Genomic DNA, 72,089 nt, shown 5'->3' on the forward strand with positions numbered 1-72,089 from the left:
ACTCATGTTTATCAAATCTAGGAAAAGTTTTGAAGAGATGCGTTGAAATAAATTTGGTTCTGAACTGGGAAAAATGCCATTTCATGGTAGAAGAAGGAATAGTGCTAGGTCACGAGATATCAAAGGTAGGGTTGGAAGTTGATCAAGCCAAAATTGATGCAATATCCAAGTTACCACCACTTGTCAATATGAAAACACTTAGGAGTGTTCTGGGACATGCAGGGTTCTATCGAAGATTCATCCGCAACTTTTCTCAGATCGCAAGACCCCTAAGTGCGCTCCTTAAGATTGACCGCGAATATGATTTTAATGACGCATACACCGAAGCGTTCCACATGATGAAAAATGTGCTCATCACAACACCAATTCTGGTAGCGCCTGACTAGACGAAACTGTTTGCATTGATGTGTGGCGCTAGTGGATATGCAGTGGGTGCAATCTTGAGCCAGCGTAAAGACAAGATTTTGCATCCTATCTATTATGCCAGTAAGACACTGAATGATTCACAAGAAAATTATACAACCACAGAGAAAGAAATGCTCGCAGTGGTGTTTGCCCTAGAGAAATTTTGGTAGTACCTGATTGGATCAAATGTAGTGGTGTATATTGATCATGCTGCGATCAAATACCTCATGACGAAAAGGGATGCAAAACCAAGACTGATAAGGTAGGTATTACTCCTGTAAGAATTTAACCTAGAGATCAAAGACCGGAAGGGCATTGAGAACTAAGTTGTAGATCATTTATCACGATTAGAAAATTATGAGGTTCAGAAGAAAGAGAAAGAAATTGAAGAGAGATTCCCTGACGAGCAACTTATGATAGTATGCGTTAATGTCCCATGGTATGTGGATATTGTAAACTTCATAGTTTGCGGCCAAGTACCCGAAGACTATTCATACCAACAGAAGAAGAAGTTGAGGTACGAAGTCAAGTTTTATTTTTGGGATGACCCATTCTTGTATCGACTCGGACCTAATCATATTCTGTGTCGATGCATTCCTGAGCATGAGACCAAGCACATTCTAGAACTTTGCTATGAGTCCCCTTATGGAAGACATTTTGGGGGGCAACGGACCACCGCAAAAGTCCTACAGAGCGGCTATTTTTTGCCAACGCTATTCAAGGATGCCCATGCCCATGTTGTGCAATGCGACAAATTCTAGAGAATATGGAACATGTCCAGACGGGATGAAATGCCTTTGACTTCGATCTTAGAAATTGAACTGTTTGATGTATGGGGAATCGATTTCATGGGCCCATTTTTGCCTTCAGAGGGTCATCAATATATTTTGGTTGCGGTTGATTATGTTTCAAAGTTGGTTGAGGCCATCGCATACGCTAAAAACGATGCAGCCACGGTGGCTAAATTTCTCAAGAAAAATATCTTCACGCGATATGGAACACCCCGTGCCTTAATTAACGATGAAGGCACACATTTCATCAACCGCATCATCACTAACCTGTTGATCAAATTTAATGTCAGCCATAGAGTTGCAACTGCATATCACCCACAAACCAATGGGCAGGCAGAAATCTCCAACAAAGAAATCAAGACCATCTTGGAGAAGGTAGTCAATATCTCCAACAAAGATTGGTCACTCAAGCTTGATGAAGCACTATGGGCATACAGGACTACCTTCAAAACTTCAATCAGTATGTCCCCATATGCCTTAGTCTTCGAAAAAGCTTTCCATCTACCTCTCGAGCTGGAACACAAGGCAATGTGGGCAAGTAAAAAGCTGAATTTTGATCTGTCAAGTGCGGGGGAAGTCTGAAAGTTGCAGTTGAACGAGCTGGTCGAGTGGCGAATGAATACCTACGAAAATGCCAAGCTTTATAAAGAGCAAACCAAGAAGTGGCATGAAGACCGCATAAGCAAGAGGACGTTCTTCGTGGGTCAACAAGTACTTTTATTTAATATACGTTTGCGATTGTTTTCAGGAAAGTTAAAGTCCCACTGGTCTGGGCCATTCCGCATCAAGACTATCTTTCCCCATAGTGCAGTGGAGCTAACAACCAAGGATGGAAACAGCGCATTCAAAGTCAATGGTCAACGAATTAAGCCCTATTATAGGGGCAATGTGGAACGATGCATGGAGACCATCGACTTAGGCAAGCAAGACTGATCGGTTGCAGGGATGCGATTGCGGTAACCCTGAAGAACTTGTTTCAATCAGCATTCCTAACACTATCTTTACCGCTTTTTTTATCATTTTCTTTACTGCTTTCGTAAACTAGTTTATTTCTTTATTATTGTGTTATTAAACTTAGTTTATTGCTTGCTTAATTTAATTTCATGCCTAGTTCAATTTATTGCTTTCTTTACCGCTTTCTTTAATTTCATGCTTTGTTGAATTTATTTACATTCCTGTCTCAGTATTGCATTGATCCTAATTTCTATGAATGAATGTTAAAAAAAAAAATGAACACCGCAACGTCTTATCAATTTGGATAAGCATTGTGATGTTGATGAAACCATAAATAACATCCGGTATGCATTGCGATGACAGGTGTATCTTGCGATAATAGATACACTTTGCGTCCATCTTCCAAAAATGCATTGCGTTGACGGATGAGTTGCGCATGTATGTACACCGCGTCCATCCTCAGCAAAAACGCACTATGTCGAAGGTAGTCTTATGCTGATAGAAATACCGTGCGCCCATCCTCCAGAAATGTGTTGCGCTGAAGGGTGTGTTGCGCTAATGCATACGTTGTGCCCATCCTCCAGAAATGTGTTGTGCTGAGGGTGTGTTGCGCTAATGCATACGTTGTGCCCGTCCTCCGCAAATATGCATTTGTGGTAACGGATGCATTGCGTTACACATTTAACATTGCGCCCGTCCGAATAAAAAAAATGAAAAAAATTATAAAATCTTCGCGAGAGGGGAGTCAAATCGCTTCAGCTTCTGAGGCAATTATGACTTAGTAGATGAAAGGACGTCCTTCCTGCTAAATCATAATGGGAGGGGCACGGCGACAGGCTTTTTGGAATACCGAAGCCTGCCTCGCAGAGATTGCGTTGGGTCTATCAAGGCCCAACTTATAAATCACACCTCCTTCAACCAAGGAGCTCATTTTCATCTCTCGCGAAAGAAAAACCCTAAAGAATTCTCTGTATACCATACCTTTCCGATTTTCTTCCTAAGACCAAAATTTTTTTAATTTCTTTCACCTCAACCAAGCAAATGGCTGGACAATCCTCACATTCATCCTCCCAGCCATCGTTCCCTTCCCAAGCCCCTGTCACCGCATGGGAGGCAGTTTTCCTTGCTGTCAGCCACCGCCTCGCTGCCTAGCCTAAGCCTTCCCCAAGAATCGCAAGAAAACCCCGGCAAAAGACCTCTGTAGCCAAACCACCTACCAACCGAGAGGGGCCGAGCACGGAGAGTGCCCTTGCCACCGGACCTGAAGTGGCACTCCCAATACCTTCGACTGAAAGCGAACTGAAGCAAAGGGATGACAAAGAGGTATTTGGGAGTATTTTGAGCAATCTGAAACGAGAGGGGAGGTTACCAGAAGCTGGAGTTGTAAACCAGCCCTTGGCTTCAGAGGAAGAGTTGGTGGAAGCTTCGCGGATAATGACCCTGGTCACTTCGGATCCTAAGGAGACTATTCCAATAGACTCCAATGAGGGACCCATCAAGCCTGTTTTAGGGGTTGTAGGGGCAAAGAAGCAGCCGGGGACGACCGAAGAGAAAAAGTAAAGAAAAACGGGCGGAAGGAGATGAAGCAACCCGGCTAAAAAAGGAGAAGAAAGAAAAGAAGAAGAGTGAAAAGAAACAACATAGGGGAGAAGAGAAGCGCCTGAAGAAGGAGGAGAAAAGGAAGAGGGTGGAAAGTCTAGAATTTGACGGAGAATCAACCACCACAAGGGTGGAAGAAGGAATGTCAATGCAAGTTAGAGCATCATCACAACCACAAGTTTCATCACCGCATACCAGATTGGTTGTATCTGAAGATAGAGAAGACCCTGACATCACCCCTCTTATGCGGCGTCACAAAGAGAATACACCGCAAGGGTCCACAAGTGACCCATTATTCTTTCAACACATAGCAAAGGAGGAGGAGAAAAAAAAAGGAGAAGTAGAGGAGAAGAAAGAAAAGTTGTCACGTGCGCGCCAAATCATCGCAGCAGGCGATTTGGCCAGAAAACTTCACGATGAGGCGGTTCGCTATGACAACACAAGAGTGGCAGAAGAAGAAAGAAGAAGGCTCGAGGATAAGCAACGCATTTTGCTTGCCTCGGAGTAGTTTGAGAGAGAAACAAGAGAAGAAGAAGAAAAAGAAAAGAAGGAGAAGGAAATACACCACAAAGCAAATGTGCAGCGCATTAGAGAGAATAAGAGAAAAGAAGTGGAGGAATGGAAAAGGGAAAAAGAAGAGCAATGCAAGGAAAGGGAATGCAAACAAAGACAAAAATCCTGCCTTGTGTCTGCTCAAGACAAGGGCAAAGCGAAATCAGAGAGTAGCGAGCTTGCGTCGACCAGGAGGCGCCCAACAACAAATAAAAAAATGATGATCTGATGATGCAAATGGGCTTCTTCCCTGCGTCGACGCCACTACCGTATCTTATCACGAGTGTTGTGTTGGAACATGGGTGGGAAACTTTCTGCCAATGTCCATCCATCATTATTCCTGCAGTAGTGAGGGCTTATCACGGCAGCTCCTTGACACCGAAGAATGCATGATTCATAGAAGGGAGGGTAGTGTCGTTCAGCCGCAAGGGACATCAATGAACTCTATAAGTTGAAAGAACATCCCGGAAGCACCGGGTAACAAGTTGATTGATGATCCTGAAGAAGAGCACATGGAGGATGCGCTAAAGGTATTAACGCAACCGGGCACCAAGTGGTCGGTCTGGCATTAGGACCCTCGCTTCCAACAAGCTGCTCTCAGAGGCGTGCCTTTGGGTTTATTTGGTGAAACGGTGACTCATCCCAACAATGCATGACAAAACAATTTCAAGGGATCGAGTCATGGTCGCATACTGTATAGCGCGCGGCATTCCGATCGATGTAGGCCAACTCATTATGAAGCAGATTCAAGGTTTTGTTGGCCGTGTAAGAGGTCAATACTTCTTCCTATGGACGATTTCAAGCCTGTGCCTCTCTGTGGGTGTAGGCATTGACGAAGAGCCCATGATTGAAGTTCACGGCATCATCCACATGAAGATCTTGAGAATACTTCTCAAGGATTCACTACATTGCCCCGAGCTTCCAACAAAAAGGCCCCTCATTGATCTCAATGCACCGCAACCACCCAAACCAAAGAAGCAGTGCCGCAATGATAAAGGAAAGGAAATAGTCCGAGAACAATCACCACAGAAGCAAACCCAATTACCCTTGGACCCTTTTCCTTTAATCATTCGCCCGCCAAGCCCTCCAATCGAACCCCTTTCCCCTCTTCCCGAACACTTCACAAACCTCTTCCTTGCTCCTAATTCCAACCCCGTATCTCCAACAGCATCCCCCCACCATCCATCTCCACTTCACTTTTCACCCACATCGCCGTATGTTGATGACCCATACGGTTTGGGAGCAGGCCCTTCCGCTCAATCTCAAACCAATACTAGTGAAACATCGACGGCGCAACCCACCACCGCATCCCTTGCTGCTCACTTAGCTGATATGCGGGCCTTCTTATCTTACCAACTTAACTTTTTCTGTCGAGCAATAATGGAGTTGCAGGAGAGCAATGCAGAGTTGCGAAACAGCAATACAATGGTGCGACAGGCGATGAACAATATTCAATGCAATATCTTTACCATTCGCCTGAACCAAAGACAGATGGCAGAGCGCAACCATGAGTACTTCAATTTCTTAACAGCATATCTACATGGTCCCATGGTGCCTCCGCATCTACAGCAACCTTTGCAATTTCAAGAAGCACCTCAAAGAGCTCCTCCGCAACATCCTCCTCATCAAGAGCCCCCACCGCAACTCTAAATTTGGGGTTGTACCACATTCTCCGCAATTCTGCAATTTTTCTTTGCGGCCATTCATTATTTTTTATAGAAAGCTATACCTTGTATTCTTTGTACATACTTACAATTTTGTGTTGCAATATTTATAATTCCTTGTGTACTTAGACAAATTTTATACAACTGAGTAATTATTCTTTCTATATGCGTTGGCCTCTTTACTTTTATCATCCTTAGTCAAATTATTGCGGTAATTCTTGTCTTTTATTTTTCGTTGTTTATTTGTGCTACCATGATGAGTAGTATGTATACCCTTAGCAAAATTTCTTTATACATTGCATTTTCTACCTAACACTTAGACAATTCATCGCAATAGCTTTACTTTACCTTCTCCATTACAAGACTCCGCTCAAACCTTCTTTTCAAAAATTTGACTAAGTGTTTTGTCTTTTCTGTCCAAAACAATGCAATGAGGACCTTGCGCATCTCTAAATTTGGGGGTGGGGAAGGTCTGAGCAGATGCGATCAAGCGGATGCGATAATATCAGGCAAATGCGTTCATCATCGTAAAAAAAAAAAACTCCACTGTCAGCGCAAGGGAAAATTCCAACCTGATAAGAGTTAAGTCATGAAAGGAACCTGCTCGTAGTTGGATGTTCGCATGACACCCATGGGAGCAAGCCAAAACGAAGGTAGGTTTCCAAGATCGATGCAATAGAAAAAAAAAAAAGAGAAAAAATAAGGATAAAAGAGACAACTCCTCTGACCAGAAAAAGTAAAACTTGTCTAAAGATCAAGACTTGAAGTTAAGATTGGTACACAACCGAAGTTGGATGCTCGCATGACACCCATGGGAGCAAGCCAAAATGAAGGGTGTAACCATGATCAACATTCTCTATACGATGACGCAAACGAGGCCACAGCATAAAGGCGCACTTTGTTGTTTTTGCAAGAAGAGGTAACACATTCTTCTCAAAACTAGAAGGGAACTTTAGGTAGAGGTTTGTTTTAGATAAGAATAAAGTAGAGCATGTGAAGAATTGTTAGAGGATAGAATGAACTTGCGATGTTGAGAAATTTTGTAGAGGTGGAGCATCCGGAGTAGCCGATCAACGCAAAGTTAGGATAGGAATTGAGCTGAATTGCCTTAGTCAAAGATATGATTGAGGACAAACATATATCTAAATTTGGGGGTGTAATAACTTGTAGAAATACAAGTTATTTATGCCGTTTTATTTAGATTATACAGAAAAAAGAAGGAAAAGTTGTGTTGACAGTATAGAAATTGGCTTAGAATTATGAGAATTGTAAAGTGTCGTGAATACACCCACTAACACCATTGCGATGGCGAAATGGAATGTCCAAGTGTTTGTTTTACAGGAAATAGGTCACCGCATGCGTTAATCGCTCAAGGACATAAATGAACAATGCATCCACATTGCATGCGGCAATCGATCAAGAACGAAAAAGATTAACGCAATTGTAGCGCATGCGACGATCGATCATGGATTTAAGCGATCAACACATTTCCACTGCATGCAGCAATCGATAGAAGATCAAAATAGTTACACTGCATGTGGCGATCGATCGAAGATGAAAAGAGCAACGCATTCGTATGTACTTCTAACAAGTGTACAACTTTTCGATTGTACTATTCTGACAAATTGATCGTGGAGCATGGCAGACATTTCCACTATGCCATGGCAGGAATTATCAGATTTACAAAGTGGGACCACTAATACAGGAGCCAAGGTCTATAAATAGCTTCCTCAAATTCAATGTAAAGGAGGCTGGTCTGAAGAGACGATCCAGAGAAAATCCGGGAGAACGATGAGACAAGACTGAAAGGTAAGTCTCTGAGCACGAAATTATTTCCATTCCCGAAGAAGAAGCTTGTCTCTTATACACATCTAGATGTGTATAAGAGACAAGAAGAAGCTCTATGCAAGAGGTCACTTCTACCTGGAAAGCAAGCCTGAGAAGGAAGCTTTTCACTCCATTTCTTTCACATGCCGGCAAGCACAACGTCTCCGATCAGGATCTGTGTCAAGACATTGACACTCTTTCCGTATTTGTTCTTATTTTCCAATTCATCTACTGTGTTCATCTTTCTTTAATCTCTCATTCACAATCTGTATCAAACACTTATCTCTAGATTTCAATATCAGTATCGTAATCATTATCATCTCTCTGTTCTTTTCCACACATTTATCATCCATTTTCTTCATCATGTGTCGTTAATCCCCTAGGTAAAGGGAAAGGATTAAGCGAGTGAGTTAATCCTTGTTAAGGAAATCGGCTGAGTTTAGCTAAAGCATGCTCGACGGCATCTTCATCTATGAGAGCAGAAGTGAAGATGTTATTCTACCTATTGAGAGAAGGTTGGAAGAATGCGTTAACTAAAGTGAGAAGTATTTCCAGTCATGGAGATAACCTTGTGTTCATCACGTTCATCTCTGTTTCACCATAGACGTATAGGAACGCGGTGGATCACTGAAAGGTGTAAGCCAAGGGAAAGCAAAACCTTAGTTGCATCCTCAGCAAGATTGACGAACTTGTGATGTCCTTTTCCTCAACCCATTCTCTTTTTGATTCACTTCACAAGACTTGCCACCGTATTCATTAGATTCTTTTGCACAACTTCACAGCCAGTCCTCAACCTGTATCGTCAATAGTTTAGTCATTTATTTTATCACCGCAATTTACTTTATCGCACTTTAATTACCATCGCATTTTATTCTTTAGCACAATTTACTTTTCATCGCAATTTACTTTTCTACACAACTAATTCTTTATTCTTTATGTTAAATCGATCACATGTACCACATTAGTATCGCATTAACAATAACAATCCCTGTGTTCAACCTCAGATCACTCTAAGAAACTTTCATTGGAATTATACTTGGTTCCAATGCAAGAAACTTGAGCGTAGTATCGCATATCTTTATCGCAAAGAAACTTGAGCGCATAAAGCCATCAACATTCATTCATTCATTTTAAATCATTACAAGTTTTTCGCGATAGATATAAGATATAGATAAATATTACAATTTCGTCTATCAAGTTTTTGGCGTTGTTGCCAGGGACAAGAACTTGAATCATTCATAAGCAAAGCATTAGAAAGATAAAGAAAGAAATTAAAATTTTATTATCTTGCCGAGGATTGGCAATTTTTTTGTGTGTGTTGAATACTTTTGTGGTATTTTGCAGGACAGATCTCTGTTGTACTGTCTGTTTATTACGGAGAGCAGGCTAATGATTTATGAGTATTAGGATTGAACCAGAATTCGAAGCCGACCCAGAGATCGAGCATACTTTTTGCGCACGAGCATGCCAGAACTGAATAAGGCGATGAAAGAACATGGCAAAGAACAATGATAGGCCTGATGGGAATCAAGGGGTAAATCGACTGACGCAAGATCCAGTGTTCCTGGCTGCCAACCGCAATATCTCAATGAGGAATTATGCGGCGCCGAATCTATATGACTTCTCGCCAGGAATTGCAAGATCCACGTAGAGGAGAATATAAGATTTGAGATAAAGCCGGTCATGCTATAAATGATCCAGAATGCGGGGAAATTTGGAGGTCTACAAGGAGAAGACCCACATGCTCATTTGACCAGCTTTGTTGAAATGTGCAACACATTCTCCATTCCTGGTGTGACTCCTGAAGGAATTAGGCTGTATCTCTTCCCATATACATTGCGGGATGAAGCAAAGAGGTGGGCTCATTCACTAGAGCCAAATGAAATCAACTCATGGGACCAATTGGTTGAGAGGTTTATGAAGAAATTTTTCCTGCAAGCCGTCAACGCAAGAAGACGGAGGGACGTGTTAAATTTTGAACAGATGGAAAATGAAACTCTGAGCACCGCCCGGGTGCGATTTAGACGATTTGTGAAGAACTGTTTGCACATCGGGATTCCTGATTGCGTTCTGATGGAAACTTTTTATAATGGCTTGGATAGATCAACGCAAGCAGTTGTTGACACCTCTGCAGCAGGAGGGTTCATGGACAAGACATATACGGAAGCAAAGATCATCTTAGATCGCATTTCACGAAATACAGATGATTTGATGGATAATGGGTATGGGAGAAAAGGCTCGAAACGAAGAATAGCAGAAAGTGCCATTGTACCAGCTGATACAATGACCACCCTGGCCGCCCAAATGGCCACAGTAACCTCGCTCCTCTAGACTATGGCTATTAATCAAGGATATCTCTCTCAAAGTGCAGCGCAAGCCAATGTGCTGACATAAGTGGCAACAGTAAGCTGCATCCAATGCGGAGAGGGGCACTCAATGGAAGTCTGCCCATCAAATTCACAATCTGTATACTCTATTCACAATGACCCGTTTAGCAACACCTACAACCCTGGTTGGCGGAATCACCCCAACTTCAATTGGGGAGGGAATCACAACCAGGGGGGCCAAATGAATCATCAGAATAGTCATCCCAGGAATCGAGGTAATCCTCCGATTTTCCATCATCAGAATCAAGGCCAAGGTAATTTTCAGAGTAGACAGCCATACGACCAACCGTCCTCATCTAACACCTCTTCTAGTACCTCGTCATTGGAAACACTACTGAAACAATATATCCAAAAGAACGAGGCAATCATGCAATCGCAAGCTTCCTCCATTCGAAATTTGGAGGTGCAGGTTGGACAGGCATTGCGAATACGAGTTACAAGAATAGAGCGCCTGGTACGCTACACAACAGTTCGGAAGCACTGGACCAAGCGGCAAGGAACATGTCAAGCAGTGACATTGAGAAGCAATAAGAAGACGGTCCCCGTGCCACTAGTACGGGGAATCAGTAAAACGGCCAGAAGACTCAGTCACCAACAATGACCACTCAATCACAAACACAGATCTTCCAGTTCAGAAGCAACTACCTCTACAAAGAATGAATCTCAACAAGACTCAGAATCAAAAGTCATCGCAAGCTTCCAGCCCCAAAAACACAGCAAGCAAGAGACATCACATGAACATTAAACGATAGATGTACGAGCGGAAAATGCCTTCACTTTTCTGTTTAGGCTTGAAAAGAAAATGACTAGTTAACAATTCACGAGAGGTTTCTCGATGTTTTCGACAGGCTACATATCAAAATTCACTTTCGGAAAGTGGATAACATCTCACTTCTGCTTTAATAAACATTCAAGTCTTGGCTTTATTATACTCATTCTCCAACCTTCTTATTCGAGAGGTGATTTAACATCTCTCATCTGTCTGCTCACAGTTGAAGATGCCGCCTTGAGCGATGCGTTAGCTAAACTTACGCTTGATTTCATTCAACAACGGATTAACCTTACTCACTAATAACTCCCTTCCCCCTCTTTAACCACCTAGGGATTAGTCTACACATAGATAGACGAGATGGACAATGATGTATGGTGGGAACAGAGAAAATGCGATGAAATAATTGAATTGATATTAAGAGATAAAGATAAAGACATTTGTTATAGATTCAACGAATGGAAGATTAGAATGAACAAGACAATTGATGAATAGAAAGTGAGACACTTAAGGACAAGTGTGGTCAATGTCTTGACACGAATCCGGATCCGGAAGGCGATTTGCTTTTCAACGTGTAGGAGGTAATAGTGGGAAACTTCCTTCTCAAGTTGGTTTCCCAGGCTTAGAAATGATCTTTGCACAGAGGCTTCCCTTCGGGCTTTGTGGATGAATTTTAGTGGCTCTCGGAGTTCCCTTTCGATCTTTGTTTGTCTTTTCTAGATTTTCTCTAATGTGTCTTCTTGCAGACTAGCTTTTCTTTTCTTTTAGAATTGATGTAGCTATTTATAGAGCTTGGCACATCCTTCATCAGTGGTCCCACTCTGAAAAGCTGCTTTTTCTGCCATGGCTTGGTGGAAATGTCCGCTCTGCTCCACATTCACTTTGTCAGATCGTAAACAGAAAAGCTGTACAATTTCAGAAATCCTCACGAACGCGTCGCTCTTTTCATCTATGATCGATTACCGCATGCAGTGCAAATGCATTGATCTTTTTATCCAGGATCGATCTCCGCATGCATTGCAAAGGCGTTGATCTTTCCATCCACGATCAATCGTCGCATGCGCTACAAATGCGTTGCTCTTTTTCGTTCTTGATTGATCGTCACATACAGTGCGAATGCGTTGCTCTTTTTGTCCTCGAGCGATCGTCGCATGCGGTGACCTGTTTTCTGCAAAACAAAGACTTGGACATCCCTTTTTGCCATTGGGGTTAGAGGGTATGTTTCCGACACTTTACAACTTTTGCTTTTCTTAGCCAATTTCTATATGTTCGACGCAACTTTTTCCTTTTTTTTGCCGCATATCCTAAATAAGATGGTATAAATAACTTGTATTTCTACAAGTTATCACACCTCCAAATTTAGATATATGCTTGTCCTCAAGCATATCCTCTACTAAGGCAATTCAACTCAAATCCTATCCTAACTTTGCGTCGATCAGCTACTTCGAATGCTCCACCTCTACATAATTTCTCAGAATTACTGATTCCTTCTATGCTTTGAACATTTCTTCAGCATGCTCTACTTTATTCTTACCTAAGATAAACCTCTGCTCATAGTTCTCTTCTTGTTTTGAAAATAATGTTTTTCCTATTCTTGTAAAAATAACAAAGTGCGCCTTTTATGCGGTGGCTTGGTTTGCGTCTTCCTATAGAGAGCATTGATCATGGTTACACCCTTTGTTTTGGCTTGCTCCCAGGGTGTCATGCGAGCATCCAACATCGGTTGTGTACCAAGCTCAACTTCAACTCTTAATCCTTAGCCAAGTTTTCGCTTTACCTGGTCAGTGGAGTTGTCTCTTTTATTTTTATTTTATTTTTGTATTGCGTCAATCCTGGTAACCTACCTTCATTTTGGCTTGCTCCCATGGGTGTCATGCGAACATCCAATTATGAGTAGGTTCTTTTCAGGACGTAACTCTTATCAGGTTGGGATTTTCCCTTACGTTGACAGTAGAGTTTTTTTCTTTTTCTTTTTTTTTTTTGAAGAACGCATTTGCCTATTATGAACGCACCCGCTTGATCGCATCTGCTCATACCTTTCCTACTCCCAAATTGTCACAAGGTCTTCATTGGGTTGTTTTGGACAGAAAAGACAAACCACTTAGTCAAAATTTTGAAAAGAAAGTTTGAGTAGAGTCTTGTAATAGAGAAGGTAAAGTGAAAACTATTGCGATGAATTGTCTAAGTGTTAGGCAGAAAATGCAATGTATAAAGAAATTGCACTAAGGTTACGTATAATACTCGTCATGGTAGCGCAAATAAACAACGCAAAAGAAAAGACAGAAAATACCGCATTAAATTGACAAATGATGATATAAATAAAGAGGCCAAGACATAAGGAAAGAATAATCACTCAATGTATATAAAAATTGTCTAAGTATACAAAGAATTATAATGATCGCAAACACAAAAATTGTAAGCATGTACAGGAGAATACAAAGGTATAGCTATATAAAAAAAAATATTAGGATGACCGCAAAAAGAATTAAAAAAAATGTGAAAGAGAAGGTGGTACACCCCCAAATTTAACTTTGCAGCGGGGGCTCTTGGTGAGGAGGGCGTTGCGAAGGAGCTCCTTGTGGCGCTTCTTGAAAGAACAGAGGCTGCTGCAGATGTTGAGGCACCACGAAACCATGAAAATATGCATTCAAGAAATTGAAGTACTCATGGTTACGTTCGGCGAAGGGTAAAAATGTTGCGTTGAATGTTTATCATCGCCTGACGCAACTCTGCGTTGCTCTCTCGCAACTCCATCAGTGTATGGTAGAAGAAATATAGTTCTTGAGACAAAAAGTCTTGCATGTCTTCGAAGGCAGTAGCTATGGATGCGGTGGGGGGTGGCATCGTAGATGTCTCACCTACATCAGTTTGGGGCTGAGCGGAAGGGCCTACTCCCAAACCATGTGGGTCATCAACATGCGTTGATGTTTGCAAGGAAAAGTGGAGTGGAGATGGATGGCGGATGGAAGCTACTAGTGATGCAGGGTTGGAGTCGGGCGCAAGGAGGAGATTTATAAATTGTTCAGGAAGAGAGGAAAGGGGCTCAGTCGTAGAGCTTGGTGGACGGATGACTAAGGGTAAGGGGTCCAAGGGTAAATTGGTTTGCTAATGCGATGCACTTCCTTAGATGATTTCCTTCCCTTTGTCATTGCGGTGCCGTTTCTTGGGTCTTAGTGGTTACGGCGCATTCAAGTCGATGAGGGGCCGCTTCGGTGGAGGCTTGGGGCAATGCGGCGAATTCTTGAGAAGGACTCTCAGGATGTTCGTGCTGATAAGGGCGTGGACTTCTTACATGGGTTCTTTTTCAATGCCCGTGCCCACAGAAAGGCATAGGCTAGAAACCGTCCGTGGAAAGAAGTACTTGCCTCTGACGCGGCCTACATAACCTCAGATTTACTTTGTAAGAAGCTGGCCCACATCAATTGGAATGTCGCGCGCAATGTAATATGCGACTATGACTATATCTCTTGAAATGGTTTTATCATGCAACGTCGGGATGAGCCGTCTCTTCACTAAGTAGACCCAAAGGCGCGCTTCAGGCAACAGACGGTTGGAGGCGAGGTTTTTGATGTCGATCAAGGACACTGTCCACTTGGTGCTCGGTTGCATTAGTACGTTCCGCATTCCTCCATATTTTCTTCGGTAGGATCATCAATCAATTTGCTACCCAGTACTTCCATGAAATTCTTCAACTTGTAGAGCTGATTGATGTACTCTGTGCTGAATGGCACTACCCTCTCGTTAACGATCACCGCATCTTCGGTGTCGTGGAGCTGGCCATGGTAGAAGGCCCTCACTATCGATGGAATGACTATGGATGGGCACTGGTAGAAAGATTCCCACCCATGCTCTACCACAATGTTGATGATAAGATCTGGTAGTGGCGCTGGCGCAGGAAAGAAACCCATCTCCATCAATAAATCATCGTTTTCCTTCTTGGTTTTTGGACACCTCTTAGTCGACGCAAGCTCATTGCTTTCCACCTTCGCTTTGCCTTTTTCTTGAGCGGACGCAAGGTGGGATTTTGTCTTTGAATGTGTTTCCGCTCCTTGCTTTGCTCTTTCTCTTCCTTTTCCCATTCTTCCCATTCTTTTCTTTTTCGCTCTCTGGTGTGCTGAATGTTTTCTTTGCAGCCCAACACTTTTTCCTCCTTTTCTTTCTTCTCCGCCTCCTCTTCTTCTCTCATTTCCTTTTCAAACTGCTCAGAGTTGAGTGCAATGCGCTGCTCATCCTCGAGCCTTCTTTTCTCTTTTTCTTCTTCCCTTGCATTGTCACGACGAACCTCCTCATCATAAAGCCGTCTAGCTAAATCGGCCGAGGCAATGATTTGGCGCGCTCGTGCCATTTTCTCTTCCTTCTCCTCTAATTTTCTTCTTCTTTCTTCCTTCTCTTTCTCTATGCGTTCATGAATTGTTGGGACTCCTGTGGACCCTTGCGGCACATTCTGCTTGCAACGCCGCATTAATGGGGAGATGTCAGGGTCTTTCTTGTCGTCTGAACCGTGGATTTGAGCCTCCGACGCAACTAGTCTGGAATGTGGCCATGAAGCTTGTAGTTGCGTTGATGGTTTAAATTGTACCGACACCCCCACTTCCACCCTTGCGGTGGTTGATTCTCCGTCAACATCCACACTTTTTGCCCTTTTCCTTCTCTCTTTCTCTTTCCTCAGGCGCTTCTTTTCTCGCCTGAATTGTTTTCTCTCACTTCTCCGCTTTTCCTTATGCTCTTTCTCCAGCCGAGCAACTTCATCTTCCTCTACCTGTTTTTCTTCAATTCTTCTCTCCTCCCTCTTTTCTTCAGACTTCTCCATCCACTTCTTCGCCTCCATAACCTCTAGAATAGTCCTTATGGGTCCCTCATTAGAGTCTGTTGAGGTAGTCTCCTTAGGATCTGAGATGGTGAGGGCCATCCTCCGCGAAGCTAAAGCTAACTTCTCCTCCAACAACAGGGGTTGGTTTACTACTCCGGCCTCCAGCAACCCCACATCCTCTCCAAATGGCTCAGGATACTCTCAAATACCTTTTTGTCATCTTTTCTTTTCAGCTCACTCTTGGTTGAAGGTATAGGGAGCGCCAACTCAGGTCTGGTGGCAAGGGCACTCTCCGCGCTCGTCCCCTCTTGGTAGGTGGATGGTGTTGCAGTCGCAGAGGGTTTTCGTCTGGGTTTTGCATCGACTCTAGGGGTTGGCTTGGGCTGGGCGACGAGGTGGCGAGGAAAGCCACCTCCCACGCGGTGACAGGTGCATGGGAAGGGGGTGATGGTTGGGAAGAGTAATGAGATGACTGTCCGGCCATAAGTGCGGTGAAGGGAAAGAAGATGGTAATTTTCTTTTCTCAAAAGAAAGTGTGGATGGTGGTCAAGGTATGCAAAGGTTTTTTTTTTTGTAGGATTTTCGCGAAGAGAATGCAAGTGAGCTCCAAAAGGAGGCAAGGAGGGGGGGATTTATAGGTTGGGCCTTGATGGGCCCAACGCAATCGGTGTGTTGGCAGGCTTTGGTAATCCAAAAAGCCTGCCGCGCCTCTCCCATTATGACATAGTAGGAAAGGACGTCATTTCGTCTGCTGTGTAATAATTCACCTCAGGAGCTGAAACAATTGTTCGATTACCTTCTCCGCGAATATTTTATCTTTTTTTTTTATAGGAAGGGCGTAATGTTTAGTTGTTAATGTAACTCATTCGACAATGCAATGCATATTTGGAGGATGGGTGCAATGTATATATTAGCACAACACATCCATCAACGCAATGCATATTTGCGGAGGACGGGCGCAAAGTATTTCTACCAGTGCAACACATCCGTCAACGTAATGCATATTTGCGGAGGACGAGTGCAATGTATATACTAGCGCAACACATCTGTCAACGCAATGCATCTTTGAAGGACGGGCGCAAAGTGTATCTATTAATGCAAGATACACCTGTCGACGCAATGCATACTTGACATGTCATTGTATCACCAACATCGCAATGCTTATCCCAAAACCTTAATGATAAGGCATTGGGGCTGTCTCTTATACACATCTAGATGTGTATAAGAGACAGGTACATACGAGCGCATTCATCCGTCAACGCAATGCATCTTTGGAGGACGGGCGCAAAGTGTATCTATTAATGCAAGATACACCCGTCGACACAATGCATACCTGACATTTCATTGTATCACCAACATCGCAACGCTTATCCCAAAACCTTAATGATAAGGCATTGTGGTGTTCTATTAAATCATTCATTCAATAGTAAATTAAAATCAACGCGAGCTGAGATTGAAATGGAAATAAATTCAAGTAGGCAGGGAAACTAATTCAATAAAACAATATACTAATTCCAATAAAGCAATAATAAGACGGTAAATAAAGCGGTAAAGATAGTTGATATGGATGTTATTTAAAAAGGGTTTTCACTGTTACCGCAAACGCATCCCCGTAGGCAATCAGGCTTGCCTGCCCAATGTCACCTCTTGACATTGCTCCTTCGCACTTGGTCTAGGTGCTTCCGAGTTGCTGGACAGCGTACCAGGTGTTTTATTTCTAAGTTAGGCCGTAAGCTGCCCAACCTGTACCTCCAAAGTCCTGATGGAAGATGTTTGCGATTGCATGATCGCATCGTTCTTTTCTATATATTATTTAAGCAGAGCTTCCAAGGACGACGAATTGGATGAGGTGTTAGATGAAGAGGGTTGGTTGTGCGATTGCCTGTTCTGATAGTTACTCTGACCTTGACCCTGGTGGTGAAAAACTAGAGGATTGCCTTTATTCCTGGAATGATTGTTCTGTACATTTCTCTGGCCCCCCCCTGGTCATTGTTCCCTCCCCAAGTAAAGTTGGGGTGATTCCTCCAACCTGGGTTGTACGTGTTGCTGAATGGGTTATTTTGGATAGAATATACTGACTGTTGATTTGACGGGCAGATTTCCACTGAATGACCCCCTCCGCACTATATACAGCTCACTGTTGCCACTTGCGTTAGCACATTGACTTGCGCTGCACCCTGCGAGAGAGTTCCTTGATTTATAGTCGTTGTCTGGAGGAGCGAGGTGACTGCGGCCATCTAGGCGGCCAATGTGGTCATTGTATCAGCTGGTACAATGGTGCTCTCCATTTTCCTTCGCTCTGGGCCTCTTCCTCCATACCCATCATCAACCCAGTCATCCGTATTTCGCGAGATGCGGTCTAAGATGAATTTCTTCATGAACCGTTCAACCAACTGATCCCAAGAATTTATCTCATTTGGCTCCAACGAATGAGCCCACCTCTTTGCTTCGTCTCTAAGTGTATACGGAAAAAGATATAGTCTAATGCCTTCTAGAGTCACGCCAGGGCCGAGAATGTGTCACATCTCTACAAAACTGGTCAGATGTGCATGCGGGTCCTCTCCTTGTAAACCTCCAAATTGACCCGCATTCTGAATCATTTGGAGCATGATAGGCTTAATTTCAAATTTGGCGTTCTCCTCTACTATAGGCCTTGCAATACCAGACGAGAAGTCGTATAGATTAGGCGTCGCATAGTTCCTCATGGGGATGTTGCGATCAGCAGCCAGAAAGACTGGGTCTTGCGGTGGCCGATTCATTCCCTGATTCCACTTGGGCCTCCCATTGTTGTTTGCCATATTTCTCCTACACCTAGTACGGTTTTGACGTGCTCTTCTGCGAAAAGCTCTCTCGATCTCTGGGTCGGCGTTGAATTCTGGCTCTGTTCCAGTACTCATGCACCATCAGCCTACTCTTCCGTAAATAGACTGTACAATAGAAATTTGTCCTGCAAAATATCACAAAATCATTCAGCTCTAAAAATTGTCAATCCTCGGCAACAGCGCCAAAAACTTGTTGAAATGAATTTTTAATTGCGGCGGACAGAACGTAATGGAATGTAAATGTAATGTAATGCCGCCGAAAAGATGGGGAAATGGATTGTGGATGGTGATGGATGATGTGGACGATGACGTGTGGATGTGATGATGAATCACGCTTCTCGATAATAAATGCGATACTACGTCTAAAATAAGGTATGTGATGCTACTGATATGCGTTTATAGTATGCGTTCATGTAGTATGCACGTGTCACAAGTTTTCTTGTGCTGGAACTAAGTATAATTCCAACGCAAGTTTCACAAAGTGATCTAAGGTCGAACACGGGGATTGCGATGATCAATGCAATATTAATGTGATATATGCAACTGAAAACAAAATAATAATGAATTGTATTGGGAAAGTAAAATGCGATGACAAAGTAAAATGCGATGATAAAATAAAATGCGATGATAAAATAAAATGAGATGACAAAATAAAATGCGGTGACAAAATGAATGAATAACAAATAAATAAACAAATAAATGGCTGACTGTGAAGATGTGCAAGTATCTAATGGAATGTGGTGGCAAGTCTTGTGAAATGTGTCAGAAAGAGAATGGGTTGGGGGAAAGGATATCGCAAGTTCATCAATCCTGTTGAGGATGCAACTAAGGTTCCGATTTCCCTTGGCTTACACTTCTCAGTGATCGGCCGCGTTCCCATATCTCTATAGTGAATCAAGGATGAACGTTGCGAATGCAAGGTTGTTTCCATCTCTGGAAATACTTCTTGCTTTATTAACGCATTCTTCCAACCTTCTTTCGAGAGGTGGATTAATATCTTCACTTCTGCTCTCACAGGTGAAGATGTTGTTGAGCATGCGTTAGCTAAACTTAGTTGATTTCTTCAACAAGGATTAATTTACTCGCTCAATCCTTTCCCTTACCCTGGGGATTAATTACACATGATGAGAGATATGGACGAGGAATGTATGGTGGAGAACAGAGAAATGACGATGAATACAATAATGATATTAAGAGATAAAGATAAGCGTTTGTTACAAATCAATGAATGGAAGATTAGAAATGAATAACAGTTGATAAATAGAAAGTGAGAACAAATAAGGAAAGTATGTCAATGTCTTGACACAGATCTAGATCAGAGACGATTTGCTTCCCTGCGTGTAGGAGGAATGAGGTGGGAAACTTCCTTCTCATGCTGGTTTCCCAGGTAGAAATGATCTTTGCACAGAGCTTCCCTTCGGGCTTGTGGATGAATTTGTGGATTCCAAGACTTCCCTTTCGGTCTTGTCTCGTCTTTCTCCCAAATTTTCTCTAAGTGTCTCTTCAGACCAGTCTCATTTTCTTTGGAATTTATGTAGCTATTTATAGACCTTGGCACCTCTTTCATCAGTGGTCTCGCTCTGAAAAGTTGCTTTTTCTGCCACGGCTTGGTGGAAATGTCCGCTCTGCTCACATTCAATTTGTCAGATCGTACAACAGAAAAGTTGTACAATTTCAAAAATCCCCACGAATGCGTCGCTCTTTTCATCTACAATCGACCCCCGCATGCGGTGCAAATGAGTTGATTTTTTTTATCTAGGATCGATCGCCGCATGCGTTACAAAGGCATTGATCTTTCCGTCCACGATCGATCGTCTCATGCGCTACAAATGCGTTGCTCTTTTTCGTTCTCGATTGACCGTCACATGCAGTGCGAATGCATTGGTCTTTTTGTCCTCAAGCAATCGTCGCATGCAGTGACCTGTTTCCAGCAAAACAAAGACTTGAACATCCCTTTTTGCCATCGCAATGGAGTTAGCTGGTGTGTTTCCGACACTTTACAACTTTTGCATTTCTAAGCCAATTTCTATACATTCAACGCAACTTTTTCCTTCTTTTTGTCGCATATTCTAAATAAGATGGTATAAATAACTTCTATTTCTACAAATTATCATTCCCGTACTAAAAAGGAACCTCATTTCTATAAAGTGTTTATTGCAATGTAAATATACTGTCTCATTAATATGGATAAAGTGTTTATTCATAAAGATGGTGTTTTTATTTGTACTGCAAATCTGGAGTCAAATTTATATGTGCTAAGGTTGTTAGCCATTAATTTCCTCCATAATACTGAATTGTTTAGAACTACCGTAACTCAAACAAAACGTCGACGTGTTTCTCCAAAATAAAATGCCCAACTTTGGCATCTTCTTTTAGGGTACATCAATCTTAATAGGATTGAGAGATTGGTGAAGAATGGACTTCTATGTGAGTTAGAAGAAAATTCTTTACCAGTGTGCGAGTCTTGCCTTGAGGGTAAGATGACTAAACGACCTTTTACTAGAATAGGTTATAGAGCCAAAGAGTCTCTTGAGTTAGGACATTCTGACCTTTGTGGTGCTATGAATGTCGAGCCCGAGGTGGCTATGAGTATTTTATCAGTTTTATTGATGATTACTCCAGGTCCTTTGAAAAGTTCAAAGGGTTCAAGGCTAAAGTTGAAAATGCATTGGATAAACGGATTAAAACACTTCAATCGGATTGAGGTGGAGAGTTTTTGGACTCGACATTCCAGGACTATTTGATAGAATATGGAATTATTTCCCAACTCTCAGCGTCGGGTACACCTCAGCAAAATGGTGTACCGGAGAGGAGAAATAGAATCTTATTGGATATGGTTCGCTCAATGATGAGTTACGCTTCCTTACCAGACTCGTTTTGGGGTTTCGTAGTGGAGACTGTCGTATACATACTCAACTGCGTTCCTCCAAGAGTGTTACGAGAACACATTTGGAGTTGTGGAACGAGCATAAAGCTAGTTTACATCACTTTCGCATTTAGGGTTACCCTGCACATGTGCTTGAGGCGAATCCCAATAAGTTGGAACCACGGTCGAGTTATGCCCCTTTGTAGGTTACCCCAAAGGTACACAAGGGGGTTATTTTTATGACCCGACGGAAAATATGGTGTTTGTTTCAACGAATGCTACTTTCCTGGAGAAGGATCATATAAGAGAGCACAGTCCACAAAGTAAAGTCGTGTTGCATGAGCTTTCCAATGAAATTACTGAAACTTCAACAAGAGTTGTTGAAGAGCCTGCTACATCAGTAAGAGTTGTTGATGGGAGTTCATCTAGTAGGTCGATTCCACCTCAAGAGTTAAGGGAACCTCGACGTAGTGGGAAGGTTGCAAACCCACCCGTTCGCTACCTGGGTTTCACGAAAATCCTTGCTATGGTAGCAGATGGCGACGTTGAGGATCCGTTGTCTTATCAGAAGGCAATGGAAGATGTTGACCAAGATGAATGGGTCAAGGCCATGGATCTCGAGATAGAGTCGATGTACTTCAACTCAGTATGGGACCTTGTAGATCAGCCTGATGGGGTGAGACCTATAGGTTGTAAATGGATCTACAAGCACAAACGGGGTGCTGATGGGAAGGTACAGACCTTCAAGGCTCGACTTGCGGCAAAGGGTTATACCCAGGTAGAGGGAGTCGACTATGACGAGAATTTCTTGCCAGTTGCCATGTTAAAGTCGATCCACATCCTCCTGTCCATTGCAGCTTATTATAATTATGAGATCTGACAAATGGACAGCCTTTCTAAATGGCAATCTTGAGGAGACAATTTACATGGTGCAACCTGAAGGATTCATAGCCCAAGGTCAAGAGTAAAAAGTTTGCAAACTAAATCGGTCCATTTATGGGTTGAAACAGGCATCTCGATCTTGGAACATACAGTTTGATTCTGCGATCAAGTCGTATGGCTTTGACCAAAATGTTGATGAACCTTATGTCTACAAGAATATTATCAACGCTTCAGTAGCCTTCTTAGTGTTGTACGTGACGATATCCTACTCATTGAGAATGATGTAGGTCTACTGACTGTAGTTAAGAACTGGCTAGCGACCCAATTCCAAATGAAAGATTTAGGAGAGGCTCAGTTTGTTCTTGGTATACAGATCTTTCGAGATCGTAATAACAAAGTGTTAGCATAGTCTTAGGCATCATACATTGACAAGATGTTGCTCAAGTACTCGATGCAGGACTCTAAGAGGGGCCTACTACCATTCAGCCATGGAGTCACTTTATCTAAAGATATGTGTCATAAGACGCCATCAAGAGGTTGAAAAGATGAGACGAGTCCCATATACGTTTGTCATTGACAGTTTGATGTACGCGATGCTCTGTACTCGTCCAGACATTTACTACGTTGTGGGCATAGTCAGTAGGTATCAGTCTAACCCAGGCCAGGGTCACTGGACCGCAGTGAAGAACATTCTCAAGTATCTTTGGAGAACGATGGACTACATCTCGTGTATGGTTCTAGGGATTTGATCCTTACTAGATACACGGATTCTAACTTTCAGACTGATAAGGACTCTCGCAAGTCCACATCAGGGTCAGTCTTTACTCTTAGCAGTAGTGTGGCGAAGCACTAAGCAGGGGTGCATCGCCGACTCCACTATGGAGGCAGAGTACATATCGGCTTGCGAAGCTGCTAAAGAGGTCGTCTGGCTCTGGAAGTTCTTGATAGAACTGGAAGTTGTTCCAAATATGTCAAGGCTCATTACCCTATATTGTGATAATAGTGGGGCAGTGATGAACTTCAAGAAGCCGAGGACTCACAGGCACAGCAAACACATAGAGTATGGGTCTACAGGACCGCCTGCGGCTGGACTAAGGCAAGTGGGAGATTTTCTTGTACTTGACTTTTATGCCCTAGTTTATTGTTTTGTACTAGTTTTATGTACACCCCACTTCGCTTTAGGACAAGTGGGAGATTGTTGGGGTTGATGCCCTAAAGTCTTATGTCCTGTAGTTTATAAATAGCTTGTACGAACGCTTGTGTTGTATAATATATGATATTTACTTCACATCTTATTTTTTTGCTCAGTTATATTTTTTATTTGCCTTACCACAAACCAATAAACATAAAATCCCTGGTTATCTGTATGTACCTTAAGCATGTATGTGGTGACATACAAATACATCATGTCTTGAGTGAACCAAAATGGTCTGTAGTATATGGGTATAGGAGGGAAACCTTATCCTGGTAACGTTACGGATGTGGCCCGGTTTGTGGAATGGTCACAAGTGTTGTGACTTGTCACAAATGGTCTGATCCTGATCATTCGTGTTGGGGACATGCGAGCGGGCATCCGATACAAAGAGTTTATATAAGACCTGACCACGAAGTGTTAACATCTCGTTATATAACAACTTTCATGACAGAGACTTCACTTCACTAGAATGACCATAGGTAACATGACCTCAATTTTGAGTGAGTTGGGAACTCCTGCCATTGAGGGCGGTCCTTTGATTTGTATGGGTGCGAGTGGCCAGGTAGCCGATTCAAACTTACCATTTTGGGGATTCGTCTGATTTGGGAGCTAGGAACTCAGCTACATAAGATGGAATTCACTCATTCCCTAAGGCAGGGGTAAGTAGATAGATAGCTCTCTTAAGGGCTGATTCCAAGGCTTGAACGATATGGCACCACACACCTTCTCTTGGCCCAAGAGGTGTTCACACATAGTTGACTATGTTATATTGTTCATTAGAGGAACCAGTGGTACTTAAGAAGTGAGATGTAATTATAGGGGCAAAACGATAAATTGGCCTAGTTGTACTTACAAGCATCTATGAAGAGTCATCGTACTCATGATTGGTTATATCCGATGGACACAGAAATATATCTGTAGTAAGAAGAGTGAAGTTGTTGGTCTTTAGTGAAATGCCTGACAGTTAACAGATGGTAGATCTTGTGGCTAAAGAGTTTGGTCAACTATTCACGTATCGTTGGAGCATCGAGCCACAGGTCTATTAGGTCCCCTGGGTAGCTTGGATAAAGTCGAGAATCAGTGTTTGGGTTAGTTTGAAATGTTCAAATTGACAAGAGAGAGTTCGATTATATAGGATATAATTGAACTGGTTGATTATATATGATATAATTAATTAAATGTATGAGATATATTATTTTGGAGGAATTTAGATATAAATATGATTTATATCAAGTAAAGGAGAAATTACTATAGTAGATATGTGATATCAAAATATAGGATAAGAATATAATATTATTATATTTACTAATCATTTAATTGGTTAATTATATGATAATTGGCCTAAAATTTCTCTCAGGCGTGCATTAGTGAGAGCAACCGCTTCGGTTATGGTAACCGAAGAATAAAATGAAAATTTGTTTCATTTTGCAAAAAGTTCGAAAAAAATTGGCATCGGTGTGGAAACGTAAACGATCGCATAGCCGAGAGCCTATATGATAGTCGCTCAGCGCCTAAATGATCGCACATCTCACACCTAAACGATCACGCACTAGTCTTTAAACGATCGCTTAGCTTTCCTAAACGATCACATAGTGTGCCGTGTTTTCTAAATGATCGTCCACCTTTTACTAAACGATCACTTAGTAAAACCTACACGATCGTGTAGCTTCTTCTAAACAATAAGCATTTAGCTATATGATAGCTTCCTTTTCTCTCCCACTTGCTTATCGTCTACATGATTTGTTCTTCCTTCTACCTCTACCAAACTCACCAAAGACCACACTTTGGGTTCTCACTCCAAGAATACCAAGGGCTCCATTTTGGTGGTGTCGTCCCCGCTGTTGTTCACTTGTTTGTGATAGTTCGTGCTGCTGCAGACGACTTGTTTGTTGGGCGATAGAGATCGCGTAAAGGTCTTCCGCTGCATCTGAGTTCCAAACTTGAAGATGGTCTTCAACTGGTATGAGAACTCTTTCCTTGTATTTTTTTATTGTTCAAAGCATGCCTTTAATTAGTGTTATTTGCATAACTGTATGTTAGAATGTATATGTTGTATTTCGATCATGGTGAAATTGAAAAGATCCGAACGCGCTCATGGATGCTCTTCATTAAGAGATCCTTCAACCTTCTCTTGGCCCGTGAAGTGATTACTCATAGTAAGACTATGATGTATTGTTCATTAGAGGAATCAATAGTACTTAAGGTGTTAGATATAACTATAGGGTAAAATGGTAAATTGGTTTAGCTGTACTTACGAGCGATTTGTGGAGGGTCATCGTACTGTTGATTGGTTATATACAATGGACACAGAAATATATCTGTAGTGCGAAGAGTCCAGCTGTTGGTCTTTAGTGGAATGTCTAACAGTTAACGGATGGTGGATATCGTGATTGAAGAGTTTAGTCAGTTATTCACGTACCTTTGGAGTTTCAAGATACAGGTTCATAAGGTCCCATTGGTAGCTCAATGGATTCATGTTGAGAAGTTTTTGGGTTAGTTTTAAATATTCAAATTAACGAGAGGGAATTTGATTATATATGATATAATTCAATTAATTCAATTATATGTGATATAATTGATTTGATGTGTTTGATATATTAATTGGAGGAATTAATATAAATATGATTTATATTAAATGTCATAAAGGAGAAAAAAGAACTGTGGTTTAAATATTACATATGATGTGATATTAAAACTATAGGTTATAAATATAATATGATAAATTAGTTATCATATTTATTTATAACATAAACAATTATAAGATAATTGTGGTTGGTTATTTTTTCTCTATTAACCAATCAAGTGGGAAGTTATTATCAGTTTTAATAACTGAAGGATAAAAATGAAAATTGTTTTCATTTTTCAAAATCGCAACACATTCGATTGGGTAAAGAAAAGCTATACGATAGCCTTTGAGAGAGTAAACGATCAAGCTCCTCGTTACTAGACGATAACTCCTCGTTTGCTATACGATCGAGTATCCAACTCTATACGATAGACGTTTCTCATTCTCCTACTTACTCAATCGTTTAGTTTCTTCTTCCCTATACCAAATCCACACAAAGCTCATACCTCCTGGATTCTCACACTAAGAATACCAAGGTGACCTCTTGGTAGTATCAAGTTTGCTATTCAAGGGTCGAGGATTGAGTCTTACTCAATTGTGTTCGAGGATCTGAAAGTTCGTGATTTTCACTAGTTATTCGTTGTGTTCGTGCACTTGATCGAGTTTGCTTGGATGCTTGATTGGTGCTGATCGAGGGAAATTCTCGAAGAATAGTTCTTCAAAGGTATGTCACTTGATTCTTTGTGTATTTAACTTAAAAGCATGTTGTAATTTACTCGATGATGTATAACTGTTGTTGTTTGTTTGTAAATGCTTTGTTCCTTCACAATGGGTTTGGAACAATCTGCTTCCACTCAATGGTTCTCTTGTTTAATAGTTCCTTCACTAGAAACACTGCTTACTTTGCTTAGTGAGTTTCATCACTTACCCTTTCGGGTAGTTGGTTATAGCTGCTCAGCTCATAGACAAGCATTGCAATAGTTTTGCACTAAGCAAAGAGGATTGACTCACTATACTCGCGCTACGCACACCTCTTAGTGGTTTGCTACATGCATCATATTTCTATGTTGCATGATTGAGTATGCGATAACTCTTGCAATCAACACTTAACTAATTACGATGAGAGTGAAAGATGATAAAGTAGAAGAAGATGATGAAGATGGTGTTGAAGGAACTAAAGAGATACATTGACTACAAAATGTATTAATGTCTTAAGCCAAAATGTAATACAATACAGAGATAAGAAGAAAGGTGGAGGGCCAGATGTAGGCAATCTTTTGCTTCCATCAGATGTATGTCAAGGTTGTTAGTGGTACCATGGATGGGGGGGTGGAGTAGTCTCTCTCGAACTTTATCTCTGGTGAAGCTCCGGTCGTCACTCGAAAAGGGTTGTGAGAATGAAGAACTCTCAAAGACTGTCTGCTCATGCTCTCATCTCTGATCACAAGAATCTGCCTAAGGCAGATACTTAGATGCTTTGAATTTGGGCTCTAAGGCTCTATTTATAGAGCTCAAACACTAACAACATTGGTAATCCCACTCTGAATCACTGCCATTTTTTACGCAGTAGAGGAAATTTCATTATCTTATCACTTTGATACTCCTAAGGTATGCGTTCATGATTATTTCTTCTGAAGTATCAACGCAATCCACCCACTTTACGATCGACATTTTATCGCGGTTATTACTCTGTAGTTGTAGCATTCCATGCGACGAACTGGTCTTCATGAAGATCAACACATGTGATTAACTTTTTTATGGTCTAGGATCAATGCATGCGGCCGATTCCTGTGATAGCTACGAAAATAGACATTTTGACGCAAAATAACGCATGATATAGGGTTAGCGAGAATTTTCAATGTTGATCGACATAAGCTCATTATTCCACATGAATCCATAGCATATTAATGAATACTCTGCTCATCAACCCTCATAATTCTAAGTAAAAAGCTGCAATAGCTTGTATTTCTACAAGCTATCTTAGATGGATAAGGTTAGATACCTTATCCTAGTGACACTACAAGTATGACCCATTTTGTAGGTGTTACAATTGTTGTAAAGTGCTACAAATGATATGATCTTGATCATTCATGTGTAGACATGTGAGCGGAGATATTATATACGAAGGAGTTTGTATAATACCGGACCACGAAATGTCTAATCTCATTATATAACATCGTTCATAATAAAGACTTACATTTCACCATAATGACCATAGGTAACATGATCTGAATCCTGAGTGAGTTTTGAACTCCTGTCTATGAGGGCAGTCCTTTGATTTGTATGGGTAAGAGTGGCCAGATCGCCAACTCAATAAGTCTCATTTTCGAGATTCGTCTAATTGAAGAGCTGGGAATGCAACTACACAAGAAGAAATTCACTCCTTCCCCGAGATCGGGGTAAGTAGATAAATTGCTCCCTTAAGGGATGATTCTGGGGCTTAAATAATGTGGCGCTACACCCTCTCCTGGCTCGAGAGGGGTTTAGTCATAGTTGGACTATGATCTATTGTTCATTAGAGGAATCAGTGATACTTAAGGAATTAGATATAACTACAGGGGCAAAATAGTAATTTCGAACCAATTATACTTACAAGTAATTTGTGAAGGATGAATGTACTGTTGATTGGGTATATCCAATGGACACAGAAATATATCTGTAGTTTGAAGAGTGCAGCTGTCGGTCTTTAGTAGAGTGCCCGACAGTTAACGGATGGTGAATAATTTAATTAAAGAGTTTGATTAATTATTCACGTACTATTGGAGCTTCAAGCTACAAGTCCATAAGGTCCCCTTGGTAGCTCAATAGGACTAAATGAGAATCAATTTTTGGATTAGTTTGAATTGTTCAAATTAATTGAGGAAATTAATTATATATGATATAATTGTTATAATGTATTAGATACATTATATTATTTATGAGAGAAAATAAATATTTGAATATGATCCAATTATTAATTATGTGAATTGGATTCATATAATTGAATTTAATGTAAACGTGATTTATATTAAATACCATTTATGAGAGGAAAGAAACTATAGATTATATTGTATATGATACAATATTGAAACTATAGGTTATATGTTATATATGATATAACATATAATTATATATATATAATTAATTATTATATATAATTTATATTATATTAATTTAAGTTTTTTTTTTTAATTAAAATTGAATTAATGGGAGGGAATTAACTTCCCTCCCCATTTTTCTCTCCACTCATTTATATAGTCGGTGGTTGGCAAATATTGAATTATCTTCTTCATCATCCTGATATAGCACAGAACGATTCTGTGACTTCTCTGAGAAAAAGAAAAATTTGATTGCTCTCATCTCTTCATGTCTCTCAATCACGTCCATTCCCTCACCAAAATCACCAGAGCCCACATCTCCTGGATTCTCAGCCTGAGAATACCAAGGACTCCTTCGTGGTAGTGCCTAATTCTAGTTCAAGGGTTTTTAATCGAAGATAAAGGGTTTCTGAAACCCTAAGTTTTTTTTGTTAATGAGCATGTTGTAATTTTGTAAATGCATAAACTGTATTTCTTTTTCTGTAAAATTTAGTTCTATATAAAAATGGGATTTAGGACGATCCCGCTTCCGCTCAAGGTTTCCCCTTCAATGGAATCCTTCATTAAGATCCCCTAACCTAGACAGAACTTCACTTGTAGAGTTCCCTTATAACCTAAAATTTTGTTTGTCCTATCAGTCATATTTTAAATCTATAAAACAAATAGGACGAAATTCTAATCTTATTAGAATTAATGTGATTTAAGGTCTAGATTAATTTTAAAAATTTTAAAATTAAATCTAATTTCCTAAGATCCTAAGTTTGCATGCAACTTTTTATTATATGTTGACGGTTACTAAATATTAGTTTTATAACTATTACTAAATTAATTATTAGCCCTATAATCATGCTTTCTATGGTTTACTTGAGTAACAATCAAATGCTAATTAACAAGAAAACCATATTACATGCATTTTATGACTTTAATATAACAATTATACAAAACTATGGATGTGTCATGCTCAATGTAAATTGATTTTCAATTTTATTAATATAACACTTATATTAAACAAATTCATGAAAATCTACCAAGCATATATAAGAATTAATAAATATAACTCTTTATATTTACCTAAGTAATGCCATGCATCATACTTTTCCTATTTCATATATTTAACATATTATAATACGTTAAATAACTCATGAAATCATATTCACATCATGCATTAAAATCATACATTATAACACTTATAACATATTAAAAATGCATGCTCATGCGTAACCTATGGTGGAATTTATCTAAATGACATCCATAAAGTATTTAAATAGCAAATGAACCTATAATTTTGGCCTCTAGGATAAAATAAAGCAATAAATTACAATTATTATGCTAATTTTATCCTAAAATAAGCTTTTGTCACTCTAAAACTGGACCAGACCAACTTGAACCGACCCAACCCGCTTCGAATCAGGCCCCAAAACCACGAACTAAGTCAACGCAATGCTAAAGTAGACCAAATCACTTTGAACCGACCGAACCAATCGAAACAACCTGGACTATTGCTAAATCGCACGCAACGCAGCCCCAACGTTGCATTATCATAGCGTGGCAACACTGTGAGCAGCGTTGCAATACCAGATTGCGTTTCTGGACAAATTCTTCGACTGTTCTTTGTTTTGGCCAAAATTAGTCTCGGTCTTCATCAAATTCAGTCCTAATTCTAAACACGAACTTCCAAAAGATATCAAATTTCATTAAAAATGTCCAAAAAACATAGAGGCTTTTACAAATTTGATCGAATCAATGAAAATCTATGGCCATAAATTACTATAAACATTCATTCGCAAAATTGACATTCACAATGCAATTAATCCCACAAAAACAACCTGTGCAAATTTCAGAAACCTAAATTAATATAATGAGATGACTCTGATACCAATTGAAGGGATGAAAGCCCTAACGTAGCAAAAATCATAGAACCAAACTCGTTATTAATTTGGGATTTCTGAAATACTTGGGAAATTCCAGAAAATTATACAGAGACTAACGAAGAAATTGTCTACTATAAAATTACCCTAGGTTAATCATGCAATTAAAGAATATAGAGAAAAGCGATAGGAAACCTTACTTACATTGACGACTCAAATGAAATGGTCAAATCTCCCTTTGATCAAAATTAACACTACCATAAGAGTGATCTCCCTATTCTCTGAGATTTGAGGTGTGGTTTATGGAAACCAAAAAAAGATTGAGATTGGAGAATGGGAAATTGAGAGAAAAAATAATCATAGAACTCTTCTGTGTGTTGTGTCTCCTTTGTGATAAAAAACATAGTGCTTTTGATCAATAGAGAAATAGGGATGTGGGATCACCCACGTTTCAGATAACTCTCCTACGTAGGAGTTATCTTTTTAATTAAAATTAATAAATAATAAACAAATAATTAAGAATTAATTATACCTTATTTAATTAATAATTTCATTTAAATCATATTTAAATGAAACATCTCTCACATAACCTATCGTTTTAATTCAATTAATTAAATTAAATTATATAATTATATAATTATCCAATAAAATAATTACTAAATTAAATATCAAATATTAATTTAACCTCCATTTGAATCATATTCAATTGTATTTTTCTCATAACCTATAGTTTTAATGTACATCAAATACACATTAATTTTAACCTATGGTTTTAATATGAATTCAATTCTACTAAAGACCTACAACTGCACTAGTGTACAAATATTTTTGTGTTTGTGGATATAGACCAATAACAGCAAGTTAGTCTTTCATGAGTGTTTGTAACACCAACTGGGTCAAATTACTATTTTACCCCTAGGTTACCTCTGTATCCTTAGGTAGGAGTGCTCCTCTAATGAACAACCTGTTTATAGTTCAACCATTAAACAAAAACTCCTCTCGGGCTAGTGAGAGAGTAGGGCCCTTTATTCAAGTCATAAAGACACCACTTAGGGAACATTCATCTACTTACCTTAAAGCCGTGAGGAAGTGAAATTCATCTTGTATTATTATGTTCTCAGCTCCCTACTTGATCTTGTCCCCAAAATTGTAGGCTTATTGAGTCAGCGAACTCGCCACTCTCACCCATACAAATCAAAGGACAATCCCTCGTGAACAAGAGTTTATAATACACTCAGGATTAAGACTAAGTTGCCTAAGTCATCCTATTGAAATAGAAACCTAACTAGTCAACGGTGTTACATCTAGTGGTTATTGTTTCGCGGTCTAGACTTATGGAAACTCATTGTGTAGGATACCCTCACTTGCATTTACTTACACAAACACGTTGGACCAGTGCATTTGTATCAAATTCAAAGTGGGTTATATCCATAGTGTCACAAGGATAAGGTACCCAACCTTATCCCTATACTATAGACCATTTAGGTTGTATCTTGAACATTGATCCTTGTATGTATCCACATACAGTTCAAGACTCATAGGACAACCAATAATGTTAGTTTATTAGATTTAGGGTTATTAAGATAAAACGAATATAACACAATCAATAAAACTTATTGAAATAACATCGTTAACTCTTCATTGATGACAGCCAATTATTTACATTTACTATCTACGAGTTTTAGGACATAAAACCCAACATTTGTGCCTCTTTTATAGGCTTATTTTTTAGTTTGTAGTGTGTGCATCCCACGTAATAGCTCATCTTCTAGTTAAAGAGGGATTTGCTGGTTCAAGCATTTTATGGACTTCAAATTTCCCTTTATAGGTTGTGTCGAAGTTTGCTTGTGATTTTTCCTTTATTTTTTAGTTTTTCTGGTTTTTTTTTTTTTTTTTTTTTGTCTAAAGAAAACTTACATTTAATTTGATAGTTACAAAATAGTTATAACCATTTTGTAAAACTGTTCAGGGGACTTTTGAAGCAATAAGTTGGTTATTATAGTCATAGATTATTATAGTCAGATTATAATAGTTTGTGTTTGGGTTAGATTATTTTAGTTTGAGTTATAATAATATGTGTTTGAGGTGTAAATTATTTTAGTTTGAAAAAAAAATAGTAAACACTGTAACAAATAATAAAAAAAATGATGAATGTAAAATAGTAAAAGAAAAAGTAAAAACACTGTAACAAATAATAAAAAAAATGATGAATGTAAAATAGTAAAAGAAAAAGTAAATACTATAGCAAATGAGGTTTTGAAATAGTGTTGATTATAGCTAATTGGGGAGTACAATATGGTATTTACTATAACAAGAGTAATTATTATAGTCTTAGGATAATCCTTATCCCAAACGTCCCTTAAAGTTTAAATCTTCATCCTTGTAATAATTGCAATAGTGGGTGAAAAAATATTAAAAATCATTTTTGGTTCCTGAACTTTCAAGAAAGTGACAATTTAGTCGTTATGAATGAAGAAATCATTCCATATTTAGGACTTCATAATAGTTTGTGTTTTTAACTGTTATAACATATAATTAATTAGAGTATTACTATTCAAATCTTTCTGTGTTCTATTGTTTGTACTCATTCTTCCTACCTAGACTAGCACCTCAAACGACTAAAATACTTTGCATCATAAACATAAACTATTATAACCTATAGACTATAATAATGCACAAACTATAATAACCAACTTAGTACCCAAACGCCCGCTATTTTTATATTTGTTACAATTTAATCCATATATACTAGATTTTATCATAATTTAGTCTTTATTGTAAAAATTAGCGTTAAGTTTTAATGAAATTTCTTACCTTGACAGAGCTCTAAACTATTTAGGGGCTTGATAGGTTTATAAGTTACATAGCCTAAATTGTTATATATATAATTTTAATGAACTTTTTTACGATAATTATTTTAAATGATAAAACTACTAGATATATTTTCAAGTAGCAAAATGTCACTGTCTATCACCACTATCTATCAATGATAGATTGCAATAGACATCTATTGATGAGTGATGGACTGCAATAGATATCTATTAGACACTGATAGATTTTTATCGCGATATCACTTATAAATAATAATATTTTGCTATATTTATAAATAAGTTGGTTCTTTTTTTATTTGAAAACAGTAAAAAAAATTATGAAAGAGATTTTTTTTAATACCCTAGTTTGAAATTTATTAAATTATTACAACTGTGAAAGTAAATTAACTAAATTATTACATACTTGTATACTACAAATTAAAGTTTATAGATTCAAAGGTTGATTTTATGAAACTTGATATCTCAATTTTTATAAATATTAAAAATATATATAATATCTGATTTTAAGAAAATTTTTGCAATTGATGAACTAAATTGTGATATAATACTACAAATCAAAGTTAATTTCATCAAACTTAAGGTATCAAAACTAAAGTGATTTTTAACCCACTAGAGAAGGAGAAAGAAACTAACGTTTTCATGAATTATTTTATTTTCATTTTCATTTTGAAAGTTTCAATTTTTCACTTGACCTCATTTTATTTTTATTTTTAACTGAAAAATTAAATTAAAAAATCAAACTATGGGATCCAACCAAAATCAAATATCATAGCAGCTGGCTCAGCTATACACAATTCACCACATCGTCTTGTCGTCAATCCAATGTCACATTCCGATCAAATTCCGGCCAAAACCAGAGTAGTTTGCTGCATCGGCGACGTCCATGGATACATCACCAAGCTCCAAAACTTATGGTCGAATCTCGAGTCCTCAATTCAGCCATCGGATTTCAACTCCGCTCTCATAATCTTCTTGGGCGATTACTGCGACAGAGGTTCGAATACCCGAGAAGTGATTGATTTCTTGGTCAATTTACCCTCCAGATACCCAAATCAGAAGCACGTTTTCCTCACCGGAAATCACGATTTTGCCTTCGCCGCTTTCCTGGGAATTTTGCCTCCTCCGGCCGATGGGTCGCCGTTTTCGGATACGTGGACGCAGTTCGAGGAGAACGAAGAGCGAGAAGGGTGGTTCAGAGGCGAGGGGTATGAGAATATGCATGTGCAAGGGAGGAGATGGGCTGGGAAAATTACGGTGAAAACTAATTTGGCGAAAGGGACTGATTATCAGGGTTCTATTTATGATGCTGGACCGACATTTGAGTCCTATGGTGTTCCTCATGGATCTGCTGGTACAGTTTCTTTTTTCCTTTTCTTACTTATTAGTGGGATGTTGCCTTGAATTCATTATATTTTCAATTTTCAGTTACATTTCGTGGTTGAGTCATGTTTTCCTTTTCAGTCTTGGTGAAGGAAGTTTTGGATATTGACTATTAGCTTTGGCCCTTCAAAGTTGTTAAGCATATGTTTCTTTAGAACCACTTCATTAGATTAATCTGAACTAGGATAACATGACAAAAATGAAAGCATTAGTGATTGATAAGCTCAGCTTACCTCAACCCTACGTTGTTAAACTATAAAAAGAAAGTTTATTGGGGGCAGGGGACTGTGTAGTTGGACATGATAGCAGGATGTCTCTGTATCTTTCTGTTGAAGATTGGTTATTTAACATGGTTTCAGAGTAGGGATTCCGTGTCCAAGTCATTGAAATTAATTTCCTCTTATTTGACATTTTCTAAGCCTACAAGTGACGAGAGTGTTGAAGATTGGTGATTTAACACTTTTCTTCTGCATTTTTGTATCAGTGTTCTCTAGTCGTTACTGATAATTCACTCTTTTTTTTCTTTTACAAGAAAATGAGACGTTGCTTGAGTAATGAAAAGAGACTTATGACTTATGGTAAAAAAGGTACAGACTCACAAGGAAGTGGAAAATGAAAACAAATAATTCAATCTTTAGATTTCTTTTTATCCCCACATGTCTTCAACAGGATTTTGAAGGTTCTGCTGGATGGATGGTCCTTTTTCAAGGGAATAAATGAAATTTGGCCCACGATTTGAAGTCAAATGAAATTTAGTCTTCTATTGACGTAAGCGTGCTATGAAATTACCGATTCAACACGCAAATGGACTGAGAGCGAATTTAATCACTTTTGCATTCTGTCTGAATTAGTTCAAGTGCAGCATTAATGGAATTGCACCAAAGGACCTCTATTTTATATGAACTTGAACAAAAAGGTTTGAGGGCGCCATTAAAAAAGCAGGGAAGAGCTCCATAAAAGTTAGAATAGTAGAACAAACTTCCCCCGGTAAGGGAAGTTGAAAAGGGACAGTGAAGGAAGAGTGGGCACTTTCATTACAGTCTTCTGCATGTACCAACTTACTAATTCAACTCAAATGCATAACATCGAGTGAAGGACTCAGCTGCAAAGTCTAAGATTCCATTACTTGCAAAGTTCAGGAACATTAGCCCAAGATGGCCTGGCTATGATATCAGCCACCCAAGCATTAACATGGGGTCTAGATTTAAACAGCTTCTTGGACTGTGTGGCCGACAAGTAGCCTTAAACAGGGGGATGGTGCAGATCAGCCAAACTGAAAAACTCACCTCCTGAGTATTTTGACTCAGACAGCCTTTTCTCACAGATATAAGATGTATTGCATAATCACTTTAGATTCAAAAAGCGTCAGATCTCCATCTTGTAACCGTGGAACTTGACGGAAGGGTTTCAATGAGAGGAAGGGNCTTAAACAGGGGGATGGTGCAGATCAGCCAAACTGAAAAACTCACCTCCTGAGTATTTTGACTCAGACAGCCTTTTCTCACAGATATAAGAGAACTTTGCCTAAATCAGCTTCACTTTGCTCAACCACTGCAGGATCTGCCTCACCCAACCCAACAACTGGCTTTAAGCACAGCTCAAACATCAGTTTCATGGCTACTGGGTCAAAATGGTGGCTCTCCACCTCAATCCACATTAATACGAGCACCCCTTTCTTGGGATCTTGAGGAATCAACTGGGTTTCATTACTAGCAGAATTTCCCAAGATGTATTGCATAATCACTTTAGATTCAAAAAGCGTCAGATCTCCATCTTGTAACCGTGGAACTTGACGGAAGGGTTTCAATGAGAGGAAGGGCTCTCTCTTGTGTTCCCTTTCATGTTATTTGGCATTCACAAGCTCGAATTGAAGATCCTTCTCGTAAAGGGCAGCCAGAACCCTACCAGTGGCTGTGGAAGTGGGGATTCCATGGACCTTGATAGCACCGGCCATTGATACTACAAAAAACTTAACGATTGACAGAGAAAATTGGGAAGATTGTTGAATTTCAATGCATAACAAAGACATCGGATAGACTTCCGTGTTTCATTGTGGACATTGTATTTGACTAGGATTTTTATAGTTGTTTGAATATGAAATTATGTTTAATTAACATGCTAAATGATACCTTCTATAGTTTGTTCTTGTTTCATAAGTTATCTAATTAAGTAACGTAACATTGTTTCTCAGATTTGGTCAAGGCGGTGCCTGATGAACACAAGAAGTTCCTTTCCAATATGGCTTGGGTACATGAAGAGGCAAGTCTTCCACTCTCGAGCAACAACATATCAAAATATTTAGCTAAATGAATGGCCAGAAATAATATCGTTCGTCTCTAATATCTATTGGATGATCTTGGTAATTGATTCCAGGATGATGTCTGTTTGGAGACAGAAGATGGCATCAAACACTATAAATTGATTTCTGTCCACGCTGGGTTAGAGAGAGGGAAAGATGTTCAAGAGCAACTGAATTCTTTGAAAGCCAAAGACACCAAAGTGCCCAAGATAGAATGTTTTAGTGGGAGGAAAAATGTTTGGGATATTCCAAATGTGAGAACTCAAATTCGTACACATATCAGTTGTGTTGTTCTTTTAATGAAAATGAAATTGAATTCCTCACTCAGTTGAATTGAAATGGTTTTCGTCCTTACACGGTAAAAACTTACTGAAATCGACGCGTCTGGATTGTATCTTGCAGGAACTATCTGAGAAGCCAATAATCGTCGTAAGTGGACACCATGGCAAACTTCATATAGATGGCTTAAGACTCATCATTGATGAAGGTGGCGGACTAAACGATAAGCCTGTAGCTGCAATTGTGCTTCCGTCGATGAAAATTGTGCGTGATACTGATAACATGAAACAGTAATCATTTTCTTTGACGACGGAAAGTGAGTGGGATGGCTTAGAAGTTACAGTGTATACAGAAATTAGAATTGAGTTGCAACATGTTTCTTTTTGCCTTGTGTAATCACCTCATGATGTTTTAATATGTATAATAAGTTCACTACAAGCTGTTTGTAGTAAGAATTTTTGGATTCCTTTTCTTGCTATGCCCACTTTGCCTCTTTTAATCTGGTGTTTGATCATATAGCAAAATTCTCTTGATCTAAACATCTTATACATAGAAAAAATATGGTAATAAACAAAATAATTCAAGTGCTAACTCGAGCATAACTTAGTAAATAACAGACATCAATTATCATCTTAAAATCGATAGTTCGATTTTCAATTATACAATTAGTGAACTAGGTAAAATTCTGATTAGTATATATGATGATATTAATTAAAAACAAACATGGTAATATCTTATTCGTTCTCTTAAATTAGGTAGTGAATGCCGAATGGTCTAGTTTTACTATACCAAATAAATAAGTTAAATTGTAGTTTTTCAATAATTGAGGGAGTTGGTTGCATATTATTTGGTCTCTAGACTTATAAAATTAAAAATTTAAGCCTCATGTTTTTTATTTATTTTAAAACTTTCAAATCTATTAAATACAACATTAAAGGTTCAGAGTTATAATATAAAGTACGTAGATTAAAATTAAATAATTGAAAATACATTGATTAAAATTGAACAAATTTTAAAATACATCGACCAAAATCATATTTTAACTTAAAATTAAAAAATGAATGTTGAGTTGTGACTTGTGACTTGTGAGCTATGAGTAAAAGTTGGATTTTTATAATTATTTCCATTAATGTTTTTTACCCTAAATTTTCAACAAAATATTTGTCAAGTCAATCAATCGTAATCCTGAATTGTAAGGATTTTCACTGAGAACATATGAAAAGTTATAAAATAAAAATATTCATATAATATTCTTACATGATAATAATAAGTAATTAATTAATGAAAATTTATAAAATAAAATATTCATGTGTATACTCTTACATGATAATAATAGTAATTAATTAATGAAATTTTCTAAAATAAAATATTCATAGGGGCTTTTTTAAATATAAAAAAGTATTTAAAAATATTTATACTCCAAAAGTAGAAAGTACTTTTATAAAAATAATAATTTAATAAAAATTTATAAAATAAAATATTCATATGCATATAATCTTAAATGATATAATAAGTATTTAACAAACAATTATAAAATAAAATATTCATATGTGTATATTGATAATAAAAAAATTTATTGTGTAATAAAGATTTATAAAAAAATAAAATATTTGTATGTAGTATATTCTTACATGATAATAATAATAAAAAATTCAATCAAATTTGATAAAAACGAACTTTAGAGACTAACTTACATTTTTCTGAATCAATATACTACATTATTAATAAACTTAACCCAACAATATCATTATGGATTGTTATTAATGTTGAGAGAAAAAACATATAATATATATTCTCGTATAAATATTATACTAAAAATATGGATGAAAAATGGAGCTACGCGACCATTTTGGACCGTTACGAAAATATATATTTTTATTAATATATAATATTAGTGAGAAGGTTTGGATAACACGAAACCTAGAGTTAGTCAACAGTCAAACTTCATTCTCCATCTTTCAACTTTCAACAACGGTGTCAAACCCAGACCTAGTCTTCTACCACCACCTTCGGCGCCGGCACCGGAGAAATTGGATTTTTTTTTTTTTTTTTGAGCTCGAAGGTACAAGGAAAACTGACGGTGACTGGTAATGCCATCAACAAAATAGAGGAGCATTCATTAACGAAAGGAATGAGGAGGTGACTGCGGCATTGAGCCGAGCGGCAAGTCTTGAAGCTTGGAGTGTCGATATCTCTGACGTTGGAAATATCTCCGGCGCCGATATGAATCCGGCAGTTTATTTTGGTTTTGCTATTGTTTGACTATTTCTTTGGAAACAGGTCCTTTCTTCCTCTTCCTTAAAACCCTTTTTCCCCAATTTTGGTCTTGAAAAAAACATTAAAGTGATTTGCCACTCGAAATCCGAATGTTAAACAGAAAGTACTAATAAGAATTGTAATAATAAATAAAATAAGAAAAAGAACATAAGAATTGGTAACCCAGTTTGGTGATAAATCACCTATATCTAGGGACAGTGTGCTCCGGAAAGATAATCCACTAATGTTGATGAGTAAAGCAATTTATAACGTAATACTTATGTGTAATACACCAACTACTACAGTGGCTCACATAGAACTCAATTCTCAAGTCACGTAGGCACCCCTAGATGTGAAACTCTCTCTCAAATGTACTTAGGCTCCTCCTAAGCTTGACGATATTAGTGATGAGACTCCTTTCATGATGATATCTTCCCTTCGAGTTAGTGAATATCTTTCATTGATAAATCTTAGGATCTCTCTAAGATGGAGAACCCCTAAGATAGAGAACCCCCTCTCTGAAGCTGAGTTTTAGGCTCCTCTAAGACTGAGAGTCCCTTCTCTGGTAGCTAAGGCTTAGGCTCTGGCCCCTAAGCCTAATCTTCAAAGTGTTGCAATCAATGGACGAAGAACTTGCACAACAGAACAATGAATAATGAGCAAGTATACAAAATGTAGAACAGTTCAGCTAAGATACAGATAGCGTATTGCTCTCAAAACTACAATTTGGCTTCTTAAAAAATGGCTCTCAATAAACCATACCTTTTATTAACAAATTTAGAAAAGAAAATAACTCTCAAATAGGAGAAGATAATCCATGCCACATTAAAGAAAAATATCGGACAAAAACAATTTGTAAGATTTTTCCAAATAAGGAAAGAAATGTTTTGTAGGAAAATATTTTGATGTCAAAGTCCGATGTTAAGGCATTTTGTGAGACATCTACAGAAACCAAGACATTAAAAAAATATAAAGTCAATCAAATGAATTCTCCAACAATCTCCCCCTTTGGCTTATTTTTTTTAGTACTACTACAAAATTGGGCTTTAATGTCGGTTTAAAACTGACACTGTAGGGGTACAATGTCGATTGAAACCGACATTGAAGATCGTGTTATAAAAGGTCTTTAATGTCGGTTGTCTTTAATGTCGGTTTTAAACCGACATTATAGATAACCAAGATTTCATTGTCAGTTATCTTCAATGTCCGTTTTCAATCGACATTGAACATTATCTTCAATGTCGAGTTTTTTCCTACTTTTTTGTCGGTAATTGTCCGATATTAAGGATTTGTGCATTATCTTCAATGTCGAGTTTTTTCCTACTTTTTTGTTGCTTATGCACGTGCAAATCAATATTTTTACTTGTATATGCACAAAATAAAATCTTAATTGTTTTCACAAATCCCTAATAATAAGTCATGAAAAAGGAATTGGATGATAGTTTAACTCTAAAATCAAAGTAATCAACAAATTATTAAAACTCATAAGGTTATATAGCAAAATTAAAACTTTATTAGATACAACCCCCCCCCCCCTATTACTTGTGATTTCCCCTTTCTTTCTACCGATCAACATCTCCATCTCTGATTCTACATGCTCATTTTTCCTCGTCAACGAAGAAAGTAAGCTTAATCATTTTCTTTCAGCAAACTTATCTCACGATAAAAGAAATAAGGACATTTGTCCTTCATTTTGCCAATACATTAGCGTGAGTGAAGGGTTTTAATTCATAACAACAATACCCACATAATCCAATTACATATTACAGATGTGAGTACAACGTGTTTGATAAAATGCCCTAAAGAACTTGAAGAATCAGCTCACTTTTTGTTCGAGGATTGAATGAACACCAGGATTGAACTACTTCTTATGGGTGTATATACTCCTGTGTAGCTACAACTTACCATTAGTTGTGGGAATAGGGTAACCGTACTTAACGCGGGAATAAAGCTCATCTCTTTCAGACTCATCGACTAACGGCTCTTCATCGGAACTCACTGCCAAAAATCTTAGGGCTGACAGTGTGCCTCTACTCAATTACATCAACCCTCTCCTTTCAGTCGACTAAACGAAGTGGCACATTCCAGCCCGTAAGTCTAAGAATTCCTCATCATCTTATATGACGTGTTGGCTATCTTATCCTTCCTCTCATCCAAGGTGTCTTACTTTATCGTTGCCAATTTACTTTACTCTAAATGGTACCATTCGCTGATGGTTAAGGTTAAATACATTGGACTCCTCCTTGTCCCCCTCATAAAGAGGGTTCATGCTGCCTCGGGAACTGGCTTTCTTGGCCATTGTAGGGTAAAGTCTCCCAAGCACCTCGTATGGTAAGCTAGGATTGGAAAAAGTAGGTAATGAAGGCNCTCCCAAGCACCTCGTATGGTAAGCTAGGATTGGAAAAAGTAGGTAATGAAGGCATAGGCACAACTCACCATTTCAGCATACCGTCCCTTTTTCTCACTAAGCCACTTCATCCCTACAATCGAACGAAATTTGATTGAAAGCCTTACCCAAGAATCTTTGCTTAGGAGCACCTTGGTTTAAACCATACGCGAGCCCTAGAATAAAGAATTTGCCTAACTACATGCGAAAGCTTTTCCTTCCGCTGGATTGAAAAATCATCCTTATTTCCTAGTCCACACCCACACTCGCAGTCAAAAAACCTACTTAAACTTATTGCTTACTTGACCTCGACCTACTCCCTTTGTCTAGGGAAGTAGAGTGAACTACAGGAGCTCCTATCGAGTATGGCAAATAGGCGGATAGAAGTATTTTCCTACAAAAAGAACTCCCTAATTAAATAATGGAATATGGATTGTAGCCTGGCTTAGACAAATTACCCAGAACTTTTCCTCTTGTTTTTCATCAGCGGAACTAGGTTTGCTTTATTACAAGCTAAGCGAACTTTCTATAGTTGTTTTATTCCTTTTATTAGTTCAATGAGCGTTTAATGAAGGACAATTCAGGTCCATTCTCTTGCTTCGGTGCCAATGGAACAAAGTAAGCTTTTGTGTCTATAGAAGTATGAAAAAATCTCATTGAATTCGGAAGGAAAATAGAAAAGACAGATTTGACAGCTATATGAGATGGAAAAAGTGGAATTGGGCGGGGCAGAAAGTGACTTGCAAGATTTCACAGCTATATAAAACGCTTCTTTTTCAGTGATCGTATAGTAAAGTAGAGTATTTTGCCTAAAGTTTAAAGTACGTAGGCGGTATAGAGTCAAGTATCAATATCTCGAAGAGTTAACTAAAGAAAAGTGTTCTAGGAACTTCTCAAGTTATTTGCAACATTTCTATTGGTGAGGGTAGTCGGCTTGGATTGCTATCTACCCCTTAAAAGTTCACAACCTAACTAGCATTAGTTTGAACAGCTTGGTTTCAAGTGACAGCATGGGGCGAATCGGGTGGAATATAGAAGTTTATGTGGCTGATGGTTCTCTACGTGCCATTCTCTAAGGGGTTTGGGCCTGAGTTTAGGCTATTCAATCTTAATTTCTCAACTGACTTAGCTTGGGCATAGTTGGTGGAAAGGTTTGAGTTTATTCGTGGGTTGTCACGGCTATGGTTAGGGAAAGGTTCCCTTTAAATGCCTAAGTGTTGGTTGTCTGGGTGAATAGGCAACTAGGGAGAGGTGTCATCTTCAACCAACTATTTTTCTTTTCATATTTTGCAAGAGTCCAAGTTGGATGGGGCACCAAAGATTTTTGGTTGTGTGTAGGTCTCGTATGGTTTTGGTTATATCTAGGATAATCAACCCAAACAATGTTGGAGGATTATATGGTTGGTACATCTCACCATTTACATAAGGTTCCTTATAATTTATGTATAAGTCATTCGTACTTTGCAAATCATAAAGTCGTGTTTAAGTAGGTTGGGCTAGGTTTGGCTACTGACGGAACCTATAAAGTGGAGGTCTAATTATAGGCTGAGTTAAGGGTCTCTGCATGATCTTTATTCTACGACTAAGGTTGCAAATGTGGCAGGTGTACGGTATTCACAATGGCCTCTACCCCCTTAGTTACCTTTGTCATTATGAGGTGGGTTTTGCACACTCTGAGGATTAGGTCTCTTAGGTTCTCTTTGGGTGTTAACAGTAGCAATGTTTAGGTAGACAAGATTCACAAGGTTTTTTGAAGTAGTGTTCTGGCTAGGGTTTGGGAGTTTGCAACCCTTAAAAGTCTTCAGTCCAAGCTTGACTTCAAGATTTTCCTGTTTATGGGCAGTAACAATGGCTTGATCAAAAGTGTGTGGTTCAGCTTTAAGTACTTCTATTTCGATGGTCATCTCGAATGGCCTCATTGAAAGTTGCAATAGTGGTTTTCTCAGTCATATTATCCTTCATCATCGAATTGGGGCTAATCCCCCTCTCTCTTAAAGGTTGGTCAATAATCAATTCCCTTTACTGGAACCTCTTTCAGATCCGTCTTTGAAGATCTTGGAAATCCTAATATATTGGTGACTTTCTCACAAGGAATGGGCTTACGTCTAGAAGAATGAATTCCCTTATTGCGCCTAAACGAGTTTCACGGAGAAATCCATTATTTAAAGAGAAGTTGTTCATCACTGGACCAATGAGCCTCGTGGGTATAGTAGTGGCAATGGACATCAAAAGGCAATGAACATTGTTTATGGAGAAGAAATAGGTAGAAAGCACACGGACTTACTAAGCCATTGAAGGCAATAGACAGAAAAGCCAACATAAGAACGAGTTTAACAGTCTTCAGTGGTTGAACCCACCCCTAAGAGGAGAAGGCACACCAAAAGCCTCGTATGCGGAGTAGCAGTAGGTCTTCTCAAAGAGAGCCTTGTCGTCGTAACCGAAATCATAATCACTGGAAATAATGGACATTGCCTTGTCAGCCCAAGAACTAGGCAAACACGAATCAAAGCGTGAACTTCACTCGAGCTAGTCATTGGAATCGTCATGATAGGCACAACCTTCACCTTAACTGGCGCTGCAACGGAAAGCTTTTATACTACAAGAAACTATTCAAAAGAGGTTTACCACCCTTTTTCAAAGCCTCCATTCATATAGTCTTTCTTCCCGCACAGACGATCGATTGTTAATTGTTGGTTGTACTGGTTTTGATTGTTAGGACCAACATCCTTTCCGGTACATAAGTTTATTAGTTCACAGTTAAGACTTTAGATAAGCCAATGGAATAGCTTGTCTCCTTTCATAGTATGAATAAGAAGCAAAGTTAATATTATGAAAATCGGCATTCAAAAAGCTAGGCATATTGGGAAGGAATAGGAAAGGGCTAGAAGCGACTCGTTCGTATTGGGAACCACCACTTCAAGGCGACACTCTACCGCTGAGTTATATCCCTTCCCTTGCCCGCCCCTCTTTCTTATTATTAGTAAGATAGGGTTCCAGTACACAAACAAGGTGGGTTGGGGTTTCTTTCTCAATCTTTCTCTGATTCTAGTCGTGTAGTGGATCCGACTTTAGTCGGTTAAAAAAAGGTGTGTATGGCCGAGCTTCTTTCTTTATAGTGCTACCCGCCCCCTTCTTCATTGATCCATTTAGGGACAACTAGGAACACGTGGATCCAGGGAACCTGGCTCGGGAATAGTTTCTTAATAGTAGGGGCTAATCCTTACTTAATAGTAGGGGAAGAGAGTCCAATCTCTGAAATAGAGCTTAGTCTCTCCAAAGTAGTATACTAGTAGAAGGCGTAGGTTATGACTTGATCCAATAGAGTCAGAACACCTTTCGAGATAAAAGAAAATGGTGCTCGATGAAACGATCCTGATTTCACACTATGTTGTGGGCTAGGGAGAGAGCAGCTCTGCAAAGCTGGGCGTTCAGTGTTCTTATAGGGGAACCATACTAGAAAGAGAATAGAAAGGGCCTTCAAAAGAGAGCGAGTGAGTGATGGGCAACCGTCAGTCTATATGTTGCTCATGAGCTGCCAAGTACCAGTCTCACAACAGTATTGCCGCAAAAGAATCGGTCCTTCACTTGCTGATCGTTCGCGAGTCGAACTCGCTCTCTTGCCACACTTTTCACTCACTCACTTGAGTCAGACTCAATCACTCTTTTTTTTTTTTTTGGAGGATCATTTGTTCTTCACTCTCTTATTGCTATTACCCGTAAGGAGCGCAACAACCATGGTGCATATTATCATATAGAAACAAGCGAAGCGTAGCGATTCGTACTACCGGAAAAGTTTCGGTAACCGGCAGGCAATAGAGTCAGTCCGCCGATAGGCGCAAGCAAGCGTAGCGAATCACATAGGTAAGCCCCTACCTACCAGTGCATGGATAGATAGGGTGGGCAAAGTGCGAAGGGGATGGATGTCTAAGCGGTTGAAAGAGTCGGTCATGAAAATCAAAGTATTGATAGGAATATCGGGGGTTCGAATCCCTCTCCATCCACGAAGTCATAAGTTCTCTCTTGCGTTATCGAGAGATAAGAACGAATCGGATCGACTCGACTGATATGATAGATGGAATGGTTAGCTTGTGTTATGATTTAGTTAGGACTTTGTCTCCCTTTCATTATCTTTTGCTCCCCTTGTATAGGTTAGGTAAGGGCCGAGGGATTACTTTGAGAGCTAAGTCGAAGATCTCGGTGGTCTTGTGAGTGGTTGATAAACTACGATAGCAGTTTTCTTTAGGAAGTCCCGGCTTAAGAGACAAAGAAAACGGTTGATACTTCCCCCTAAAGAGGTAGAACAAGTGAGAGGGTAGAAGGTGACGACCCTAATGAATCGACTATAAAGGTGGCTGTTAGCTACATCAGCACTCAAATTCCTTCTGAGTTATTGCCCTGGCTTCGATGGTCAACCCATAGCACATTTAGGTTTTGATCTTCGGCCATCCTGGTCCTCAGTACCCAACACAATCAATATTATTCCTCGATATTTTCTTTAAAAGATGCAAAAGGTGTTGATACGTCCCATCCACATAGAAAGCTTACCCTCTTCCAGTCATTACCAGTGGATGCTATAGCCGCTATCAGTTTGGCTACAGTAAGGGAATGAAGGGAGAGGAAGAAGGGAAGAAAAGGTTATTCCCTATTGGCTCACCCTTGTATCAGGCCTTGGTATGGCCTATACATGATTGGGCCATGACGGTTTTGGCAAGGTATAGTTTGATTTTGACCTATAACCTGACTCAATCGTTGCAGTACTTTTGAATTAAGATCAAATGATTTTCTTTTTCTTTCAAGGCATGATTCCTTACCAGTTATTCTGACGTCAAAGGGTATCTTATTGAATTAAACAAAAATGGTGATATTATTCCTCCATTGATCAAGAATTTCGATTTTTAGGGATTTCTGTTTTTCAAATGAACAATTTTCAAACTGATTCTAACAACTGATTGCAGAGTTGATCATTCGAACCTTTCAATTCATAGATGTGGATCTCGGACCTATGAATGGGGATATTCCCGAAACTCACAAAGAAAAAAAAGTGAGTTAGACAAAAAGAGAAGAAACTTGGACAAAAAAATAGGACAAAAAGAAACAAAGTGACTTAGACAAATCTTTTTTATCGATAACCTCAGACCAATCAATCAAATATTGATTAATACGTAATCGATCGAACACTACTTGAAAATGAAAATGGCTTTTCTGATCATAAATGAAATGTTCCTGGAAATTCTTGGTCCCATTGGACCATTTGTATCTATATGCATTAGGATCCCGATTCATGGATCTCTCGGTTCGAGAAAGAAAAATAATCGAGGATGAAACTAAAAAGATTTTCTTTAGCTCGAGTTTCCCTATTAGGGATCGAGCTAGATCACAAGCCTGTCACCACTTCTCTCAAAAGCAACTAATCGGGCTTTCACTTTCCTTTTCATGAGTTGGAAGTTTCACCAACCCAACCTGTGAGCAAGCCCGCGATGAAGGACTAAGTCCGAAAGCACTGAATGATGAACTTTGCGCCTACAGGAGGGCCAAGCCAGAATGGAATTCATATCTCCTTCGTCTGGTCGAGAAGGGACTGTGACTATTCTATTACATTATGGAGAAGTCCATTTTCGTCATGATCGATCCACGTCCTACCCGGGCTTAGAAAGCTAGCTTTCTAAGGCGAAGGACTTTTATTGCACGAGCTAGCCAGCCAATCCAGCCATTTTCTTGCTTCCATCCGCCTATCTGATGAATAGACCTTCAGCTTCAATCAAATAGGCCATAGATATAGATCGAGATTCACTCATAAGACAAGCGACTACCAACATGGATAAGGTTTGGAGCACTGCAACCAGCCTTTATACCCGTCGAAGAGATGAATCCTCTGGACACTGAAGTTCGGGTCACCCCTGATGACTGAGAAGAGATAGAGCGGGGGTTGATAGCCGTCAATAGCCCAGATGGAGATAGAATGTGAGGAGATTGAACTTCAAGCATTACTTTTTCATCTGTGTATCTAGGTGGATACTAGTTCTAATTCCTCGGTCTTGTTTCAATTGTAGTTCTTCGGTTGAGTTTGTTCTTTTATTCAAATGCATCCCATTCCAGGTTAGCTCTCTGCTCGGGATGCATGGGCTGGGCGCCCGTTCTTCATTCCCATCCTTTATGTTATGTTGTTAATGTAATAGGCAAAGGAAAATTGAAGTATTTTGGAGAGAGCACCCATTGCAGTATTAGAAGAGCAAATAGACATAGGCATCAAATGAGAATTAAATCGCAGAAAGCCAACTAAGCACTAAATACGGTTATATCTTACATTCATATTGTGAAATAGTTAAATCAATGATTACTACATGTATCAGTAACAGAAACGAGATAATGAAAACTGGAATAAAATTTTAGTATTTCCCGCTTTGTGTTTAATGAGAAAATCAAAGCATTGGATAAAAGATAACCAACATGCATGCATTCGACTAATAGTCTTTTGTGTTTGCAAATGTTTAAGAGAAAATGGTTAGAAAATAATATGAATTCATGTCCTAGAAGATAATGTTCCCAAACCTTAAATGCCCTAACTAAAGAGTAGAGTTCTTGTTCATAGGTACTCCACTTTTGGCGAGATTCACTAAGTTTCTCACTAAAATATTTCTTGGATGGTTGTGTTGGGAGAGGACAACCTCTATTCCATAACCAGAGGCATCAACTGCCACTTCAAATGGGTTATTAAAGTTGGGCAAGGCTAAAAGAAGGGCATTGGTTAGTTTGTTCTTTAGTATGTTAAAGCTCTTTATTTGGTCTTCTGTTTAACAAAATTTTCCTTTCTTTAAACATTCTGACACGGACTGATTTAGGCCCGGGCCAATTTTGGATGGCTTGAACTTTAGTTGAATCCACAGATAGTCCATGCTCATTTATGATGTATTCTAAAAAATGAATTTCATGTACTAAGAATACACACTTCTTTTGATTGATGTACAATTCATTTGTGGACAAAGTATTGAATAATGTGTGTAAATGGGAAATATGTTCTTCTAGGGATTTGTTATAGACTAGTATGTCATCTAAGTAAACCATTAGGAGCTTCTTAAGAAAAGGGCGGAGGATTTGTGCCATTAGTCTCATAAATGTGCTTGGTGCATTGGAAAGACCAAATGGCATCACAAGCCATTCATAAAGACCCTTGTTTGTCTTAATAGTCGTTTTCCATTCATCCCTAGGTCGAATTCTAATTTGATGGTATCTTCTTTATAAGTCTATCTTGGAAAAGATTTTGGCTCCACCAAGTTGATCTAAGAGATCAGGTATTTTAGGGATTGGAAACCTTTTTTTTATTGTAATTGTATTAATGGCCCGACTGTCTATGTGCATCCTCCAAGGTCCATCTTTTTTTTGGAGTTAGAAGGATTGGAACGACACGTGGACTTAGGCTTGGTCTAATGTGGCCCTTTTCTAATAGCGCGTTGATTTGGTCTAGTAGAATTGCATATTCCCTAGAGCTCATCCTATAATGTGAGAGGTTTGGAATGGATCGGGGAATGAGGTCAATATGGGATTGGATGTCTCTTTAATGGAGGTAGGGTAGTAGGAGTCTCTAATGACCTTGGGAATTCTTCAAAGAGACTCTCGATCTCCCTATTGTCAGTCAAAGGAATATCATTTTGTAAGGGATTCTTTACTAATATTGCCCAAATTTCAATATCTTTCTTATGGATAATAGGTCCATTGTTGATAATAGAGAAAAGTTGTTTCTTGGAGCTAGTTTTTTGTTTAGACTCTGTTTTCTCTAAGTAGTTATTACTAGGAAGACATTTAATTTTCCTCCCCATCATAGTAAATTCATAAGTATTTTCTCTACACCTATGGATTGCATTGACATCATACTACCATAGATGACCTAATAACACATGACATGCATCCATATCGATAACATCGCAAATTATTTGGTCCTTGTAAAGGTTACCAATGGAAAGAGAAACAGTGCAAGTAAAACTTATCTGACCCTATCTGCTTTTCTTAATCCAATTGATCTTGTAGGGTTATGGATATGGATCAAGCTTAAGATGAAGTGCTTGCACTAGCTTAGTAGATACAACATTCTCACTGTTGTTGTCAATGATCATGTTGCACACTTTTTTACTGATGGTGCACCTTGTCTGAAACAAAGAGTGTCTTTGTAGGTGATTCTTTGTTTTTTGTGCGAGCAAAATTGTTTGTAAGACACAAGACAGTCGTTCCTCTTCATCTGGTTCTATCTTATTGAAATTTTCTTCAGACTGTTGTTCTTCTTCTTCTTGCTGAAAGTCCCCTGCTTTAGCATATGCTACTGCCCTTAGTTTAGGGCATTCGTTGGACAAATGTCCTTGTTGTAGGATTGTATCAATATCAGTGGAAGCACAAGGATCATCTAAGCATTCAAATTCACTAATTTTGGCATAATATAAAGCATGCTTCTGCAAAAAAAATGGGTTTCAAGACATACCTCTTATAGAACTTCTTCAAAGCTTCTTCTCTAGTTGCAATCTTCTCCATATCTTATTGTAGACCACCTCAAAATCTTCCCCACTATTCTCTTGGTTCTCTAGATTGAGTTTTGAGACTCAAAACAAGCTTAAATCAAAGGATGAAGGAGAAAAGCTCACTGCAGCAACCTTGTTGAAGAACCATTCTTCAAACTGAATTTTCTCTCAAAAACTCTATGGATTGCATGCCCGATTTTCACTCAAATCTCTTCATTATATTGCAGATCAACATACAAAGAGAAGAGTTGCATGAGTTGCAGCTCATGCTAGGAGAAGACAAGGCCAAGATGTTGCTTCATGTGTGAGCTACTTCAAAGATGGATAATAGAAAAACTCATTTTTCCATTTTGTGTTTTGATTTTTCAATTTTTCAATTTTATCTAAAAATCAAATTTTGATTTTATAAAATCTATTTTGATTTTTAAAAATGAAAATTTTAATTAATTTCATAAATTAATTATAAAATAAAACTTAATTAATTTAATATCAAATATTAAATTAATTTTAACACATGTCCATCTTTATATATTTAAATTCTCCTATTTCGTTTAATTTTAAAATTAAACATAATTATATCTCATATAATTACTAATTCCCTTAATTCTAATTTGAACATTTCAAATTAACTTATCATGCTATTCTAAAGCTAGTCCGTTACGAGCTAGTAGGGGGACCTCGCGGACCTACAGATCATGGGCTCCAACGATCCGAGATTAATTGGTTAAACTCATTAGACCAAATTAATCCCCATTCGTTAACTAATGGATCACTTCACTAAAGCCCATAGTTGTACTCCCCTCACTGTAGATATATATTATGTCTACATGATTTAACCATAATCAGCAAGTCGACCCTTCACAGGTTGTTCGTAATAACGGCTGGGTCAAATATCTATTTTACCCCCAAGATTACGTCTTATTCCTCAAGTCCCTACTGATCCTCTAATGAACAACTGGTTTGTGATCCAATCACCAAACCGAACTCTCTCAGCCCAGTGAGACCTGGATTCAGTACTTAAGAGAACAACCTTTCTCTTATCCCTAAATCGAGTAGACATGAACTCCGTCTTGCACCCTATGTCCCCAGTTATCTATCCAGTCTTACCCCTAAAATGGGAGTCTTATTGAGCCGGCGTTGTTGAGTCAACCCTCAACTATGCAAATCTAAGGGCAATCCCGAATAAACAGGAGTTCATAGTTAGCTCAGAATTAAGATCGAGTTACCTAGGTCATCTAGGTGAAATAGTCAGTCTTAAACAGTAAATAACGTTATAAAGTAAGAGTGACTTATTTCTTGGTCCTAATCTTATGCAAACTCATTGCATAGGACACCCTCACTCCTCATGTCATAATATGTACGAATTAAGATCGCATCGTATGTAGCACTTTACAACTCTTTGTAATAACTACAGAGTAGGGTGTATCCAATGGTGTTACCAGAATAAGGTACCCAACCTTATTCATGTACCATAGATCATTTTAACTATTTACTCGAACCTAATCCACTCTTATGTCTCCAGATAAAGTTAAACTACTCATACAATAGTCATGGGTCTTAGTTTATTGGATTTAGACTTTCATACAATTTATGAGATCAATAACAAGTATATTGATAATAGAAAATGTTTATCATTTTACAAACTGCGAGTTTTTAGGACATAAAATCCAACAATACTCCCACTTGGACTAAAACTAACAACATGTTTTATAGACGACTATAATATGTGATGTTCATTCATGATTGTGATTTGGAATGTTCTTTTTCCATTGCTCATGGAAATCTCGATTTGATTTCCTTTATTTAGTTCATCCAATCAAGTATTCATCTCTCTGATTGTCTCCTCCACAACCAACAATCAAGCCATTTAATGTCACTAGAGAAAGAATTTCAACCTGATCGGGAAGATCCCATTCGATCTTCCCCTTGCTGGTGTTGCCAATGTTGCCAATGCCTCTAACATCCATGAAGTCCCAGTCAATGTAGGGCTCTGATACCAACTCTGATGTAACACACAGAGAAAACAACTCTCAAATTCTGAAAATGCTTCAAATATTCCACTAAAGGAAAAGGAATTCAGTTTAAATATTGAATCCTTTGACAGCCTAGTGAGCGTTAGTTACCAACAGTAACATTCTAACAAATTTCTAACTAAAGACTACACCATAAAGAATTTAAATATTTCGGTAATTACAAGCTTCTATCCTAAAGAATTGAAAACAAAGCTACTTAAAAATAAAAAAGAAGCTCTTGGTACTCCTACATTACATCACATTCCTTCATCCCTTAATCCTCCGGGAGAAGTTTGGGAGTTGGGAGAGAAGGGGGGCATCTTTTTCAATCCCTACAAGGTCAGATCTAACACCTTCAGCTAAGGGCAATCTGTTGTGACAAACGTTTTATGTAGTGAGTCTTGTCTTGTTCTTGGTTCTTTTGCAAATGACATCTACAATGTCGAAAGGGCCTTACCTTTTTGGCCAATCTATTCTTTAGGTAATGGAGGTTCTAGACTATTGTTTGGTCAAACACAATGAGTGTTGGGACAATAGAAGACTCTATGCATTTGTCTAACGAGGTCTTTTTGGGTTATCCTTATTCCCAAGCTAATCCTCTATTAGTTCCGTGTTCAATGTCGAGTGGGGAGCTTTTAGGTGGTTGGTCGTGCGACTGGGCAGTTTTAGGGTCAGTGGGCATTAAAAGGGTGGAAGTGGAGATCCCTAGTGAGGAGTTGAGTTCTAAAAGGAAAAGAACGGGAGGAAGGAAAGTGGTCGAGGAAGGGAGTAATAGGATGGAGCGTGAGCTGAGGAAACTTGAAAGTTCAGTGAGTTACAAAAGGAGGAAGGATTTTATGGAAGTAGGTAGTATTTTTTCTCAATGTTGAAAATTGTTTCTTGGAATGTTAGAGGGTGAAGGGAAGGAAGAAGGAGAGATTAATAAAGGAAGTTCTTGGGCAAGAAAACCCGGATATTGTGGTTTTATCGGAGACTAAGCATTGTGATTTTAAGCTTCAACTTATTAGTAGTATCTGGAAGTCTAGAAAGGTGGAATGGAAGAATATTGACTCCTTAGGGGGGAGGGTCGGAGGCATATTGGTTATGTGGACAGTAGAACTCTGTCAGCCTTAGAAGTGATTAATGGTTTTTTCTCGCTTTCTTTACAGTTTTTTTGGAGAAAGGATGAGAGCTTTTGGGTGATGGATATGTACAACCCTTCTAGACCTAGAGGAAGGATTCAATTCTTAAATGAGTTGGGTGACCTTTTTGGCCTTTGTGGGTCGAAGTGGTGCCTTGTGGGAGATTTTAACATAATTCGTTCTCTTACTGAACAAGCTTCTCAGGGGAGGGGAAATAGATCCATGTTATTCATTGAGTTTATTGAAGGGGGTCATTGGGTTAATTCCCCCTCTTGAATGGGAGATTCACTTGGGCTAATAGCAGGGCGAGAAGTCAGATTGACAGGTTCTTACTATCTATAGACTAAGTTAACTTGTTTGGAGAGGTCAAGTAGATGTTGGGGCCGAGAATTACGTCAGATCATTGGCCTATCATTCTCACTGCATGGTGTTGGGAGTCTAGTCCCTCCGTTTTAAGAATATGTGGCTCCGACGCCCTTCTCTTAAATCCCAAATCCCTATTTGGTGGAATCTCCCTACTCATGGGAGGTAGGAAGGGATCCACATTATGGGGAAGCTAAGAATGTGGACTAGGGAGATTTTTTTTTAGATGTGAGAATGCATAAACAGGAAATTTTGCCAAGGTAAAAGAGTTTGACGAGTTGGAGATGGAGGGTAGGTTGGATGAAGCATTGAAAGTTGAAAGAGATTCCCTTAAGCTCCTTTTTGCCGAGGTGATTAGGAAGGAAACCTATAGTTAGAGGAAAGATGTAAAGGTGGCTTGGGCCAAGGATGGGGATGGCAACACTTCCCTCTTTCATATAATAGCTAACGAGAATGGAAGGTTAACAAAGACAATAAAAAGGTATAGGAGGAGATTATCTCTTTCTTCATTACATTATACTGGCCAAAGGTTCTTCCTAAACCCTTTGTTGAAAGAATTGATTAGCACTCTATTAGTGAAAGAGAGTAGGAGGGTCTATGTGTGTCCTTCTCCTTAAAAGAGACTAAGATGATGGTCTTTGGTTGTGACAGTTCTAAATCCCCGGTCCTGATGGTTTCTCAATGGCTTTCTATCTAGTGAATTGGCCCCTGATAAAATAATATTTATTTAAAGTTTTTCTTAAGTTATACGAAATGGGTATCCTAAACTCTTCGATTGTGGAAACTTTTGTGTGCCTTATCCTAAGTGTGTTGATAATTAAATATGTTTTAATTAGATAAGTTATAGATGAATTAATTTGTGAGTTGGTAAAATTAAAGGATGAGAGTTAATTAAGTATGTTAATGTAAGAGTTAATTTAGTAGAGTTTCACATGAATTAAGTGTAGGACTTTAATTGTTTCATATATGTTTTATTAGGGTGTGTGTTATGTATTTAAATTTGGTTATGAAAGTCTTATAAATAGGATTAGCATTTACATTGTTGATGTAACCAAGTGTATATAGAAGAACACACAAAGAGAGTTCAATTAAAAGTGTGAACCAAGTTTGAAGAATCTTTCAAATAAAAGTGATTTTGTTTCCTCTCAAATAATATTTTGTTGGTTATTTATTTGTGAGTGTCCATCAAACGTTTCCAACAAAGTGGTATCAGAGCTTGAGTTTGAAAAACAAGAATTGTTTTTGCAAATGGTAAATAACAATTTGGTTCCCTTCCAAGTGCCACGACTTACTAAAGAAAATTATAGCAATTAATGTATTTGTATGAAAGCTCTACTTAGTTCACAAGATGTAAGGGACATTGTTAATACAAGAAAGAAAGACCAAAAGGCTCTCACCATCATTCGTCAAGCCATCAATGATCCAAATTTTGAGAAGATTTATGGAGCAACTATTGCATATCAAGCATGGCAAATTTTGGAGAACACATACAAAGGAGTAAATCGAGTTAAGAAGGTTCACCTCCAAAAATTGAGAGGTTATATGAATCATGACATATGAAGGAGTCTGAATCGGTTTCAGATTATACTTCAAGATTACTAGCAGTAGTAAATGAAATGAAAAGATATAGTGGGACAATAAATGATGATCATGTAATAGAAAAGATACTTCACTTATTGGATGAAAAATTCAATTTCATCAATGTAGCTATTGAAGAATCAAAAGACTTGAGTACAATGTCCATTGATTAATTTATGGATTCCTTACAAGCCCATGAAGAAAAGCTTCTCAAGAAGAACAAACAAACAACTAAGTAACTTTTTCAGTCAAAGTTGCAATTGAGAGATAAAGAAGATAGCCAAGAAAAAGGCAATCAAGATCAAGGACGTGATAACAATCATGGACGTGGTGATTTCAGAGGTCAAGGTCAAGGAAATTATGATTAAAAAAAATTTGATGAGAGTAATTCAAACTTTAATTCATGAAGAGGTCGTGGAAGACAAAATTATTCAAGGTCAAATGGAGAAAGATCAAATAATGAAAAAATGTATGATAAAAAACAGGTTGAATGTTATAACTATCATAAATTTGGCCATTATTCCTGGGGATGCAGAAATAAAGTAAAAAAAACGCAAATTATGCTGAGAAAGATGAAAAAAGTGATGAGTCATCTTTGCTTCTTGAATTCAAAGGTGAAGAGACATGTGAAAACAATGCATGGTATCTTGATAGCGGTGCAAGCAATTGATAGAATATATTAACATGCAGCGGAGAAAATCATAATCAATAAGCACTCTAATTATACTTATTTTGAGTTTAAAACATGCTTTAAAGTAACTATTACAGAAGATGGTTTATTGAACACAATACCTTTGATGAAACCTCTTCAACACCAGCTGAGCTCTATGTAAATATGCTTCAATCTACAAGTAGACCACCATGAAGATCTTCTCTACTATTCTTTTACAAGGATTGTGTGGTGGAAACACTAAATTGAGTTGGATTTGATGAAGATATGAAGAGGGTTTTGAGGATTTCGAATTTTGCAGAGTTCTTGAAGAAGTTATGAATGCTTAATCTCATTATTCAGCCCAACACTTTAATTTATAAAGCTTTCATCATGCAAATTCAAAGCTTGCATAAAGGCCCGCTCCTTCTTCATGGATTAAGTGGAATTTGATGAATAAGGTGCTTTGCACCATAGTGGAGATTGCCAACTTTTGGAAATCTCCACTTTGTATTTTCAAATTTTGTTTTAAAATTGATTTCTAAAACCAATTTCCAAATAAACTAATTTTATTTGTTTGATTAGTTTTATAAAAAAATTAATTCAATTAATTAATTTTTAAATAAAACTAATTAATTAAATATTTTAATTAATTTTGTTAATTTAATATCTAATATTAAATTAACAAAATATTAATTTCACTATAATAAATTTAATTTCATATTATTAATATAAATCATAATTTAAACAATAATTGATTCTCCAATTTCGTTTAATTTCGATAAAATTAAACATTTCAATTGTATCGAATACAATTAATAGAAACCCTAATTGAATTTGAACATTTCAAATTCTAAATCTTAATTTCAAATCTCATCAAGATTACTTAGTTTATTAACCAAATTACGAGCTAGTAGAGGGAGCTTATGGACCTACAGATCATGAGCTCCAATGATTTGTAATATAATTGGTTGAACTCTTTAAACCGAATTAATCACTATTCGTTAACTACCAAGACATTCCACTATAGCTCAATAGTTGTACTCTCCTCACTGTAGATATATTTCTTTCCATTTTAACCATAATCGGTAAATCAATCCTTCACAGGTCGTTTGTATTTACAGCTGGATCAAAGATTACCGTTTTACCCCTGTAAATACATCTTGCTCCTTAAGCTCCCACTGATCCTCCGTTGAACAATTGATTTATAGTCCAACTTATAAATTATCATGAGAGGGTGGGGTCCGTTGTTTAAGACAAGGCATCAGTACTTAAGAGAACAATCTATTTACTAACCCTAAATCGGGTAGGAGTGAATTCCATATTGCAAAGTTATGTCTCCAACTGTCTATCCGGTCTTATCCCAAAATGGAAGGCTTATTGAGTAGTGTTGTTGGAATACTCTCACCTATGCATATCAAAGGATAATCCCAAATAAATAGGAGTTCATAGTTAGCTCAGAATTAAGATCGAGTTACCCTAAGTCATTGAGTTTGAGATAGTCAGTTTTAACAATAAACGGTTGTTATAAAGAAAAGTGACTATTTCTTATGCAAATCATTGCACAGGATGCCTCCACTCACATGTCTCTATATGAATGATTTTTGGATCACATCATTTGTATCAGTATACAAAATGGACCGCATCCAATAGTGTCATCAAGATGAGGTACTCAATCTCATCCGTATACTTATAGACCATTTTGGCTACATACTAAGAATTGATCCACTTTTATGTCGTCACATAAAGTTAAAGTATTCATGTTATAGCCATGGATTCGTTTATTGGATTTTCATAAAAGGATGCAATATCAATAGTAATTTATTGAATAAAAAACTCAACAACAATTTTATTAATAAATAGAATATGTTAACAACATTTACGAACTGCGAGTTTAAGACATTTCCAATAGCAATCATGTATGTGGATGTAAGTCAATGTTTGTGGAACTTGATGAATTCGTTAGTGGTAATATCATATTTGGTGATGCCACAAAATTTTCTGTTAAAGGAAAATGTAAGATTTTGATCAACTTGAAGAATGGGAAGCATGAGTTTATCTCTAATGTTTATTATGTGTCTGATATAGGATTGGCAACGGGATCAGGCCAAGCGGGATTCCCCATCCCTATCCCTGCAGGAGGTATTTTCCCCCATTCCCCGTCGGGGACCCATCCTCGATTTTTTTGTAATATATATAATTATATATAATTATATAAATATTTTTAAAATTGATATATATTTATACAGTATATATATAATCAGGGTCGAGGTCAAGGCCGGGACGGGGACGGGGTGGGGATACCCTCCCCATCCCCGCCACTCCCTGACTGGAGACCTAGTTATAATCCCCGGTTTAACTCCCATCCTCGGTCAAACCGGGGATTCGAAGCAGGGACCCAGCCCCACAGGGATTTTTGCCAATCCTAGCCATATATGAAAAACAATATTTTGAGTTCGGGACAACTCTTAAACAAAGGCTATAATATTTGATGAAGGATTATAGTCCTTCGATAAGGGATAACTATGATAATATAATTGTTAAAATGCAAATGACAAAGAATAGAATGTTTTATTAAACATTCAAACTAATGTTGCTAAATGTTTGAAGTCATATTAGAAAGATTCATCTTGGAATTGGCACTTGAGACTTGGGCATTTAAACTTTGATGGCTTGAAACTTTTAGCAAGGAAGAACATGGTGAAAGGACTGATATATGTCAAACATTCGGATCAATTTTGTGAAGGTTGTCTTTATGGCAAGTAAGCAATGAAAAGTTTTCAACAAGAATCATCTTCAAGAGCAAGGAGACTGCTAAAGTTAGTTCACACTAATCTTTGTGGACTGATCAAACCATGTTCTTTCGGTAAGAATAATTATTTCTTATTATTTATTGATGATTTCAGCCGAAAAACTTGGGTTTATTTTGTCGAGGAGAAATCGAAAGTATTTGGCATGTACAAGATATTTAAAGCTCTTGTCAAAAAATAATGCGGATATTACCTAAAATTCTTGAGATCGGACACGGGAGGAGAATTCACTTCAAATGAATTCAAAAAATTTTGCGCAGAAAATGGAATTTTTCGGCTTATGACAATTCCATGGACTCCTCAACAAAATAGTGTTGTTGAGAGGAAGAACAGAACGATATTCAATATGGCTAAAAGCGTATTGAAAAGTAAGAAGATGCCAAAAGAATTTTGAGCACAAGCTATTGAATGTGTTGTATACTTGTCCAATCGTTCTCCTACTAGAAGCTTGTGGAACAAAATGCCTCAACAAGCATGGACATGAAGAACACTATCCATTGCTCATTTGAGAGAATTTTGAAGTATATACCCGATCAAAAGCATAGGAAGCTCAATGATAAAAGTGAGAAACATATTTTTGTTGGCTATGATGCAAGCTCAAAAGGCTACAAGCTTTATAATGCTGCTACAAAAAAGACAGTAGTAAGTGGAGATGTTGCGTTTAATGAGGAAGCAACATAGAATTGGAATGATGAACCAAAAGACTATAAGTTTTTACTTTTTCCTAATGACGAGGATGAGTCTAGCGACATTTCTTCTCCATCAACGCCACTAATGTCACCAATCACTCCACAACAAAGCACACCTTCATCATCTGCAAGTTCAAGTGAAGAACCTTGTGGCATAAGAAGTTTACAAGACATATATGATGAGACAGAAGAGTCAAAGTCAAAGTTTTAATAATCTTACTCTTTTTTTTTCTATTTGGTGTCAGTGAATCTTTGAATTTTGACGAAGTTTTACAAGATGAAAAGTAGAAGACTGCCATGGATGAAGAGATAAAGGCCATGAATGATACATGGGAACTTTCTACTCTTCCAAGTGAGAAGAAAGTTGTCGGTGTCAAATGGGTATCCAAGACAAAAAGAAATGAAAAGGGATAGGTAGAGAGGCATAAGGCAAGATTAGTTGCAAAACACTACTCTCAAAGAAAAGGCATTGACTACGATGAAGTATGTGCTCCTGTTGCTCGCTTAGAAAACATAAGGTTATTAATTGCACTTGTTGCTCAAAGTAAATGGAAGATATTTCATATGGATGTTAAATCAACATTCTTGAATGGATATTTGGAAGAAGTCTACTTAGAACAACCTCTTGGCTATGTTGTGAAAGGTCAAGAAGATAAAATCTTGAAATTAAAGAATGCATTGTACAGATTAAAACAAACGCCTAGAATGTGGAATGGCAGAATCAACAATATTTCCTTGACAAAGTGTATTTAAGATGCCTTTATGAATATTCTCTTTATATAAGACTAATTAAAGTTTGGATGCTCAAAACAAGAGTTGAATTTTATTAGCCAAGAATAGGGATAAGAGATACTGTTTTGGAATTTTTTTAGTTTTGGCTTATGATTTTCTTTATAAGGACGATTAAAGTTTGGATGAACGAAAGCGAAAAAAAATTGACAAGAAATTTAAGGAGGCGATCATTGTAACACAAGATTAGCTCAACAAATGCCATACATTTGTTTGTGATCTGCTAGATTTTGGACAAGTGGAGGTGTTCACACGAGGTCTCCTGAGAAATGCATTTCGTGGAGTTGAACTTGAGTTGGTGTTGATGTTGAAGTTGATTTGATGCGATGTGGTTCGATCTCTAGTACTTGATCCTCTGATTCTCTCTTAGTTGGGTGAATGTGTTTGACTTGAAGAAGAAAAGCACCGAACATTCTTGAAGAAGAAGTCTTGGAAGAGTCTTTGTGTCTTCAAGCTGTCTCTTATACACATCTAGATGTGTATAAGAGACAGGTCCATGGGTTTGGCCTTTGGGCCCAATTAATTCGATTTAGGTCTGATTTGACATTTGGGTCAAATTCAACCTATTTTTGGGTTTAGTTGGACTTTGACCCAAATAATAATATCAAACTGGACCAAATTAATTTTATCTAATTCAACAATCATGATAAAACTACGTGGCGTCACCAAAATTTGTCTTCAACTTCAGTTTGGGACATATGTTAATTTCTAATTGGACCCAAATTTAATGATTTAAAATTTCGTCATTAATTTAGTAAATGACGTGGCAACTTGTTATTGGTCCAAAATTTCTCATTCAACAAATTCCCCTTTCGAGATTTATGCACATATATGGGTGGATGAATCTCGAAAAAAATATAAAGTTGGAATCAAAATCCAAATATATCTGTTCTTGAATTTGATCTCAATTGATGTGTCGGTCAAACTATGAGTTTAGTACATAAGTTTAACTTGAGTTTGGGATTAAATTTGAGATATGGCCAAATTTACGAACACATTTTTGAGTTTTGTCCCAATTTAATTTGATTTGGATTTAAGATAAAATTTGGGAGACGCCTAAATTTCAATAAAAGATCAACTGAGATTTTTTTCCTTATCCACAATTTATTTTGGTTGAAGATAAAAACTCAACGTTGAATAACTTGAATTTGGAATATGGTCAAATTTTAATTTGGGATGAATTTTACATCTTTTCCCTAACTTGATTTGGAAATAGAGATAAGAACCTAAATTTGGATGAATTTGATATAAAATTTGGAAGATGCCCAAATTTTAATTTGAAATTTTATTCTTAATAATTTGGCTTGAATAAAAGTCTGGTGATTTGGTGATCTAAATTTGGGATAAAATTTGGAATATGCCCAAATTTTAATTTGAGATTTTATCCTTAATAATTGGGCTTAGGATAAAAGTCTCATCATTTAGATTTGGGATAAAATTTGGAATATGCCTAAATTTTAATTTGAGATTTTATTTACAATTTAATCTCAATGTTGAACAATTTTGATTTTGAATAAAATTTAGAATATGGTCAGATTTTAATTTTTGATTTTATCCACAATTTAAATTTGACTTTGAATAAAATTTGGAATATGTCCAAATCTTAGTTGAAGATAAATTTGAGGATAAAATATAATAAGATTAAATTAAATAGAAAATTTGTTTAATTTAATTTAAAATTAGGATAGAATCAAATTAGGAAATCTGATAAAAAAATCTAATATTTTAAATCAAATCTTTTATTTGATTTGGATTTCTTAATTTGTTATGGAACCTAGGGAACCTCTATAAATAGGACCCAAACCCCTCCATTATCTCCATTCCATCCTCTTCTTCTAATCTTTCTTTTCTCTTATTTTCCTCTTCTTCTTTCATTTTTTTTAAAGAAAATTTCGTTTTTTTTCTTTTTTTTCCTTCTTTTTTTCTTTCTTTCTTTTTTTTTTTTTACTTGCCCCCTTACCTTTTTTTTTTTTTGTGTGTAGGTTTACTAACTTGTCCCTCTTACTCTTTTTTAGGATGATCTTGGTATAGTCTATCTACTATATGTCTGTTCATACTTCCTGATCGTCATGGGAGGGGCCCTGCAAGGCTTACAACTCTCTCATGCTTTCACCCTAGGGAGGATCCCGATAGGTCTACCTTGTAGCACCGTTTGCATATCCTGAAACGTCATGGAAGGGGCACTGCAAGGCTTACAACTCTTCATGCTTTCACCATCCCGATAAGGTCTACCTTGTAGCACCGTTCGCATATCCTGAATGTCATGGGAAAGGGCCTGCAAGGCTTACAACTCTCCCATGCTTTCACCCTAGGGAGGATCTCGATAAGGCTTACCTTGTAGCATCGTTCGCATATCTTGATCGTCAATGGGAGGGGCCCTGCAAGGCTTATAACTCTCCCATGATTTCCACCCTAGGGAGGATCTCGATAAGGTCTACCTTGTAGCATCGTTTGCATATCCTGAACGTCATGGGAGGGCCCTGCAAGGTTCAAACTCTCCTATGCTTTCACCCTAGGGAGGATCCCGATAAGGCCTACCTTGTAGCACCGTTCGCATATCTTGATCGTCATGGGAAGGGCCTTGCAAGGCTTACAACTCTCCCATGCTTTCACCCTAGGGAGGATCCCGATAAGGTTACCTTGTAGTACCGTTCGCTATCCTGAATCTCATGGAGGGGCCTTGCAAGGCTTACAACTCTCCAATGCTTCCACCCTAGGGAGGATCTCGATAAGGCTACCTTGTAGCACCGTTCTCATATCTTGATCGTCATGGGAGGGCCTACAAGGGCTTACAACTCTCCCATGCTTTCACCCTAAGGAGGATCTCGATTAAGGTCTATCTTGTAGCACCGTTTGCATATCCTGATTGTCATGAAGGGGCCTGCAAGGCTTACAACTCTCTCATGCTTTCACCCTAAGAGAGGATCTCGATAAGTCTACCTTGTAGCACCGTTTCGCAATATCCTGAATGCATGGAGAGGCCCTGCAAGGCTTACAACTCTCTCATGCCTTCACCCTGTGAGGATCCGATAAGGTCTACCTTTGTAGCATCAATTTGAGGGGCCCTGCAAGGCTTATAACTCTCCCATGCTTTCACTCCTAGGGAGGATCCTAATAAGGTCTATCTTGTAGCACCGTTCGCATATCCTAATCATCATGGGAGGGGCCTTGTAAGGCTTACAACTCTCCCATGCTTTCACCCTAGGGAGGATCCCGATAAGGTCTACCTTGTAGCATCGTTCACATATCCTGATTGTCATGGGAGGACCCTGCAAGGTTTACAACTCTCTCATGCTTCACCCTAGGGAGGATTGATGCGTTAATTTATGATGTGGAATTATGGATGAAAATGCGTTGAGCACTCAAGTTTTCTCAGTGGAATCCAAGTGTAAACCCCACTGAGTTTTCTGGTAAGTCTAGGGTCGAACTCAAGGACTTAGGAAAACAATATGCGGTGGTAATTTCTCAGAAGACTTGGCGGTAACCAAATAAATCAAGCAGTTGTTGGGAATTTGTTTGCGGTAATAAAAATAAATAAATGCGGCGGAGTTTGAAAAGAGTTGATAAACGGAAGATGCGATGAGTATGTGGTGAACGGGTTGAGAAGGGTTTCAACTAACACCTCTTAGGATGCGTTCATGCTATGCGATCATGCAACACACATACAATAGTAAACTATCTCTCGATGCGAATGCTACGGCTTCTAATGCTAGAACGCATGCGATATATGCGATAAGACTATAGGACCTACACATAAGCCTCTATTCTTATTTATAAGATGACAAAATGGCATACACACAAACAAGGCGACCACAAAATATCATACCTATCTCTAGGATGCAAGCGATGCAAGTTGACAAACAGAGCTTATTGATAACTTGTAGAAATACAAGTTATTTATACTGTTTTATTTAGATATTGTGGCTAAAAGAAATAAAAGTTGCGTCGATAGTATAGAAATTGGCTAAGAAATGCGAAAATTATGAATTGTCGTCAATACACCCACTAATACCATTGCGATGGTATAATAGAATGTTTCAGTTTTTAGTTTGTAGGAAATCAGTCACCGCATGCGTTAATGGCTCAAAGATAATAGAAACAACACATCTACGTCACATTCCACCCATCATTCAGAAATAAAGAGATGATCAACACAATGACGGCGCATGCGACAATCGATCAAGAGCTTAACAATCGACGCAAATTCAACCGCATGCGGTAATCAAAAATAATACCGCATGTGGCAATCGATCGAAGATGTAAAGAGCAACGTAATTGTGGAGGATTCTGACACGTGTACAGCTTTTGGTTGTGCATTTCTAACGGGTTGATTGCGTAACAGAAGAAACATTCACTCCACCATTTCAGGAACTACCTTAACCATAAAGTGGGGACCACAATGTCAAAGAGTCAAGCTTCGCCTATAAATAGCTTCTGCAATTTCATTGAAAGGTATACTTGAATACAAAGAGATGTGCATATATTGATCTAAGAAAGAGATTGGTCTGAAGCGATTTCCAGAGTAGATCTAGGATAATTACGAGACAAGGCCGAGAGGTGAGTCTCTGGACAAAGAATCCTTCTAATCCCCGCCGTTGAAGCTCTGTGCGAAGGTCACTTCTACCAGAAGAGCAAGTCTGAGAGGGAAGCTCTCCTCTTCATTACTTCCACACACCGGCAAGCACAACCTCCATTTAGAATCTGTGTCAAGACGTTGACACTTTTTCTTTATTCATTTCTAATCTCTATTTCATCATTTGTATTCATCTTCTTAATCTTTCATTCATACCATGTATCGAACGCTTAATTTTAGTATTAAATGTTATGATCATTACCATTATCATCTCTCTGTCTATTTTCGTTCATCCATAATATTTTCTCCATGATGTTTTCCTAATTCTCTGGGTCATTAGCAAGAATTAAGCAAGTTAATTAATTTGTGTTAAGGAAATAATTATGTTAGCTAAAGTATGCTCGACGGCATCTTCACCTGTGAGAGCAGAAGTGAAGATGTTATTCCGCCTATCGAGAGAAGGTTAGAAGAATGTGTTATCTAAAGAGAAAAGTACTTCCAGAGATGGAAGCAACCTTGCGTTCATCATGTTCATCCCTGTTTCACCATAGAGATATGGGAACGCGGCCGATCACCGAGAGGTGTACGCCAAGGGAAAGCGGAACCTTACTTGCATCTTTAACGCAATTGACAAACTTACATTGTTTTTACTATTTACTCTTTCTCTTTCCGATTCATCCATAAAGACTTGCCATCGCATACCACGATCCTTTGTATAAATTCACAATCGGTCTCGAACTCAGTATCATGATACATATCTTGTATCATCTTAGTTTAGGATTTTATTTTCAACGTAACTTTATTTTATTTATGCAATTTTACTTTCATCGCACTTTAGATTCCTGTATAAATCCAATTCTTTATTAATTGTAAAAACCGGTCGCATGTATCACAAAAGTAATGCATTAACGAAAACAATCCCTGTTTCGACCTTGGATTATTCTGAGAAACTTGCATTGGAATTATACTTGGTTTCAGCACAAGGAAACTTGTGACACACATTACTCTATCGCGTACTATAAGCATATCATTAACAATGCATATTTAGAAGTAGTATTGCATAAAGACTAAAGATATAAATTACCGCTACAAGTTTATGGCGCTGTTACGGGGATTGGTAATGGTTAGTGTTGAATACTTTTGTGGTATTTTGCAGGATAGATCTCTTTGTACTGGTTGTTTATCGCGAAGAGCAATTTGATGGTTTATGAGTACTGGAATTGATCCAGAAATTCTAAGCTGACCCAGAGATCAGGTGTATTTTTCGCACAAGAGCACATCAGAACCGAATTAGGTAGAGAAGAAACATGGCTAATAATAATGAGGGGCCTGATAGGAATCAAGGGGTAAATTGGACAACGCAAGACCCTGTATTTATTGCTGCCGATCGCAACAACCCAATGAGGTACTATGTGGCGCCAACTTTTTGTAACTTCTCGCTCAAAATTTCAAGAACCACGGTTGAGGAGAATGCAAGTTTTGAGATAAGGTCAATAATGCTTCAAATGATTCAAAATGCAGGACAATTTGGAGATCTACAAAGAGAAGACCCACATGCTCATTTGACTCGTTTCGTAGAAATATGCAATGCATTCTCCATACCTAGTGTGACTCCAGAAGGAATTAGATTGTTTCTCTTCCCATATACACTGCGGGATGAGGCAAGGAGGTGGGCTCAGTCATTAGAGCCAAATGAAATCAACGCATGGGATCAGTAGGTCAATAGATTTATGAATAAATTCTTCCCTCCAACCGTCAACGCAAGGAGATGGGGGGATGTGTTGAATTTTGAACATAAGGGTTATGAAACTTTGAGCACCGCCTGGGTGCGATTTAGGCAATTAGTGAAGAACTATCCGCACATCGAGATTCTCGATTGCGTTCTGATGGAGACTTTTTATAATGGTTTGGATCGACCAATGCAAGCAATTGCTGATACCTCCACGGCAAGAGGATTAATGGACAAGACGTATACGGAAGCAAAGATCATTTTAGATCGCATTTCACGAAATACATATGAGTGGTTAGATAACGGGTATGAGGAAAGAGGTTCGGAACAAAGAAGAGTAGAAGGTGCCATTGTACCAGCTGGTCCAATGAACACCCTAGTAGACCAGATGACCACAATGACCTCGCTCCTTCATACGATGGCTATTCAACAAGGACATCTCTCTCAAGGTCCAGCGCAAGTCAATGCGTTGACACACATGGCCTCAATAAATTGCGTTCAATGTGAAGAGGGACATTCAGTGGAAGTCTGCCCGTTGGATCAACAACCCGTATACTCGATTTATAACGAATCATTCGGCAACACCTATAACCCTGGTTGGCGGAATCACCCAACTTTCAGTTGGGGCGGGAATCACAACCATGGAGGCCAAGGTAATCATCAGAACAGATATCATGGGAATCGAGGCAACCCTCCGATTTTCATTAATCAGGATCAAAGTCCAGGTAATCTTTAGAGTACACCACCCTACGACCAACCGTTCTTTTCTGTCACCTCTTGCAGTACCTCGTCTTTGGAAACGTTATTGAAACATTATATTGAAAAGAATGAGGCAATCAAGCAATCGCAAGCTTCCTCCCTTAGAAACCTAGAGGAGCAGATTGAACAGCTTATGAACGAACTTAAGAATAAAGCACCTGGTACGCTACCCAACAGTTCGGAAGCATCGGGGTCACGCGGTAAAGAGCAATGTCAAGTGGTGACATTGAGAAGTGGCTGAACAATGGTCCTCATGTCACCTGTACCAGATTTAGTAACAAGACCAGGAGATTTAACCATCAACGAGGACCAATCAACCATTAATGACAGAATTACCAATTCAAAGGAAAGTACATCTACAAGGAATGAATCTCAGCAAGACTTGAATTCAAAATCACCACAACTCTAGCTCTTAAAACACAGCAAGCACAGAACCCTAATGAACAGCCAATTGAACAGGAAGTACGGCGGGACCCCCCACATTTCCCATCCAGGCTGAAGAAGAAAGATGATAGTAAACAATTTCAAAGGTTCTTGGATGTTCTCGACAACTACATATCAACATTCCCTTAATAAAAGCTTTGGAGCAAATGCCAAGCTATGTGAAATTCCTCAAGGACATACTTGCCAACAAGAGAAAGGTTTGGGAGAATGAAACAGTAGCATTAACATATGAGTGCAGTGCGCTATTTCAAAACAACATCCCCATAAATATGAAAGATCCCGGAAGTTTCACATTGCCCTGCTCAATAAGGGGAAAGAAGGTCAGAAATGCGTTGTGTGATTTAGGGGCAAGTATAAACGTAATGCCCTTGTTAATCTTCAAAAAGCTAAATATCGGCAACGAAAGACCAACCACAATTACATTGCAGTTGGCTGATAGATCAATAACGCATCCCAAAGGCAAAATAGAGGATGTACTTATGCAAGTAGATAAGTTCATCTTCCCTACTGACTTTATCATATTAGACTATGAAGTTGATGTTGACGTGCCTATCATCTTGGGTCGCCCCTTATTACAACAGGGTGAGCACTGATCGATGTACAGAAAGGAAAACTTACCATCAAGGTCGACGATCAGCAAATTAAGTTCAACATTCTCAATGCGTTGAAATACCCGAGTGATATGGAAAATTGTCAATATGTTGAGGAATTGTAGGAAGAACCTTGGCACGAGCCCCTAGAAGAATTGGAGGAAGAAGATTTTAGGATTGGCGCAATATGGGAGGAGAATTGCGCCGCAATTCAAGTTGAGTCAGATTTTGAAACAATCAAGTCATCTGAATGATCAACGTAACGTACTAAGCCATCTTTAGAAGAACCACCCATGTTAGAGTTGAAGTCATTGCAATGCACCTCAAATATGTTTATTTAGGAGGCAATAACACTTTACCGGTTATTATATCGGCCTCACTAAGCAAAGAGAAGGAGGATGCACTTATCCAAATCCTGAAAAACAACACGAAAGCTTTGGGATGGACCTTAGTGAATATTCGGGGGATCAGTCATTCGTATTGCATGTATAAGACGGACGAAGGAAAAACAGGATCGATAGAAAGGAAACATCGATTGAACCCTGCCATGAGGGAGGTTGTGAAGAAAAAGATAGTGAAATGGCTTGATGCAGGCATCATTTACCCCATATCAGATAGCAGCTAGGTAAGCTCAGTGCAATGTGTTCCAAAGAAAGGGGTATGACGGTCGTCACCCAATAGCAGAATGAGTTAATTCCTACAAGAAACTACGGGGTGGAGAATCCGTATTGATTACCGAAAATTAAATCTGACCAACTAAGAGAGATCACTTCTCAACTCCCGTTTATTATCAGATGTTTAGACCGACTTAGCTGGGAATGAATTCTTTTGTTTTCTTGACGGCTACTCAGTGGCAACAAATTGCAATTGCACTGGAGGATCGAGATAAGACAACGCTTACACGTGCCCCTTCAGGCACATTTACATTCCGTCGCATGCGTTTGGACTCTGTAATGCACAAGTACCTTCCAAAGTGTTTATGATGGCAATATTTTCAGATTTCTTGGAGGAGTCAGTCGAGTATGTATAGATGATTTTCAGTTTTTGGCAATACTTATGACTCTTGTTTATAAAATCTTGAAAAAGTCGGTAAAGAGATGCATTGAAACTAATCTTGTTCTGAACTGAGAAATGTCACTTCATGGTTAAGAAGAATGTGCATAAGTCGAAAATATCAAGCAGGATTGGAAGTGATCAAGCGAAAATCGGACGCAATTTCCAGTTACCACCACCAGTCAATGTGAAAACACTTAGGAGTTTTCTGGGACATTGGGGTTTTATCGAAGATTTATCCGCAACTTCTCTCAGATCGCAAGGCTCCTAAGTGCGCTCCTTGAGGTTGACCGTGAATATGATTTTGATGATGCGTGCACTGAAGCATTCCACACACTGAAAAACGCGCTCATCACCGCACCTATGCTGATTGTGCCAGATTGGACGCAACCATTTGTGTTAACATATTACGCTAGTGGATATGCAATGGGAGCAATCTTAAGTCAACGTAAAGATAAGGTTTTGCATCCTATCTATTATGTAGTAAAACATTGAATGATGCGCAGGAAAATTATACAACCACAGAAAAAGAAATGCTCGCTGTGGTATTTGAGCCGGAGAAATTTCGACAGTACTTGATTGGAACAAATGTTGTGGTGTATACTGATAATTTTGAGATCAAATACCTTATGACAAAGAAGGATGCGAAACCGAGACTAATAAGGTGGGTACTACTCCTGCAAGAATTTGACTTAGAGATCAAGGACCAGAAGGGCATCGAGAACCAAGTCGCAGATCATCTGTCAAGATTAGAAAATTGCGAGGTTTAGGAGGAAAAAAAAACATTGAAGAACGATTCCCTGACGAGCTGCTGATGCCGGTATGCGTTAATGTTCCATGGTACGCGGACATTGTAAACTTCATAGTTGCGACCGAGTACTAGAAGACAATACATACCAGAAGAAGAAGAAGCTGAGACATGACGTCAAGTTTTATTTCTGGGACAACCCCTTTTTGTATCGACTTGGACCTGATCATATTTTACGTCGATACGTTCCTGAGCATGAGGCCAATCACACTTTAAAGCTTTGTCATGAGTCCCCTTATGGAGGACATTTTGGGGAGCAGCGGACCGCCACAAAAGCCCTACAAAGTGGCTATTTTTGGCCAACACTGTTTAAGGATGCCCATGCCTACGTTGTGCAGTGCGATAGATGCCAGAGAATGGGGAACATGTCTAGAAGAAATGAAAATTCCTTTGACTTCAATCTTGGAGATTGAATTATTTGATGTATGGAGAATCAACTTTATGGGCCATTTCCCACCTTCAGAAGGTCATCAATACATCCTGGTCGCGGTTGACTATGTATCGAAGTGGGTTGAGGCCATCTCATGTTCTAAGAACGATGCGGTCACGGTGGCGAAGTTTCTCAAGAAGAATATTTTTACCCGATATGGAACGCCCCGGGCCTTAATTAGCAATGAAGGCTCACATTTCATCAACCGCATCATCACCAACCTGTTGACCAAATTTAACATCAGCCATAGAGTTGCAACCGCTTATCGCCCATAAACTAATGGGCAGGCAAAGATTTCTAACAGAGAGATCAAAACTATCTTGATGAAGCATTGTGGACATATAGGACTGCCTTCAAAACTCCAATTGGCATGTCCCCATATGCTCTGGTCTTCGAAAAAGCTTGTCATCTACCTCTCGAGTTGGAACATAAGGCAATGTGGGCAAGCAAGAAGCTGAACTTTGATCTAGCGAGCACGGGGAAATTCCGGAAGTTGCAATTGAACCAGCTGGTCAAGTAGCGAATGAACGCCTATGAAAATTCCAAGCTCTATAAGGAAAGAACCAAGAAATGGCATAATGATCGCATAAACAACCGGACATTCTTCGAGGGTCAATAGGTACTTTTGTTTAACGTGCGTTTGCGATTGTTTCCAGGGAAGTTGAAGCCCCGCTGGTCTGGGCCATTCCGCATCAAGACTATCTTTCCCCATGGTGCAGTGGA

The 72,089-nt window shown here is 38.5% G+C and overlaps 2 protein-coding genes and 1 pseudogene across 2 annotated transcripts; 1 reads left to right on the forward strand and 2 right to left on the reverse strand.

The window, feature by feature from the left end:
* Positions 1–14,861: 14,861 nt before the first annotated feature.
* LOC120090771 (trichohyalin-like) lies at positions 14,862–15,857 on the reverse strand. The gene has a single exon (XM_039048479.1). The coding sequence runs from the start codon at positions 15,855–15,857 to the stop codon at positions 14,862–14,864; it is 996 nt and encodes a 331-aa protein (XP_038904407.1).
* Positions 15,858–34,600: 18,743 nt separating this feature from the next.
* On the forward strand, positions 34,601–38,307 carry LOC120092143 (tyrosine-protein phosphatase RLPH2-like). The gene is made up of 4 exons (XM_039050357.1): positions 34,601–35,216; positions 37,437–37,504; positions 37,619–37,798; positions 37,947–38,307. The coding sequence occupies exons 1-4, from the start codon at positions 34,688–34,690 to the stop codon at positions 38,115–38,117; spliced, it is 948 nt and encodes a 315-aa protein (XP_038906285.1). The 5' UTR covers positions 34,601–34,687; the 3' UTR covers positions 38,118–38,307.
* Positions 35,225–37,430, reverse strand: LOC120092144 (annotated as a pseudogene).
* Positions 38,308–72,089: the final 33,782 nt, after the last annotated feature.

Source organism: Benincasa hispida, chromosome 11, assembly GCF_009727055.1.
Source record: "Benincasa hispida cultivar B227 chromosome 11, ASM972705v1, whole genome shotgun sequence".
Taxonomy (NCBI): Eukaryota; Viridiplantae; Streptophyta; class Magnoliopsida; order Cucurbitales; family Cucurbitaceae; genus Benincasa; species Benincasa hispida.

Excerpts from the sequence above, each read along its gene's own strand:
- LOC120090771 (XM_039048479.1), bottom strand. The coding sequence starts at position 15,857 with ATGGCCCTCACCATCTCAGATCCTAAGGAGACTACCTCAACAGACTCT.
- LOC120092143 (XM_039050357.1), top strand. The coding sequence starts at position 34,688 with ATGTCACATTCCGATCAAATTCCGGCCAAAACCAGAGTAGTTTGCTGC. Across the intron at positions 35,217-37,436 it reads TGTTCCTCATGGATCTGCTG|ATTTGGTCAAGGCGGTGCCT; the intron begins GTACAGTTTCTT and ends ATTGTTTCTCAG. Across the intron at positions 37,505-37,618 it reads TGGCTTGGGTACATGAAGAG|GATGATGTCTGTTTGGAGAC; the intron begins GCAAGTCTTCCA and ends AATTGATTCCAG.